The sequence below is a fragment of the Vulpes vulpes genome, chromosome 9 (genome assembly GCF_048418805.1).
Source record: "Vulpes vulpes isolate BD-2025 chromosome 9, VulVul3, whole genome shotgun sequence".
NCBI classification, from domain to species: Eukaryota; Metazoa; Chordata; class Mammalia; order Carnivora; family Canidae; genus Vulpes; species Vulpes vulpes.
In genome coordinates, this window is record NC_132788.1 from 7,990,449 (window position 1) to 8,055,361 (window position 64,913).

A 64,913-nucleotide genomic window follows, 5' to 3' on the forward strand; every position below is an offset into this window, starting at 1 on the left:
GACCCATTAAGATAATTGTGATATACTGCAAGATCTAAGCTCAAAAATCTGTAGTCATGTCGATACATTTATAATAGTCAACAGTGGAAACAACCTACAAATCCATCAATAAAAGAAGTGACTAAGTAAATAAGATCTCCAAGCATTAGGATGCCATGGAAAATGAGGACACAAACCTACTATAGTTGTGCAGGAGGAAGGGGTGGTTAGATGACCTGAGCCCATCTGTGCCAAGTGCCCAGGACAGCACAAGGCACACAGAAAGTGTTCAAGAGTTTTGGGTAAGAGGAAAAGGAGGCTACAAAGCAGTGTTACAGTCCGATTGCACTTTATTATTAAAATATATGTATCCTGGGGCACCTGAGTGAATCAGGTGGTTAAGCATCTGCCTTCAGCTCAGGTCATGATCCTGGGGTCCTGGGATCAAGCCCCACTTCAGGCTCCCTGCTCAGTGGGGAATCTGCTTCTCCCTCTGCACCTCCACCCCCACACTGTACTCTCTTTCTCTTTCTCAACTAAATAAATAAAATCATTTTAAATACATACATACATAAAATATATGTATCTATATGTATTTATATACACAGAAAAATATATGAAAGGATATAACCCAAAATGTGCAGAGTACCTGTTGTGAGGTGGTGGGCTTAGAGGTAATCTTCTCCTTCACATCTATTTGTATCTTTTGTGTTGTCTGTGTTAAAATGATCATGTAATACTTTTTTTTTAATGATTCAAGAAATGGACAAGAAAAAAGATTTCAAGAATTTTCTGGTCAACCTTAACTTAATATGAAAAATCTTGACACATTAACTTGGTAATGATGTACAAGTTATATAGTACTCAGAAAAGAAAACTATTTTCATTTTTTTAAAGGTAGAATAAAATAAAGCTTTCATATTAAAAAAAAATTACAATGCCTGGGGCCTGCTTGGGGGATGAGCCCCTGGGAAGTCCATACTCTACCAGCCCCTGAGCTGGAGGGTCTAAACTACTTTCTGTGGAAAAGTCGACTCCCCACAGGTAGTTCCCTGGGTTTAACTGGCGTCAGTGACAGAGCCCAGAGACAATGCTCATGAACAGTTCTAGGCTGGCCACCTCATAGGAAAGAGATTTCTTTCTTGTCAGTTCCAGGTAGAAAAAAAAAAAAAAATCCCTGGGCCTGGCTTGTGTCACATACCGATCCTTGAATCCATCATATGGCCAGGGGGATGCAACCTGTTGCAGACAATTGTTCTTCAATTCCCAGGACCCCTTTCTCCTCTCCCTTTGGTAGCAGTTACCAAATTTCCTTTGGAGACCCACTCTGTCCTCTTTCCCTAGGATTCTCTGAAGCTACCAATCTCTATACTCCATCTCCAGGTCCCAGAGACGAGCACTTGGGCTAACACTGGCCAATCCATGAAAAACCATCTTCCTGGCCACAGTAACTAGGGACTCAAATGAAACAAGACCAGTTGTCCTTCTTTAAGATCCTGTCTAAACAGGTATCTTCCTGAGGGTATCTCCCTCCTCACTTCCATTCCTTGACACCTGGAGAGAGATCCTCTACAGTAGGAGAGAATATAGACACTACACAGAGACAGAGCTGAGCTATGGGAGAGAGAGACTTGCCCTCATTTGAATCACTATACCTGGTTGTGATCAGCTAATAGCATCCCCCTCTGTAGACTTCCCAGTTATGCAAATGATAAAGTCCCTCAGAGCTTGACTTGGGTCTCTGCCATTGACAGATTCAGCAGCCTGGGCCTGATGAGATCTGAACCATGTCCGCATGTCTGTGATCAAAGAAACAGGTTATTGAGATTGGCATACCCCAATAAAACCAGGGTGTTGGAATGGAGGAGTAACCCCAGGAGGGTTACTGCACAGGGACAGAGCAAACAATCATGGCAAGAGTAGAGAAACATCGTTGATCAAATAATGAGGGGGGGTTATCTACTTCTATCGGCATATTACAAATCAGTTGCCAAAAAAGAAAGAGTACATAGAAATTTCAGATAATAAAGTTGCATATATGATACTCTGTACCTTACAAAAAAAAAGCTCTATTTGTAAGTTTCCATAAAATATTTTTTAAATATTATATATTCAAGGGCCCCTGGGTGGTTCAGTCAGTTAAGTGTCTGACTCTTGATCTCAGCTCAGGTCTTGATCTCACGGTTGTGATTTAAGTCCTGTGTTGGGCTCCACACCCAGAGTGGAGACTACTTAAAAAACAAACACATATGCATATATATTTTTTAAAGATTTTATTTATTTATTTGTGAGAGACACAGAGAGAGAGGCAGAGACATAAGCAGAGGGAGAAACAGGCTCCCTACAGGGAGCCCGATGCGGTACTCGATCCCAGGACCCTGGGATCACCACCTGAGCCAAAGGCAGAGGCTCAACCACTGAGCTACCCAGGCATCCCATAAATAAATAAATAAATAAATAAATAAATAAATAAATATATATATATATATATATATATACACACACACACACACACACACACACACACACACACACATATCTCAGGCTCCCTGCTCAGGGGGGAGCCTGCCTCTCCCTCTATCCCTCCCCCCAGCTCATGCTTACTCTCCTCTCTCTCAACTGAATAAAAATTTTTTAAAAGGCTTTAATAAAATGTTGAAAGAAATAATTATATCTACATTCATATGCGGAATGGATAGTAATGTCACAAGAATAACAAATCCTTACTCATGCTATTTACCACAGAACATTCCAGACAGGTTAAAGTTAAATATTCACATGCATACACACATAACCATTTAAAAAAAAAAAAAAAAACCAAACCCACAACAGAAGAATAGAAAAGCATGGGCTCACTCCATCTACTGAGACATGGGTGTCAGGACAAAGTGTGGGTTTCAGAGCAAACAGATCTCTGGGTTTCGGGTCCCATTTGAGCTGCTTACTCAAATACTTAACTCTTCTAAGCTCAATTTCCTCTCTGTTTTCCTACCTGATATAGGTAAAAATACCCAATTCATGAGAATCAAAGCCACTTCGGGGTATGCACTTTTAGTTTCTGCAGTGGATTTTTCCAGGCTGGGTACTAGGGATGCAGTGGGGCATCTCTGGAACAGATGGCCCCCAGGGAGAGAGAGCTGAGTGAAGGAACTGTCCAAGCATGTAATTAAAGTATGGGAGGCTATGAGAATAGAATACATTTTTTAAAAAAATTTGTAAACATCTGTATATAAAACTAGAGAAAAACAAAGGAGTAGAAGAATATTCCACGGTATATATGAAAAATAATAATATCGAAATATTTTACAAGCTGATAAAAATATCAGCTTGTAAAATATTTCAAAAACCCTTAAAAATTAGAGGAAGACAACTTAAAGCACTCTGAGGGTCTTGGGCAAATACAAACAAGGCTTCAGGATTAGCAGAGGAACTAGAAGAGAATTCACTCAGTCGGTATGTAGCACTGGCCTGGAGTTGGCACAGAGCTACCAAACCACAGAGAGCTCACATCATCAAATCCTCCAACTGGCAATTCCTCTGATGAAAGAAAGAGAGAAATAGAGAAACAGAGAAAGAAAGAAAGAAAGAAAGAAAGAAAGAAAGAAAGAAAGAAAGAAAGAAAGAAAGAAAAAAGAAAGAGAAAGAAAAGAAAGAAGAGAGAAAGAAGAGAGAAAGAAAAGAAAGAAAGAAAGAAAGAAAGAAAGAAAGAAAGAAAGAAAGAAAAGAAAAGAAAGGAAGAAAGAAAGGAGGGAGGGAGGGAGGGAAGGAAGGAAGGAAGGAAGGGAGGAAGGAAGGAAAGGAAGGAAGGAAGGAAGGAAGGAAGGAAGGAAGGAAGGAAGGAAGGAAAAGAGAAGGGAAGGAAAATAGAAAAGAAAAAAGAAAGAGGAAAAGAGAGGCAGGGAGAGAGCAGGGAGGGTAAGACAGAAGGAAGGAGGGGAGTGAGGGAAGGAAGAGAAAAATTCTATTTGTACAGAGATGTTTTTACCTGCGTAATTTGTATATACACAGTAAACAGCCCAATCCTGACCGTGAAGGATTATATTGCAGACTGTGCAGTTCCATGGGAAAAGTCATACAAAATAACAGTGCATGAAAAAGTTGATCACAAGATATTCTGTATACTTTAGATTCCGTCTACAGGCAAATTTTGGAGGATCTGAAAACCTAGGAAAGTAATAGGCAGGTGGTATTATACTGGTGGAGGTATTTAAACATTTTGACGTTGCTTGGACGTTTCTGTTGATCTTGCACTGTAACACTGGCTAAGTATTCTCTACACGCTCACCCAAAAAATCAATTAAAGAAAGAACGTCACTCCACCCAAATTAAGCTTGACACTGCCCAGGCCATCTTGAGGCTGGCTTCCTAGCCTCAGCCTGAGGTTTCCGAGCAAGTGAGACCGTGTGTGCGGAGGGCAGAGGCTGGCAGGGCCGGCGGCGGGGGCTCCTCCTGGGGGACACAGCTGCCCGCAGGGGCCCGGCCTGGCGAGGCCTGGGGAGCGTCTTATCGCATGAGCTCATGCGAAAGCCCCACGCCTCCAGGTCTCCAGCGAACATTTGCCATTCCTTTCCTGTCACCACCCAGCTCTGTGCCTGTGCCCATGAGCTCATAGTACTGGGCAAGTCCTCCTGGGGTCAGATAACTGCCAGGGGCAGCTCCTTTCCCAGCCTCCTGCCTCTGCCCTGTGCCTGCGAGAGACGCAGGCTGCCCGACTCCCACCCTGTGGCTCCGCACAGCTCACCCTGTGAGCTCAGCAGAAGTCTGGGGGGGGGCGGGGGAGGCCCCTGTCCCAGCCTCGCCTCCGTCTGGGAACTGCTCGCGCGTAACCAGGTAGACCTCACCTGGACCCCAGGCCCTGCCCACGTCTGAGCCACTGTCTTGTTTCTGTCTCAGTTCCAGACTCCGCAGCAAGCCTGAGCCTCCTGCCGCCTCCCAGGTGGGTGTCAGCAGAGGAGGCGCTGGGCGAGGGGAGTGCGTCAGCTGTGAGGACCCCCACCTGGAGCCACAGGTGGAGGCTCTGCCTGTCCCGCTGCTGCTGCTGCGAGGGAAGGTTTCTCAGGTGTGCAGAGCTGGCTCGTGCCCCAGGGACCCGTGTGTGCCAGGCCTCCTCCAAGGGGAGTCCCAGCGGCCTTCTTCTCCGGGTCAGCTGAGAAGACAACCACCACCCCTTTGCTTGGGTGTGTCACCCCAGCACCACCGAGCCCCACCCAGCCAGCTCGCCCCCGACCACCTAATTCCCGGCGGCCACCTGAGAGGCCTGGTTTCCAGACACCAGAGCCCTCCGGCTCCCCAGACCTTACGACCGCAGTGCTCCCAACCAACCTGGCCCTATCCCCTCCAGACCTCCCAGAAATTAAAGAAGGAAAGAATGGGAAGAGGGCACAGTGTGGCTCCAGAGAAACGGCCGCTGACAGATGTGACAAAGGCCCCAGAACTCAGCACTGCCCCCCCACACCCAGAAAATGGCGGCGAGGGGCCGAGGAGCTGCGACGGGCCTCTGCCAACTGCATGCCCGTTCCCACGGGAGCCGCTCAGCACAGGGTGGAGACAGCTGTTCCTCTCAGCAGATGTCCTCGCGGGAAGCTGGGGCGCTCACTCCCAAGCCCGGTCCCCGGACTCCCTGGAGTCGGGCCAGCTCCCCCTGTAGGCCTGTGCAGCCCGAGGCCCGTGTGCGGCTGAGGGCAGATCAGAGAGCCGGCGGGGGCGCCGAGTGGGGCAGCTGGTGGCTCTGCCAGCACCCTGCTGCTGGGAGGGCAGAGGCTGTCTCTGCTGGCTTTACACCCTGTGCATTTATGAAGCACCTACTGTGTGGCGGGCAGTGTGCAAGGAACTGAAACTGCTGAGGTAGACATAGGTGTTCCTCAAGAAGCCAGCAGATGGTGGCATTCGGGCTGTGACAGCCACAGGCTCAGGAGCCGTGAGGACTCAGGCTGGGCCTCTGCTGACTGTGGGGAACCAGAGTCTATAGGGACCAGCAGGCCCAGGGAGAGCCCCGGCACTCAGCAGGACCATCACACCAGAAGATTCCCGGGCCATCCCACATCGTTTCAGATCCTGCCAGGTCCTGGTGCCAGAAACAAGCCTGCCTTGGAGGCTCTCCTGCTTCAGCGGGGCTCAGAAATCAGTCCCGACTGTCACGCATCCTTCTCCATGAGGTTCACCTCCTGGAAGGTTCTCAGTGAGCAGTCCCAGCCATGCCACCCTAGTCCAACCGCTGTTCTGCTGCCCTGCAGTCCACGCTGTCCCACTCAAGGGGACCAAGAGAAGGTGGCCTGGTCCAGACCCAGGCAGGGTCTAGCGCCCAGAGGTATGGGGCCGGGCTGTCCAGGACATGACACTCACATGCCTCTGCATTCCAGTTCCCTCCGAGGGTGGAGGGAAGGGGCAGGACCCAGTTCTTCTCCGAAGCCAGGTGCCCTGTCTCCCAGCCCCTCACCCTCCACTCCTGGCCCAGTTACCACCCGCTTTCTGGATTTTCTCACGACACATCACTCAGCACGCTGTGTTTCTCTTCACTCCGTGAAACCCATTCTGCCTGAGAAACACATTTGGATTTAATGGGGTAAGAAGGTGCTGAAGTTAGAAATATTTGCTTAATTTAGTAACACGTATGAGCATATGTCACATTCATTTTACTGAAGTGAACTCCCCCACCAGGCTGTGAGCTAGGATCAGGAACTATTTAATTCTATAGAGTGGGTATGATATTTTTAATCATCCCACAAAATAATTGACAATTCACAATTTTACAAACTACAAATTTACAATTATGACGTGATTTTTCAAGACAACGTGGCCGGCAAGCGCCAGGGTGGCTCATTCAGTTAAGCATTTGACTCTTGGTTTCAGCTCAGGTCATGATCTCAGTGTGGTGGGATCGAGTCCCGTGTCCAGCTCTGCACTAGCTATGGAACCTGCTTAAGATTCTCCCTCTCCTGGGATCCCTGGGTGACGCAGCGGTTTGGCGCCTGCCTTTGGCCCAGGGCGCGATCCTGGAGACCCGGGATCGAATCCCACGTCAGGCTCCTGGTGCATGGAGCCTGCTTCTCCCTCTGCCTGTGTCTCTGCCTCTCTCTCTATGTGACTATCATAAATAAATTTAAAAAATTAAAAAAAAAAGATTCTCCCTCTCCTTCTACCCCTCCTCTCTCTCCCTCTTCTCTCTCTCTCTAAACAAACAAACAACAAAAACTAGGGAGTCCAGGTCAAACACCCATGCATAGTCTGCAGAGGTGGTCAGGCAAGCTTTTGACATTTCAGCTTCCCTGGGTGGCTGAGAAGCCAGGCATAAAAAAATCTACTAATATCTGTCCACTACACACAGAGCCTGCCTCCCATCCTTACCACTGTAAATTATTTCACCCATGAAACAAAACAGGCCTCATTTTGGGAGGAAAGGAGTCTTCTCCTTGCCCAGCCTGCATTGAGACAGGAGGCCCTACTGGGAGGTCCTTGAGAAAAGGTTTGTTGTGTTATATTGCACGTTGGACCCAGAAACAATCCCACAGGCACAAGGGTGGGTTCCAAAAAATTTAGCGGGGTGGGGGTGAGGGTGAGGGTGGGGGGGAGAGCACCTGGGTGACTCACTCGGTTAAGCGTCTGACTCTCGAATACAACTGCAGTCATAATCTCCTGATTGTGAGATCGAGCCCCAAGTTGGGCTCTACACTCAGTGGGGAGCCTGCTTGAGAGTCTCTCTCTCCTTCTCCCTCTGCCCCTCCCTCAATAATAAATAAAACAAATAAATAAAATCTTTTTAAAAAAATGATGGGCTTTGGGCTTTTTCAGGGTGGCAGGGCTTGGGCTTAAAAATATTTTCCAATCGCTGAACCCAGACTGCAAGAAGTATGTTCTCTCCAACCCTTGTTAGCATCTAGCTTGGTCGTGTCTCTCTCTTGCCAGCATATGCTGGCCATTCACGCGGACTGCTCACCAGGAAGTGGCTGATGATCACACACTCCTGGGGCAGAAATCCACAGAGGACTGGAAACCCAGAGATGGGGTTCCCTCAGCTGATTCGTGACCCTGGATCCTGAGGGCCCATCCCATACTCCCTTTCATGAAGGTGCCAAGTTCAGAGGTGTCTATAAGACACCTGGGGCCCCTCCTACCTGCATGCAGAGGCCTCCTTCTCCAAGACCAGAGAGTAGACAGGCCCCTCCAGGTATACACCAAGAAAATGGGCTCACTATAGGGGACCCCCAGAGCATCAAGGAGTGGCTTCCTGTTTGGAAAAGCTCCGTATCATCAACGTTTTACCAGAGTCCAGCCAAGGCAAACCCAGTCTCCAGGACACAGAGCCTGGCAGCAGATCTGTCCCCTCTGCAAACATCTGGTGCACACTACATGCCGAGGTCAGGATGCTGAACCGTCTTTGGCTCAGAAGGGCCCTTGCCTTTACCTCCCTGCTGGCTTCCTCAGGGTTTAGGCCCTCTGCTCCCTCGCCTGCCTGGTAAAAGCCAAACCCACACGGGGAGCAGTTGTTCCCCCCAGGGAACTGAGCCTATCTGTTGAGGCTATCTGTCAACCCTATCTGAGTTTTATTTTTGAAAAGGAAAAAAAGGAGGGATAAACTCTGACGTCATGGGCTTGCGTAGGACAGGGGGTTGGAGGCCATCTGGAGCAGGTGCTGGCAGAGCTGCTGGGAAAGAAGAAGGAAGGCAGCTGGCTCATCAGGTGGGGGTGTCCTGGGGTCAGACAAAGACCTCATGGCACCATTAGGTTAAGCTTTCCTGGAATTTCTGGCCCAGGACGGAGGAGATGACGCTTCCTTGGCCCTCAGCTCCTGGAGGAGGCACCAAGCTCAAGAAGACCCGGCCAAGCTTTGGTCTCTGTGTCCTTCATGGGTCTCCACCACCGAATGGTCCTGGGGACTGTTGGGGGCTCGGAAGCACGAGTGTTCTCATGCAGTGACATTCAGATTCCTCGTCTGCCCCCAGCTGCTCTTCCTGCCTTTGTCTCAGGGTTGAGAGCCTCTTGTCAGGCCTCCTGATTCACTCTGCCCCCATCCAGGAGGCACGTACAGCTTTTTCGCAATTACAGGTGGTGAAACTGAAGGCCCAGAGCAGTGATGGGACTTGGCCAGGGTCCCGCTGACATTTCCCTGCCCGGACTCCATAAGATCTGCTCACCGCCTGTTCAGTGTCCTCTCTGGGAAGTTATGCAGCTGGAAGGGGGCCCCTGGGATGAAATAATTGCAGAGAAAACAGATGGGCTGCTGAGGATCCCTCCCTTCCTCCATGTGCCTGAGAATCCTCCCACTTTGCCCCAGTGCCAGGAGGGGGCGCTGTTCCCCAGGGAGCAAGTTCCCACCTCCTGGGGAGGGGAGCTGCACAATCCTGCCTTCATCACCTGGTCTCCAGCCTCGGAAAAGCCCTTCCGCACACCTTTCTCACCAAGGCCCCCTTCATATTCCATAGGGTCTTGCTAGCCGAGTGGATATCAACTGTCCCAAGGAAGAGCCTGGCCTGTAGCAGGTGCCAGGGTCTCCCCTTGCCTTCATGGACAAGAAAAAAAGGAAAAGGAGCCCACAAGAATGGAGTCTTTTCTCTCCATGTCCCCATATTCCAGAGGTCCAGGAGCAAGAAGAGGGTCCCAGTCGTGTGACTCTCAGATGCCTGGGGTTCGGCACACTTCAGCCTGGTTCTGACTTTCCCCAAGTCCTATTCCCTCTCTGTGCCTCCTCCTCTCAACTGACCACCCTCGCTCGGCTTCATCTTTCATGCCCACCCCCTACCATCCCACCACCCTGCAACCAAGTTTGCTGTTCCTCCCCACCCTCCGGAGCACAGTAGGCTCCCACCCTTGCAGACGAGCCCCTCCCCCTCTTTATCACCAATGCCTCCAGAACCTGCCTCTGCTGACCAGCCTTTCTCCCAAGCCTGCCTCCTCTGGATCTGAAACCCCGACTCTCCCCGGTCTGAGCATGCAGGGCTCTGCAACATCCAGGGGCTGCCCTCCCACTTCCCTTGGTTTCAAGGATTTGCCCTTTGGCGAGGCTACCTCTTATTTTTCCTTTACTGCAACCCTCTAATCATGGATCCCTTCCTCGCTCAGCTCAACTCGGTACAGACTTTCCCTCTCCAGGAAGCCCGCCCTGCTAGCCCAAGCTGGGAGAGCTGCCGTCCCTCCCCACCATTGGCCTTTCCAGCCTACAAAGCTAGTGTCTGTTTCCTGGGGTCCTTCTTCATGGGGATGGGACTCCACAGGCTGCCAGGGTGCTCAGTGGATACTGGGGGAATCAGTGGCTGGATAAGTGACACAGGACAGGATCCCCTACAGAACTGCCAGACTCCTGAGGCCCAATGGCCTTTTCTCTTCCTCTTGCCATCAGGAGGAGTTTTCACATTGAGCATTCAATAAAGTGCTCCCAACAGCTCCAGTTCAGCTGCTCAGTGGGTCCAACTGTCCCAGGCCCGGTCCCTGGGACCAGAGCAGAAAAAGCAGACCTCTTGAGGGAAAAGCAGGACAGAGGAACCTGAGTCCCCATTCTAGACCCAAGAGGGAGAGAGCTTCCTCTCCATCTCACTATGGGAGGAACCCAAGGCAGTGACGTGCTGACCACCTCCTTTCCTGAGGGTTCCTCCAGCCTAGTCCTGGAACTTCTATCCACCCCACCTTCCAGGCCGCAGCTAAGCAGGAGCTGCCCCAGGGAGGCCTCGCTCCACAGGTGACTATTCTGGGACCTGGTCTGCCCCAGATGACCACAGCCCAGTGATCACCAGTGGGGGCTCACCAGAAGATTCCACTTCCAAAGAGGGGAAATAGAGTCCAAGGCTTTGTCCACATTGGGGTGGGGTTGGGTGGGGTTGGTTTATTTAATTTAGCCTCAAAGCTCAAAGAGAGAGGGGAGACTTAGACAGTTAGCCAGCTGTCACCAAGTACATCCAAGGGACACAAAAGACAGGAAGAACCAGCCTACAGACATTCAGACAGAAGGAGGTAAACTTTGTGCACCAGAAGCTTCCAACCTGTCCTTAATAAGGAGTTTCAGAGGATGTAGCTGCTGTCTCCTGGAAAAGAGCCCAATGCCTGGCTCTAGAGCCAATCTGCTCAGCTCCTTAAACAGGTGGAAATAAAGCAAATCTCAGAGAAGCTCCAGAGTGGTAACATTCTCCTTTGATCAGTAGGCAAAGAGGAGAGAGGACCTCCATCACCCACCCAGAAATCCCTCCCTCTTCCCCATTCTTGCTTCTCTTTCTTACTCCTCAAATGCAAGAGTAGTGCCACTCTGTGGGTGTTACCATGGAGCAGCAACCAGGGAGGCTGCATGGAAATGTTGCATCCACTCACCAGAACTCCCAGAGGATGCTCTGTCAATCAATGTCCGAATCCTCCTCTAGACTCGGAAATTCTGCTATGCCAAACTCAGGCCTTGGGTGTAGATTATTCCCTACACAACAGGACTTTGGGCTCAGTGGGTCTGCAATTTCTTAGTCAGAGTGCCAGGTGGGAAGAAGAGACCCTGAAGGGCCATGGAACCATTGCCTCCGCATCCAGGCCCAGGCCCAGCTGTGGGAGCTGTCCATGGGGCACCTGATTCCCCCTGCCCTTCCTGACTGCCACTGCCCTCTCCCTGGAAAAAAAAAAAAAAAAAAAGCAACAAACAAACAAACTCCTGCAGGCACCTGTACCTGGCTTCTCCGCGCCTAGGGACCACCGCCCTGGCCCCGGGGAGTGCTCTCCAGCAGAGTCCTGCGGGGTGGCAATAGGATCATACATTTCTGCACCTCACTCAGTTCTTGAGGTCCCAGGCTCTCTGCCTCCTCTGCCCATCCCAAAGGGACTCCTTGGAGCCCAAGGCATTAAGACACCCTGTCCCAGGAGAAGGAGTTGTGAGCAGCGGGTCTAGGTGACTTTGTCCTGACTATCTAAGGCTGAAAAAAAGGAAGGCAACCACCTGTCACGGTCCCCGGAAGCCATACTGGGCTCGAGGCTGGTAAAGCTCTCTCTGCAGCCGGTGCAGGTGCGCGGGTCGGCGAGGCGAACGGCCTCACACTGCCGGTCCTGCTCCGCGCGGGGACAGACTGGCTCAGGTGCACACCGGTGAGCGCACACGAAAGCTACGGGGGTCAGACCTCGAGGGTTCGGTGCAGCGGACCCGGCTGAGCCGAACTTAGAGCCACAGTGACGGGTACAGGATGCTCCTGCACACACGCGTGGGCACCGGTATCTGCGGCCTGCCGCCGTCGTAGCCCATCCGGTTCGCGTTTCACTCTCAAAAACACCCGCAGGCGAAAAGCTTGCAGTCTCCGGTGTAGGACTTGCGCTCCCCCCTGCGGCCCCGGGGCAAACCTCAAACCTCGCTCTCCCTGCGCCTCAGGCCCAGCTTCCGCCCCATCCTCTGCCTCCCTAACTTAAAGACGTTGGTGCGGCCTGAACTCCTGAGTAGGTGAAAGGTACTGGAGCCGCAGTACCAGGCCTGCTCCTGCCTGGTGCCCAGGGAAGAGTTTGGCAACAAGGCAGATCTGCGTGGATTTCGGGCTGTGCCAACTTTCTGGCTGGCTGTGTGGCTTTGGGCAAATGACTTAATTCCTCTGAGCCTGTCTTTGCACCTGCAAAGAGGGAAACTGATCCCTCCTAGGGAGAGCGCGTGTGTTGAGGTCCAAGCGTGTGTGGGGCACCGGGAGCACCAACGCTTGGCATGCCTGGCACGCGCTCGCTGCAAATGGAGTTCCCTGTGCGCGCCGCTGTGCAGCCGCGAGTGCGGCGGGAGAGAGCTGGCGGAGCGGCATCCCTCGGGGCTGGGATGTAGGTGGGGGCAGTGGGGGAGCCTCCGCGGCCCCCTCCGGGCCCTCGGCGCGCGTGCCATTGGCCCGGGCAGCCGGGTGGGCGGGAGGATGACATCAGCGGCAGGTTGGATTATAAAGGCGCGAGCGGAGCCGCGGGTTCAGAGCGCACCCAGCCGGCGCCGCGCAGCACTGGGACTCGCGCCCACACCGCAGCCCAGCCAGCCCGCTCCGCGCTCGCCTGCCCGTCTGCCCGCCGGCCCGTGCGCCCTCGCTGCCGCTGGTCTGCGCCCCTCGACCCCACCGGCACCATGCACCTCTCGCAGCTGCTGGCCTGCGCCCTGCTGCTCACGCTACTCTCGCTCCGGCCCTCCGAAGCCAAGCCCGGGGCGCCGCCGAAGGTGGGTGCTGTTGCATGGACATCGGGACTGTGAGGGGCCGTGGGAGGGCTGGGGGCCTAGGAGGCTGCAGCGCACGAGAGGGAGCAGAGGGCGCGAAGGCGGCCCTCTCCTCCGAGACGTGCGCGGGTGCGAGCCGGGGAGCCCTCGAAACCGCCTCGGGGGTCTGCATCCCCAGCCTCAGGAGACCGTCGACAGATGCGCAGCCCCTGCCCCAGTGTGGCCAGCCCGGCAGGGCGCAAAGGACGGGAGGGCAAGGGCTCCCCGAAGGAGCCGACAAGGCGGCTGCGTGGCAGGTGGATGCAGGGCCGAGCCGTCCCGCGTCTGTGGGGGCGCGCTCGGGTCTCCGAAAGGGACAAATCGCGCCGGCGGGCGCGTCGGGCCAGAGCAGCAGGGGTCCCGCCAAGGACCTGGCGCTGCCGCCGGGCGTCCCTTCACCTGCCGGTCCTTTCCCTCGGACAGGTCCCGCGAACTCCGCCCGGGGAGGAGCTGGCCGAGCCCCAGGCTGCGGGGGGCGGTCAGAAGAAGGGCGACAAAACTCCCGGGGGCGGCGGCGCCAACCTCAAGGGCGACCGGTCGCGACTGCTCCGGGACCTGCGCGTGGACACCAAGTCGCGGGGCGCGTGGGTGCGCCTCCTGCATGAGCACCCCAACGCGCGCAAATACAAAGGAGGCAACAAGAAGGGCTTGTCCAAGGGCTGCTTCGGCCTCAAGCTGGACCGGATCGGCTCCATGAGCGGCTTGGGATGTTAGTGCGGCGACCCCTGGCGGCGGTGAGTACCACCAACCCGGCCCGGAGCCTGTGCGCACCCAGCTCCCCCGCGGCGCAGCCACAACCCCGCCTGGACCCCCGCCCGCAGGCCGGTCCTCCCGATCCCCCGCGGCGCCCTTTGGAGGAGAGCCAGGCGATCCCGGCACGAGCGAGTGTGTGCGCGAGAGCCATTTGCCCCCAACCCCGATTATCGTCCCATTTTACAGATGAAAAAAGTGAGGGATAAAGTGGTTAGGGAACTTGGGCGAGGTCAGAAACGGCTCCACCCGGATGAGCCACCTAACCTCCTCTAGAGAAGCCGACAGCTTGCATGGACACCGGGACTGTGAGGGGCCGTGGGAGGAGTGGGGTCCTGCTCACACCCGGACCCTGAGCAAGCCAGCAGAACTGGTCCCAGTTGACCATTTGAGGGTATTGAGGGGAGACCGTGGGTTTGTGGGAGCAGAGAAGGAAGGGCATATGCACAAGCGAGGGTAAGTTTCCCTGCCAGACCTGGATCGTGGTGCCCAGGCAGTAGGCAGCCCAGAGGTCAGGGCTCTTTCCCGGGACTAACTTGGACATACTTGGAAAAACACCTGCCCCTTCACAATAGAATAGCCCTCTGTTGGCATCACCAGGATGCCCTTCTGCCCCCAAAGCTTTCTTATTCTTACCCCTTCTCTAATCTGCGGCTATGAGCAAACTGGTCTGTCCAGGGTCCTGATGCTGCTTGCTGCCTGCGTGACTTCAGGATAGAACCCTGGTGTTTGTGGCACTATTTCAGGGCAGGGAAAAAGACTAAAATAAATCTTCTCTCTTTTTTTTTTTTTTTTTTTTTTTTTTGCCCCAACCTGGACCTCAGCATGTCCCAAATTGAGCCTGTCCCCAGCTTCCCACCTGCATCATGCCTGGGCCCCTCCACTAGGGCTGTAAACCCCTGTGCTACGTTCAGCCCCTGCCAGCATCCTGGCAGTGTGGCAAAGATGGTCCCCGCCTCCGCCCTCCTGTCCATTCCTGCTGCCCTTCAGTTCCCATGGAAAAACAGAGCCCACCTCTGAAGTTCACATTTAAGAACTGACTCTGGTTTTCAACCTTTCCCTGAAGCCTGGCTGCTGCCATCCTTGGTCCCACAGCCTGTCTATCCCACTCCAAGACCACAGGCAAGCCGTTCTCTTGCCCAAGAAGCCCTGTCAATGTCCACACTGTCTTCCCCCAGAGGGCAATGAGTGTGCCCCTCTTTGGAGCTCTCCAGGACATTGCCTCAGCACAGAACACTTTTCATCTGAACCATTGTTGTTTGGGAACCTATTTACCTCCTCCAAATTATCTCATGAGCAGCTTGAGGGCCAGGTGCCTGCCTAAGGTGATCTGGGACCGACAGCACTCCCACAAGAGGCTTTTTAAAATGTTTGTCGATGACCAGAGAAACATGCCCCACCCAGCTCAGGGGCACTCCTCTCCCACCTGCCCTGGGTTTTTCCTCCGTGCAGCCAGACTTGACTGGGCTGCGTGCTCCTCCCCATTTCTGCAGGAGTTTCGTTTGAGATCTTGACTCACGCCTGCACAGGAAGAGATGATTCTGGGACAGGGGGCCTGGCCTTTAGTAGCTTCCATGGTAATGGCTTGGCTCTCTTCTTCTGTCCTATGGAAATAATGGAGAGATGGAGTCACATTTTCAGTTCACATTGTGATTTAAACACCAACCTCCAACTTTAGAATCTAAATAAATGTTATTCAATGGGTTAGCAGGAGGCAAGACAAGGAAGGGGGTCTTCACAGTGCCTGGCATGCACGTCCCCATAGTCTCCTTATTCTTGGGTGTGGCCATCTGTGGGTACCAGGTGATGGCCCAGTGAGTGGGGAGGTGGTAGGCAGGAGGCCAGATTGCTAAGACATCTCAGCCCCTTTGACTAGGAGTTGACTTCACTCAGGAGTTGACTTTGGCTCTTAGCAGTCACCATAATGACTGTCGCTAATGGTTACAGTCTTGGTTATAAAATTCTAATGATAGAGACGAGGTGTGGCCAATGCCTGAATGAACACCTTGCCCCTGAGCCCCAGGGACATCACAGACATCTATCATCTGTTTAAACACATGGGACAGCCAGACATGGGGGTTCATCAAGGCCTGGGGTCCTTCTGTGTGTGCTGTCCTCTGGGAGGGCACCACACCATCTGAGGAGGACTCCTCTCTCAGGCCCCAGGGCACCCACATGCCCATTAGCAGAGAGCTAGTAGAGCCCTCATCAAAGGACTCTTGACTCTCAACCCAGCCCAGCATGACCATTCAGTGCCCCAGGGCTGGCGTGGGACCCTGCTTCCCCTGCGTCTGAAGAGGACCCTTCCTGAGGCAAAGCGAGCTGGAGAAGGAAGTGCTATTTAATGAGGGGCATCAGTGACCCAGACACCTTGCCGCTGCCCAGTGTGTGGCCCCCTCTTGAATCTTCCAGCCAGCCCCAGGAGGTGGCTATTATCCCATTTTATGGGTGAGGAAAGAGATACTCAAAGCTATCCAGGGCTGTCCAGGAAGTTAATGTCAGAGTTGGGATTTGAGCCCAGAATTCCCAGCTCCTCAGATGTTTGCCTTCCCCTCCCCTCTGCTGAGGCCAACATCTCACTGAGGGTTTGGGCATTTCCACTCTCTTTTCCTCACCAAGTGCCAAGGGCAAGGTCTGCAGGGAGACTGAGGGGGAGGAGGGCTGGCAGGCAGTCTGATTCCACCTGTGCTGGGGCAAAAGGTGCCAAAGACACAGCAGGCAACGAGGTGAGGGCCAGAGAAGCAGCCCCCTCCCGCCCCCGGACGGCTTTGTCAGGCCCAGTAGGCCAAGGTGGGCCTGGGCCACGCTTCATGCTGCTGTGGGAAAGGGGCTGTCCTGTGGGCTGGGCTTTCTCAGCTAAGGGGCCAGAACTGAGTGTCCCATGTCCCCTCTGTGTTGCAGGATCGGGAACTTGCTCCGTTTTGCTGAGGTCATTCTTGGTCATCAGCCTCACAGCATCTGGAAGCACCTCCAACGCAATGTGGCTTTTACATTTCTTTTTTTTTTTTTCCTGGTACTGGGAATACACAACACCAGCTGTTTTATTATTATTTGGGAAGGGGGATATGATTTTCTTGTTTGGGGTTTTTTTTTTTTTTTGAAAATGAAAAAATAAAAAGTTATATATTATATATATATTATATACATGCAACACACACCTACACGAACATGATGACAAGGGACAGTTTTTAAGAGACTGACAAGACCAGCTGTAAAACATTGCTGTTTGTAAATTCATGTCATGCATAAATGTATTTATGTTGTAAAGCTATTTATATTGTTTATAAAGAGATATTTATAAAAATTTTATTTATGTAACTAAATGAAAGAAGTCAATCATTGTAATGTTTTTGTCTTAACTAGTGGAAAAATGTAAAAAAAAAGTCATTCCATGAACATCTTGAAAACTGTCTTTATTTACTTATTGCATTTATTTTTTTAGATGTGTCTTAGGAAGAGGGAGAATGTGAAGACAAGGGTTTTGCCTCTAAGTAGATCTAACAGCCAGGATTTGTTGTATCAGAATCCCCTGGGGATCTTGGGGCACCTGGGTGGTTCAGTCGATTAAGCAACTGCCTTTGGCTCATCCTAGGGTCCTGGGATCAAGCCCCAAGTCAGGCTCCCTGCTCAGCGGGGAGTCTGCTTCTCCCTCTGCCTCTGCTCTTACTCTCTTCCCTCTCGCAAATCAATCAATCAATAAATAAATAAAAATCTTTGGGGGAAAAAAAAAGATCCTGGGGATCTTGCTGAAAATACAGTCTCCTGGCGCCACCAACATCCTGATTGACTGAATCTGAGTCTTCCAGATAGGATACGACTCACCATGTGCATTTTATCTCCAGTGATTCAGACCAGTTTGGCCAAATTGAGAAACTCTGCTTAGGGCACTTCACAGCTGGGAAGTCAGATGCCGTGAATTAAATTAAAATTGAATTTAGCTGACTGAGGGTCTTCTAATTCTACTCCATCTTCTCTCTGTTGTTAGAGGACAGAAAGCACTGGAAGCTTCCCTTCGCGGGGGGGGGGGGGGGGATTTAGGTTTCTGTGTAGCCTGCAGAGTTGGTCAGGTTGCCTTGTGAACCTTAGTACACAAATGCAAACAGTGGGTAGTTTTAACTCAGAGTGAATGTCACGGTCAACAAGGACCGGAGGCCAAGGACCTCAGAAAGAACGAGAAGGTATTAGCTTTCATGTTGGCCACGTGCTGTGCTTTGCCGGGGGTTGTGCTGTTTCTTTTCACTTGAAGCTACTAACAGTTATGATTCCAATGCCCCGTGGAGCCTGAATGTGAAATTATGAATATTTAGAATCTCTTTTCCTGAAAACTGCAAGAAAATAAAATAACTCCGAAATAATCTCACCATCCTTGGCATGGCAGCAGCTTCCGTCTGTCTTCTGTCCCCTTGGTGAAAGCGTGGCCCCGAGGTCACAGGTCAGCAGGCCGGGCTGAGCGGTTCCCAAGGAACACCAGGAGGTGCGGGAGGTGACCACGGTACCCGGCCTTTCTGCGGGCATCTGAGCTCCGTGGCCTTTCTTCCCTCCAGCTGCAGGTTTTCAGGTCAACCCAGGGACCTCGCCCAGGTGAGAAAGCTGCTTTAAAAAAAAAAAAGATTTTATTCATTTATTCATGAGAGATGCAGAGAGAGGCAGAGACATAAGCAGAGGGAGAAGCAGGCTCCCTCTGGGGAGCCTGATGAGGGCTCGATCCCAGATCCCCAGGATCACCCAGGTGCCCCAAGAAAATTGTTTTTAAGACAGGTTCCAGCTGGGGAAGGTTAGGGCCCTTCCCACCCTGCTCAGGGGACGGCTAGGCACCCTTCTTTGGGCATGATCATCTTCCTCGGCCTCACCCCATCTCCGTGGCTCAGAACTCAGGTGCCTGTGTCAATGGCAGGTGAGGGGTCCCAGCGCTCGGGCTTCTCCAGTGCCTCGGCTCCCTGTGCTGTCTGCAGACCCCCCACAGGGGGACACTGAGGGGGTTGCAAAAGCAGGGGGAACAGAAAGGCAGGGGGTTCACAGTGGGCTTTGCTGGTGGCGAGGCAGGCACATCTCCCCTAAGCCCCAAGACCCAAGGATGAAGAATTCTGGGATTCAGGGAGTCCCCGAGCTACAGGCTTTCCCTGCCGAGCTTCTCTGGAGGGCCGGTAAGCCTCCAGCCCACAGGCCGAACTACCCCGCCAAGCAGCTCTCACCGCATGACTTAGCCCGCAAAGAACACGCACGATTCTGTTGTCAACTTCAGTCCCCACCGGGTGGAAGCCAGTCTCTCAGCCTGCGGACTTAGGATGTTTCTATCCACCTAAAGCCCTGTGGCTGCTTCCCCAGTAGGAATTTCTGCTGAAAAGCCAAGATGGATTAGACAAATATTCCATAAATAACAGTTTTGAAATCTCCAGGGGTTCCCCAGGTGGTATTCCTAAGAGCGTCCAATCCTCCTGTCTGTGTCTTGGTCTCCCCCCTCTCCACAAGCACCTCACGTCCAAAGCTGCCTGGGGAACCTGCAGCTTCTGTCCCATTCGGGGTGACCACAACAGCCAGGACCACCTGGCAGGAGGGCCCCAGAGAGATCCCATCCCTGCACCTACCATGAAGGTGATGGAAGCAGGCAGGTCCTTGGCCAGGCACATGGTTCCCGGAGTCTACCCCCCAACACACACACACCCAAGCCGTGGGAGGTCCTTCCATGACAGCCACAACCCCAGAGGAGTTATTCAAAATGGGCTGCACAGGATCCAGGGGCCCCCAGGGGTGATCAGAGAGGCGACAATGTCTGGACAGGCTCAGAGCCTGATAAGGGGCACAGAGGAGCTCTCCCTCTCAGGGACCATGTGAGGGGGAAGGAGCCACAGTCGGGGCCATCACAAATGGAATTTGACCCAGACTGTTGCATGAAGAAGCTTCACTGAAGGGACTGCTTACAGAGGTGTGGGCAGCTGCCACCAAGGAGCTGAGGGAAGCCAGTTTCTCCCCGGCGATGAAGGGAGGACACTGTCTCCTAGTTGGAGCTGGGTGGAGGGTTCGTCCCAAGGGAGTTGTGCCATGGTGCAGGACATGCCACCAAAACATAAGTGATGAGGGAGGAATACCCCAACTTCTCTCTCTCCTCCTTCTCCCATCTCTGCTGGTGCCTCACGGGCCACAGGCTGAGGCTGGAGGTGTTTCTCTCTCTGGCACCTTATAAAGGTGAGTACTTCCTGATTCCGGCATCCCATTGTCCATCAGCCACTCTTGGGGGGCTGCAAGCTTGGGTCCTCATCTACACCTCCCTGTAGATGTGGCCCTCTCCAAAAATAGCTCTGAAGCCAGGACCTATTTGCCAATAAAGTATATTCAGATTTTCGAGGGGCAGAAGTTTATCTCTTTCATTCATGGTTTTCCCTTTTTCATGGTCCCAGGACACAGGCTCTTCGTGAATTCCACTATTTTGCTATCTTCTGATCTGCATATTTTTGCTCATATATATTTTTAATTTAATAATTTATTTATATTGGTTTCCTTAACAATTCTCTGTACCTTTCCCAAATTTTGCTGTTGAACATTTATTTCTGAGTGTGGCTGTATTCATATGTCCAAATTTTGATATATGGTGTTCTGACTTTTATTGTCTCAATGGTCTGTTGACTTGATTTTTTTTCCTGATAATTTCAAGTGGGATTTAATTTTTCCTTAATTTATATTAGCTTTAATTTTACTGAGGTTAGACTCAGTGCTTATACACCTTCTGCTTTACTACATTTTTCATTCTTGTCCTCAGTTTTTTCCCCCAGATTTTATGTATTCATAAGAGATACACAGAGGCAGAGACATAGGCAGAGGGAGAAGCAGGCTCCTCACAAGGAGCCCGATATGGGACCGATCCCGGGACCCCAGGATCACACCCTGAAGACGAAAGCAGGTGCTTGACCACTGAGCCACCCAGGCATCCCCTATAATCAGTTTTGTAACAGTTCATGGATACTTTAAAAGTAAGATCAATACGTTTTCACCTGTTCAAACTTCTGAAAGCATTTAATCCATTTTGTTTCTTATGTTACTATGTTCAAATCTTCCTGTCCCCTATTGATTTCCTGAAGACTAATTAATCATGATGTTGGAAAAATGCACTGTAATTGGGGGGGGGGCTCTATTTATCTTTATATTTTAATAGTTATATGGTTTTTATTTATTTAGCACATAAAGATTCAGTATTAGTATATATATTAGGATATGTGAGGTTAGGCTGTGGTAACAAAAACCTCCAAATTTCAGTGGGTTAAAATAAAGATTTGTTTCTTGCTTGTACAGAGTCTACTGTGGGTCTGGGCAGCCCTCCAGGACAGCTCCTTACCAAATGAAGGCTGAGCGTTGCACCTCCAAATCAGAGTAGGTCTCCACCATGTGGAGAGGGGTGCAGAAGCAGTATGTTGGGAGGTCACATGTCCAGCGCTTCTACCAGGAGGTGATGCACTCACATTTAATTGGCCAAAGCAAGTCATGCAGCCACACCTTACTTTGAAGATCCTCCCTGGTGCCTGGAAATGGAGGAGACCTACCCTCCCGGAAACAGAAGTGTACTTGGACTCATATGCAGGAGGTTGCCACTTAAGGACTTCCTACATTGTGTGCCCTGTACTTCCTAGGAAATTCTATTTTATCTGATATGAACATTACAACAGTCCTACTTTATTTTTATTTGTGCTTGATATCTTTGTCCAAGCTTTGATTCTTCCCCTTGTTGTGTATTATTTATTTATTTATTTATTTATTTATTTATTTATTTATTTATTTATGTGTGCTTCTCAAGTTTTAGGTTAAACTATATGTAATTGGAGACACTTTGCATTTAATAAGGAAACTAGATTGTTCACATTTGCTGTCATTATTGCTTATCCTTGAGCCAACTTCCTCATCTGAAATTTACTTTGTGTTTTTAAGGTTCTTTAATTTTTCTTTTTTGTTGTTCCTTTACGTTTAATTTTTTTCCCTCTAGACTGTTTGGCTTGCTTTTATCTTCTGCAATGATTTGGAAAGTAGACATCCTGTTTTTAATTCTTTTAGTGGTTCCACTTATTTTTTCATGGAAATTATTAAACCCACATTTATATTATTATCAAAATCAAAATCATAAACAATCACTTCAGACTCCTTCACAAGAAAGACAAAGAACTCAGCCCATTTGTTTTTTCCCTGGTCTCCTCTGTCCTTTCTGGGTCTCCATTTACATAAGTTAAGGGCACTCTCCTTAACTGGATCATTAAAACCAGCAAAACATTCTCCAAAATTCCTTCAGCTTTCTGTTTGTTGCTCCATTGCAATAAGATATTTAGACCTTTGACCCTAATCCTCTTCCCCAGATGGGGTCCCATTGCACACTACTTCTTTTCCCCTCTCTGTCCACTGCCTGTCCATCTCCACCTCAGCAGCGGGGTGGGGCGCCCTCCTGCAGGTCTGAGGTTTCAATTCAGCCCCAGGGTATGGTGGTGGTTGTGTGTGTGTGTGTGTGTGTGTGCATGTTGTGTGTGGGGGGTGTGGTATAGTGTGTGTTTATGCTATGTAGGGGTGTGTGTGTGGTATCTGTGTGTGATGTATGTGTAGGATGTGTGTGTATGTATGTTGAGGGGTGTATGATGTGTGTTGTGGGACGTGTGGTGTGTGTGTGGTGTGGGTATATGGTGTAGTGTGTGTTTATGTTGTTTGGGGATGTGTGGGGGGTGTGTGTGTAGGATGCATGTGTAGGATGTGTGTGTATGTATGTTGGGGGTGTATGGGGTGTATGTGTGTGTGCAAGTCGTATGTCTGTGCAGTGTACCTGTCTGTGTATGGTGTGTGTGTGTTCAGGGTGTGTGTGCGTGTGTATGGGGGCGTTTAGGGGGCTGCGCATCACACCGGCCAGTACAGTGCGCTTCCCGCCCAGAGTTTGCCAACCCCTTGCTTTCCTGAGCGCTGCATTCCCGAGAGGAAGGCGCAGCTGCTGCGCATCGCTCCTCTGGCCGCAGACCTGCAGATCCGGAGCTGGACAGACTTGTCATCTCCCCGGCTGGCCGGCTCCCCAAGGCCTCTCCAGAGGCCTTCACCCCCTTTGTTCAATCTGCTGGGGAGGCCCGAGGAGCTCCGGGTGCGAGCAGGACAAAACGAGGTTCCAGGGGTCCTGTTGGTCCAGTTGAGCCAGGTCAGAGAAGGCGCCCCGCACCGGCATGGACACCAGGGAGTGCCACAGCTCTGGGCCCATCAGCGCCCACCCCCCACCCCAGCGCAGGCCAGTGACTGGCATCAAGGCGCCTCGTGCAGCATGTGTGAACTGGGGCAGGGACCCCCCGCCTGGGGGTTCAGGGTGAGAAGGGGGACCCGGGCTGCGCCTTGAGCCCTGAGCCCTGGGAAGCGCTATGGGACTCCCTCTCCTGGCTGGGTGCTCAGGTGGTCAGAACTGTGGGCTCAGTGCACACATCCTCCCCTGCTGCTCATGGCCCAGCTCTGGTGTGAATTCTGAGTGTGAGCAGAGAGCAAGTCCGGCAGTCCACAGCAGCAGCCTCCTGGGTGCATGCCACCCAAAACAGATGGGGCTGCAGGAGAGCTGCCCAAGCTGCTCAGGATCTACCTCCTTCTCGCTCCGTGAAGTAGCTCAAATTTGTGAGCTCATGCACCCCATCCGTAAAACCTTGGGTATCTTATTTATTTGTACATTAAATACAAGCACTTCTGTGTTAATAAAATTATAAGATTGTGTATATATATACTTTCTTCCCAGGCCCTGGGCTAGGCCCATATTCCCATATAAAGTGCACTAGCCCTATGAGCCCTCAGCACCTCTCCGTGGAAGGCCTGGTGGGTGGGGTGAGACAAGATGGAAGGAATGGTGTCAGCTCCTGCATGATCCATGATCTGTGGGAGTGGGGGAGACAGGACCTAAGCTCAAGGAGAAGGTTTAGATCATTTTTTGAAGCTGGGGATGCAGTGACATCTGGCAGGATGTTTACCAAATGGTGACAGCTATTATCTCTAGATGAGGGATTTCAGGTGGCTCTTTTTATTTTTTGTACTTTTTGGTTGAACTTGTGTTTTATGTAATGAAGAGGTAGTATGTATATGTATGTGTGTATATATATGCATATATATTCGCATGTATGTAGATGGGTATATATGTACATGGACACATGGACATACATACGCACATGTTCATAGCAGCATTATTCATAATAACCAACAAGTAGAAACTACCCAAATGTCCATCAGCTGGGGGATGCATAAGTAAAAATGGTATACCCATTCAATGAAATACATTCATCCGTAAAGGATGACAATGACACATGCTTACAACATAAATGAAACTTAAAAACATAAGGCTAAGGGGGCAACTGGGTGGCTCAGTAGTTGTGTATCTGCCTTTGGCTCAGGTCGTGATCCTGGGGTCCTGGGATCGAGTCTCACATTGGGTTCCCTGCAGGAAGCCTGCTTCTCCCTCTGCCTGTGTCTCTGCCTCTCTCTGTATGTCTCTCATGAATAAAAAAATAAAATCTTTAAAATAAATAAATGGGAAAAGTATAGGGTATGTGACCTAGATCTCAATAAGTTGGTTATTTGGGCAGCCCCGGTGGCGCAGCGGTTTAGCGCCGCCTGCAGCCCAGGGCGTGATCCTGGAGACCCGGGATCGAGTCCCAAGTCAGGCTCTCTGTATGATGCCTGCTTCTCCTTCTGCCTGTGTCTCTGCCTCTCTCTCTCTGTCTCTATGAATAAATAAATTTTAAAAATCTTTAAAAAAATAAGTTGGTTATTTAAAAAACAATACGGTTATTTCAAAATGGAGAAGAGTTTCAGAAACCTCAAGAAAGAAAACTCTTAGAATAAATCACGTGCTCAGAACCCATCCCTGTGCTTGACTGGAATTCTTGCAGGAGTAGGGTCTCCCAGGCTGCATGCAGAGCTGGTGCACCAGCCCAGATGTTGGGTGGCCAGACCACTTTGCCTGGCCCCAGTTGGGAGGCTCAGGTGGTGACACATAGCATCCTCCTCCAGAAAAAGTGAGCAATCTAGTCCTGCCTTGTGAGGCAGCTGCGAGGACGCAGGACATGATGCACGTCGGGGTCCTTGCTCTGTGCCTCCCCAGAGGGAGTGCCATGGTGTTCCCCTACCAGAGTGCTCAGGCTTCCCAGACGATGACTGAAACCTCAGTCACAGTAACAGAGATACCTGAATTACCTTGGCCTGCAGGTTCAGGCCACCCCTTTGTTGTCACCCCCATTTTCAGGGAGACTCCAGAGGCACCACACACTGTCTTCTCTTTCCCTCTAGGCTGACAGCCAATGGCTCAGAAGCCCAAAGAGGACATTGCCCACCATGGCCATGCTGTCATTGTCCCCCAGAGACCCTACTCTGCTGATCACAGAAACTCCCCACAGGAGCCCACAAGCTCTCCGGATGCCCATGTCTGGAGGTGGGCTGAGGGAGACTCTGTGTTCCTACGTGGTCCTGCTGGACCAAATCCACAGTCTCTCTGAATTGCTCCTTCAGCTCCTGCCAGGAGCCATTCTGGCCTCTGGGTCTTGAACTCAATCCATGTGGGTGAGGGAGGGGCAGAGGCTGAAGGTGGCAGATGGCCCCAGGCCATCCCCTCCTTCCTCATCACACTGTATGTTCATCTTTTATGTTATCCTGACAGCCTACCCAATACCTCCTGCACTCCCCCAAAACTATTTTTTCCTCTCTCAGCCAAACCCAAAAGTCATCATGCTTGTCAACGTCTACTAATAGATGACCAGAAAGGTCATTAGCTCCCAGGCCCGTAAAATTAACCCTATTTGGGCAGAGCCAAAATATTCTGTGATTCCCGCCCCCCCCCACCTCCCTCCAAGTGGTTGCAAGTTCTTCAAGGGCAAGGATGGAGCCTTTCTCATTTCAATGTTCCCAGTATCTCACCCAGTTACTGGCATGTCAGAGATGCTCAACCAAAGTTTGTGGAAGCCAAGGGCAAGCTGAAGGTTGGGGCGCTTATCCCTGCCAATGGGAAGCTGGGTAACTCTCATGAGTGAGACCCCCCTCGCTGCTCACACAAGGGCCCCAGGATGGTCTCAGAGACAAAGAGCACTCGCATTGAAGGCACGTGATAAGGAGAGATGCCTCCCAGAAGGGCTCCCTCTCAGCACTGGTTTCCTCTCCGCACATCTCTGCTCAAAAGCAACAGAAATAGCCACTCACTCTCCACCAATGCCACCATCAAAGTTTTAAGACTTCCTTTATGACCATGCAAAGCCCGTTCTCCCTGGTTTACTGCTTCCACCTGTCTTCTGGCAACATTCCCACACTGTGGTCTTTTCCTGTCACAGGAAAGTCTCTCTGACCCTCTGCAGTTAAGACAAAAATCTTAGGATCTGTGTGGTAAGCAAGTATCTCTGCCCCTCCAAGCCTTGGTTTCTTATTGGCAAAGCGGGGCTAATATCTAATTCAGAGGGTTATGGGGCGTATTGGAGGCCCCAATAAGTCTTCACTGTTGGCACAGGTAATAATAAATAGTAAGAACAGTAAGCTGTGCATGGGCTACTCTGGCAAAGTGCATTGAACGCAGGGGTGAATATGAAGTTTTTCCTAGGTTACAATTATTCCAAGCAAAACCATATTTCATAGAAACAGAATTTTATCATATTCTATTTTTTAAGATTTTATTTATTTATTTGAGAGAGAGACAGAGCATGAGAGGGCAAAGGGGCCAAGGGAGGGTGACAAGTAGACTCCCTGCTGGGTGAGGAACCCAATGTGGAGCTCGATGCCAGGACCCTTGAGATCAGGATCTGAGCTGAAGGCAGCCGCTTAACCGACTGAGCCAACCGGGCACCCCAGACAGAATTTTAAAGAAAAGACCTGCAATCATCCAGGTAGAGAGGTTTTAAGTCATCTAATGCAGAAGCAAAGATCATCAAGCCTGCCTTCCAGGAACACCCTGGATCTGACCACTCCTTGCCAGTCTTCTGCTCCCAGTCTGATCAAGCCCCATGCATCTCACACCGGGACAGGCAGCAGAGACTCCCAGGGGCCTCCTGCATGCACCTGCTCTTCCCCTCTCTCTTCCCCATGTGCAAACCAAGTGACCATTCCCAGCCCAGGGCTCTGCACTTGCTGCTGGGCAGTCATGTCCCCAGGTATTCTCACGGTGCCTTCACTTATTCAGATGGCTGCTCAAATGCAAACTCCTCAGACAGGCCTTCCCTGACCATCATATCTGGGATACCTTCCCACTTTACGGCCCCACACACTGGTTACCCTCTTGCCCCGCTTCGTTCTTCTTCTGACATTTCTATTATGAGCTTTCATGTTTAGTGCTTGCCCTTTTCCACTAGAATATAAATTCAGCAGGGGCAAGACTCTGTCTTGTTTACACCGAAAGTCCAGCGTCTAGACTCTAAAATACAGTAAGTGCTCAATAAATATTTGTCAGATGAATAAACCATCATGTTTACAGCCCAATCCTGGGTAACTGCTCAGTTGCAAGCAAGTTTAAAAAACACATAAGTTAACGGAAGTGACTTTCAGCCAGTTCGGAAAATACAATCTGTCTTTTAAAATATACAAACTATAATGAGCTATCACTTCACACCTGTCAGAGCGGCTAAAATCAACAACATAAGAAACAACAGGGGCTGGTGAGGATGTGGAGAAAAAGGAACCTTCGTGCACTGTTGGTGGGAACGGACGCTGGCACAGCCACTGTGGAGAACAGTATGGAGGTTCCTCCAAAAGTCAAAAATAGGACTATTCTATAATCCAGTAATTGCACACAATTACTGGGTATTTACTCCAAAAATATGAACTCAAAGGGATCCGTGCACCCCTATGTTTATAGCAGCATTATTTACAACAGCCAAATTATGGAAGCAGCCCAAGTGTCCATTGATGGATGAATGGATAAAGAAGATGTGGCCTATTTACAATGGAATATTACTCAGCCATAAGAAAGAATGAAATCTTGCCATTTGCAATGACGTGGATGGAGCTAGAGAGTATCATGCTAAGTGAAAGGAGTCTGTCAGAGAAAGACAAACATCATATGATTTCTCTCATAATGTGGAATTGAAGAAACAATACAAACAAGCAAAGAGGAAAAAATAAGAGAGACACAGATCAGGAAATGGATCTTTTTTCTTAAGATTTATGTATTTAGGGCAGCCCTGGTGGCTCAGCAGTCTAGCGCCTGCTTTCAGCCCAGGGTGTGATCCTGATCGAGTCCCATGTCGGGGTCCTTGCACGGAGCCTGCTTCTCCCTCTGCCTGTGTCTCTGTCTCTCATGAATAAATAAGTAAAATCTTTTTTAAAAAAAGATTTATGTATTTATTATTTGAGAGAGAGTGTGTGAGCAAGTGGGGTGGGGGGTAGGGAGAGGGAGAGAGAGAATCTCAAACAGGCTCCAGGCTTAGTGCAGAGCCTATGCAGGGTTCAGTCACACGCCCCTGGGATCATGACCTCAGTTGAAATCAGGAGTCAAAAAAAAAAATTTTTTGTTGAAAGAAAGAAAGAAAGAAAGAAAGAAAGAAAGAAAGAAAGAAAGAAAGAAAGAAAAATCAGGAGTCGGAGGCCTAACTGACTGAACCACCTGGTGCCTCAAACAAACTGACGGTTCCCAGAGGGGTGCGAATGGGAGAGAGGGGTGATATAGGTGATGGGGATTAATATAACACTGTTTGTTAACTAACTAGAATTAAAATAAAAACTATCGTTTTAAAGATTGTATGTATGTATGTATGTATTTGAGAGAGAGTGATAGCCAGAGAGAATGGGAGCAGGGGGGAGGGACAGAGGAAGAAGCAGGCTCCCCACCAAGCACAGAGCCCCACTTGGGGCTCGATGCCAGGATGCCAGGATTGTGACCTGAGCTAAAGGCAGATGCTTAACCAACTGAGCCACCCAGGTACCTCAAAATAAAAACTTTAAATAAATAAAATGTACCTCTTATTAAAACTCCTGCAAAGCCCTGTGAACAGCAAGAGCAGTGTGAGTGTATCAGAAAGGTGTCTGAGGTCTGAACTGCTCCCAGGAAAGGGAACTCAGGGCTGTGAAGAAGAAAGAAAGTCCAATGCTCCAGGGAGGCAGCAGAAAGATGGATCCCCCAAGTCATTCCTGGATCTCTGTGCTGTTTGTTTGTTTGTTTGTTTGTTTAGAGAGAGAAAATGTGAGAGTGCAGGGACAGGTGGAAGGGTGGGGTGAGTGTGCTGCAGAGAGAGAGAGAATCTCAGGCAGGCTCCACACTCAACACGGAGCCCGACTTGGGGCTCGATTCCACAGCCCTGAGATCATGAGCTGAGCCAAACTCAAGAGTCCGACAGGTCACCGACTGAACCAGCCAGGTGGCTCCAGGCCCCTATGCTTCTACAGGAAGCTCTCAAGAAGGCCCTCAGGTCACCGCCAACACAGCCTTCCCTGCCTGAAGTGCACTGTTCTGAAGGCAAATTCAAAGCCCCTTTGATGCTAAAGCTGCAGCCAAACACTGTGTTGGGGGCGGGTGGGGCGGTGCAGGGAGGAGAGAAGCAAATAATTGGATCTGTTATAACTTTCATTTAAAAAAGAATCAATGGGATGGTGGCTACATTTGTCAAAGTCCATTGAACTATCGAACACTTCCGATGAGCACACTTACATGTAAATTGTACCTCAGTATGACTGATTGGAAAATAACAAGAAAAAAACCAGAGGGTGGGGAGAGAAGAGTCACTGGTGACCGCCAGGCTCTCAGCCCAGGGGACCTTCCCCTGCGGGTAAGAAGTCAGGGCTTCAGGAAGAGCAGAAGGACAGAATGGGCCAGCGTGAAGCTGTATCTTGCTTTTTATGGAATATAAACTTTTATTAGGAGGTGATCTTTGTTGCTGAGCCCAATGCTTCACGTTTCTTTGCATTCCAGATGAAACAAGCACTATCACCACCACCCAAAACACTGGGTCCTCCGTTAAGCAAGGATAGAGCTACAGTACGATTTGGTCCCAACATGGTGACATTTAAGATTGGCCAGCAATTCCCAACATAGTGACAGTCATTTTTTATTCAAAAAAAAAAAAAATGGGCAAATCTTAATATCCTTGCTAGTCTTTGGGAAGCTGAAAAGCGGCCAAGAGGGAAATCACAGCCCACTGGTGCCCTCTGGTGGGAAAGTGGCAGGACTGCATGGAATTGCAAAAGTCCCCGGAGCTCACCTCACCCCCAGTTCCTACAGTGGAAAGTCCCAGGTGGGGCCGGAGAATATGCATTTCTGATCAGTTCCCAGGTGCCACGGCCTCTGGGACTGCTGTTCCTGGGACCACACTGAGAATCACCGGCTTGAGTTTGTCCATCCGTATGCCTTGCTTCTATCATCCTGAACTGCATGCTTGGAAATTCATGAAAATGAGCATTTCCCTCCACTTCAATAGTTTCTGGGTGATATTTTTGTTGGTTTTCCTAAGTTTTTGCAATGAGAGCATAACTTTTGGGTTTGTTTTTAGCAAAACAAAAAGACCTAACGCACATCAGTCTTGTGGGAGAATGGTTACTACAACCATTCTTCCAAGAGAGAGGCACTTTGGCAAAGTTGGACTGGGTGCTTCAGAGCTTGGGCCCTTTTTTGTCTTTTTCTCAGCCTTCCATCAAAGGCCCCACCAGGAGGGCTGTGCGTGGAACCTGCAGCTTGGCTCCCCAAACACAAGCTTGAGTCCCAGAGCAGCCAGCTCCCTGTCCCTCCAGACTAGTGCTCTCACCTTCTGCCTGGAGGCTGCAGACCCCTCTTCCCTGGCTGCCCCAGGCCCTTGCTCTCAGCTTCTCCTCCCGCCCCCACCTCCCCCCACCCACCCCTGTGTCTCTGAGAGCTCTTGAGACCTGTGTTCGCCCCTGCCCTGCTTGTCTACTGATAGGTCAGATTTGGAGCCGCAGATGAGGAGAGCCTCAGCCCCCACTGGCTTTGCAGAAAGAGCTCCTGACATCTCAGGGACTGGGGGAGAAAATGGGAAGAGGGAACAGGGGTGAGGGGTGTAGAATCAGCATTGCCAAGGCCACAGGGACTTCCTCTGCATTCTCTCTGTCTCTCTGTCTCTCTGTCTCTCTCTCTCTCTCTCCCCCCTCAGGGGTCAGCCAGTTTCTCTCGGGCCAGCTAGATCATGAGCTTGGCAGTTCCCACACCCCTCAACTGCCAGCATTACCATCAGGGAGAATCTAGGGGCTAAGGGAAGCAAAATCCCAGGGATGGATGCCAGCTGGCCTAGCTGGGGTCAAGGACTCACTTCAGGCCCATTGACTGTGGCCAGAGTTCAGGGGTTTTGTGATAGGCATTCCATCCCCACAAGGACCACTTGTGCTTGGTTGGCTTGGGGCAGAATTCACCCTCCCAAAGGAGGCTGGGCAGACAAGGTGAGTGTCCTGGCAACTGGAATTCTCCTTGCTTCTCAGGGTTGGAGCTTGCCATGGCCAGGCTGCCTCTGTGGCTGGCTCTCCTCGGGTGGCAGCAGCCATAAGCCATCTGGCTCTGCAGGTAGCTGCCTGCCCCCTCTCTGCCCCCCTTTCTAGAGAAGGGGCAGGGCCTACTGCTGAATGCTCCGCATGGCACCATGCGACCAGAGGGAAGGTGCTAATGGACTACATGCCCCCTCCCCCAACAGAGCTACTGGAGGGCCTCCAGGAGGCCAAATGATGGAACTGCCTCCAGTCTCCTACCTTCCTCCCCAAGAGACCACAGGCACTCTGCCCTTCCACTGAGACGGGGGAGGTGAGGATACTCGGATACTCCTGCTCTGGCTGATGCCCAGGAGGTGGGCCTCCTGTTGCTGGGGGCTAGGCCCTGGCCCAGGTGGCTCCTCCTTAAAGGTGCGTGCACCTGCTGCAGACTCTGCCTCCACTGCACCAGCCCCAGACTGACACCCTGTTCTCTATCCCAGCAGGGAGCTTCCCCTCCCAGAAGCTTGGAGGTCCTGGCCTCCTCCCTAGACAGAAGTAGTCGGCCAAGCAGCCCTGCCCATGTGGCCCAGGTCCCTCAACCAACCAAAAGCCTCCCTATGCACATGGCTCCTGCCCATAGATACCCTGTGGGGGCCTAGTGACCCACAAGACAACCCCCCAGGGCACTGCAGGGCACATCAAGAGGCCAGGGCTGACCTTGCCCACTGCCCACATGCCACTCCTGGGTCCTGGAAAACCCACATTCTCCTCTCAGGCCAGGTTGGGCCCCCACTAGGTCTGGCCTTGCCTGTTCCCAGGTTCCCAGATAACCCTGAGATCTGCTTGGAAGAGCTCTGGACTTGCCTCAGAGTAGCATCCGCACTAAGTAAAATGACTCACAGGCCTTCACCGAGATCTGTGTCTCACATGCAATTGGCTGCTTTTGGAGACGGGTGGCGGTAGTTATAGGCAGTGCCAGACTCTCCCACCATTTCCAGATTTGCTCAGCAGTCTAACGTGTATGGGGGGCAGAATAATGATTCCCTTCAAGTCATCCACACCCTAACTCCAGAACCTGTGAATATATCACCTTCCCCAGCAAAAGAGATTTTGTAGATGTGATCATATCTCAAGGGTACAGACCTTGACATGCAGAAATGATTCTGGATTATCTGCTGGGCCCAATGTCAATATGAGGATCCTTAAAAGTGGAGGAGGCGGGCTGATGAGTCAGTCACTCAGAGGAAGATGTGACTACAGAAGAATGCCACAGAGGGGCACCTGGGTGGCTTAGTCAGTGAAGCATCTGACTTTTTTTTTTTTTTTTTAGATTTTATTTATTTGAGAGAGAGAGAGAATGGGGGGGCGGGTAGAAGGAGAAGCAGACTCCCTGCTGAGCAGGGAGCCCAATGTGAGCCTCAGTGGGGGGCTCCATCCCAGGACCCTGAGATCATGACCTGAGCAGAAGGCAGATGCTTAACCAACTGAGCCACTCAGGTGCCCTAAGCAGCCAACTCTTGATCTCAGCTCAGGTCTTGATCTCAGGATTGTGAGTTTGAGCCCTGCACTGGGCTCCATGCTGAGCACGGAGCCTACTTTTAAAAAAGAAGAAGAAGAAGAAAAGCAGAGATGCACACTGAGGGCTTTGCAAGTGGAAGAAGGGGCCATGAATCAAGGAAAATGTGGGCACTTCTAGAAGCTGGAAAAGTTAGGAAACAGATTTTCCCCTGCAGTCTCCAGAAGGGAATGCTGCCCTGCCAACGCTTTGATTCGAGCCCCATGTTGGACTTCTAACCTACAGAACTGTATGATAAATGTGTGTGGTTTTAAGCCACAAAGTTTCGGTAACTCGTTAGAGCAGCAATAGAAAACTAATATGCCATGACAGCCTGGCTGGTCAAGAGAGAAAATTTCAGAGCTGCCATAGGATTTTTAAATTTTTGTAACAGCTTTATTGAGATATAATTCCCACATCATGCACTTCTCCATTTAAAGCACACAATTCACTATAGAATTTTAAGGATATTTTACAACCTCAACCTCTTGGGGGGAAAAAACCACCGTTAACAAACTCCCAAGTACCTCTCCAGAGGCTTATGGAAACTATTTTGCATCTTATCAGTGGTTCTGAAACAAACGACTGGTATCAAGTAGCTCACCCTAGAACAGTTGTGCTTCCTGACTCAGAGGTTGAAAGTCAGGTGAGAGGAAGTGAGTCGGGTCCGGGTTGAACAGCTGGCAGCAGAAGCCTTCTGGGAGGGGCGCTGTCTTTGTGCAGAGAAACACCTCGACTGTTGGGGGAAAGGCAAGATTATGAGAGAACATGGAAGGTGACAGATGCTCAGTCCCCAGAGCTCACTGAGTTAGTCCATCTGAGCCGAGGGGGAAGGGGTAGAGAGGGAGGGACAGAGAAGTTGTGGGCAGGGACTGGCAGGGGCCAAGGAGGAGAGGGACGGTGACACAGCCAACATCCAAGGATCTGTCTGAAGTGGTTTTTACTGAGATGTAAATCCTCCTGCTTGGAGGGCGGCCTTTTGGGGGTGGGGGGTCAGGAAAGGCCTGGGCTGCCCTCTTTGACACCTGTTTGAGGAGCAGGGTCCACCCTCTGCAGGGACGCTGCACACCCAAGTGCAGGACTCCCCAGGGCGGGCACCCAAGTCCAAAGGGCCAAGAGACAACCCCCCCGCCGACTTGCACATGCCAAGCTCACTCATACATGTACACAGGTGGGGAAAGGTTTGATCTTTGGTGGGTCATACAGCCTGTTGCCTTCCTTACTGCCAATCATTAGTGTTCGTTTCAAAACGTATGGTGTTTTCAATCACGAGGTAACCAGCTTTCTTCCATGCCTCCCTGCTGTGGGTAGATGTTGGGGCCCCAGCCCCCTAGTATATGTTCTCCTCCATGTGATCCCTAAGACCCTCAAGCATCAGGGTAGGGTTAGGGTTGACAGTGGCCACTGAGGCTCTGGGAGCTTGGAGAGCACCATGTCCTGCAGCCACAGGCCAGGAGCCCAGGTGCGGCCTGCTGGAGGACAGGAGCAGAGTCTGGGGCTCTGGCCGACCCCTTCTAGAACCAGCAGAGTTACACACACACACAAGGCCTCTGCCTGGGGCACGTACAGGACCACATTCGCATCCCCAGGTAAGCTGCTCCAGGATGTTGTTCTGAGGCCAATATCCCAGAAGTCCTGCAGCAGAAACCCTCTATTTCTCTCAGGGATTCTCCAAGGGGGTTGGTCAGATTTTTATGGCCCCTCAGCCCAGACTGTCATCACGTTCTCTCATGTGAGATCAGAATGCTGCTGTCTTGTCCATCTCCTAAATACAAGCTCAGGCCAGGAGCACGGGTATCCCTCCCTATGCTCCTAAGGTGAGTGGGGACTTCTGCCAATGAGTCCAAGGAGGTTTTCTGGCAACTTCTTAAGAATAAGAGGAACAAAATATAAACTTAGCCTCTAATAGGGCACCCTGATGTTCCTATAATTCTAAGTTTAATTTTCAGGCAAAGATGGTGAACATCCTTGGGTACTCTAAACTGCAATGTGTGTTTATTAAGTTATCTGCTTGTGCTAAGTTATATGCTATTTGGATCATTTAAAACATGAGCAGCACCATCTGTATTTTATACTTAAACTAGGACAAATATTATTTTATCATATGTTAAGAAAAAATTTAGAGTCTCAGCTTGATGCAGAGATTTTGGCCCATCATGCTCGTCCCTGCATCCCCAGCATTGAATAAAGTGCCTGTCACATAGTACGCACTCGACACATATTTGTCAGAGTCAATTAACTAGTTGATGAATTTTTATCAATTTTTAAAATACCTGAAAATGTCTTTGGTGTTAGAGCTCACAGCCTCCTTGCAATACTAAAGAAGAACATAATGCAGTAATTTTCACCTTATTTTTAAGATATTTCACTTATCAATCGTGCCTTCCCTTAAGTGGATCTAATGTTTTATTAAGAAACAAGATTGGAGATCCCTATGGGCATTAAATTCATCTTCTCTGAAATGAGAGCATAATATATTTGCACTAATAATTCTGAAACTTTTGAACTGATGGAAATTCATTGGGAAAAAAAGCTAACCATATTGGCTCTAAGAAAGCCATGATGTAATAAAAATTCAGGGGTGCCTCGCTGGCTCAGTCAGAAGAGCATGCAACTCTTGATCTTGGGGTCATGAGTTCAAGCCCAATGTTGGGTGTAGAGATTACTTAAATAATTTTTTCTTAAGTTCCAAAAAACCACAAGTTAACCCCTGATTTTACCACTTACTACTATCCCTGTGACATCAGAAAAGTTCACTGACGGGCAGCCCAGGTGGCTCAGCGGTTTAGCGCCACCTTCAGCCCGGGGCCTGATCCTGGAGACCTGAAATCGAGTCCCACGTCGGGCTCCCTGCATGGAGCCTGCTTTTCCCTCTGCCTGTGTCTCTGCCTCTCTTTCTCTCTGTGTCTCTCATGAATAAATAAAATCTTTAAAAAAAAAAAAGTTCACCGAACCCAGGACTCCTCATTTGTAAAATTAATAAACACCTCACCCTCCTACTTCACGAAGTTGCCAGGAAGATCAAGTGGGATGACAGGTGAGAGCATGTCATAAAACACCACTCAAAACTAAGCCATCCTAAAAAATACGTATGTCTGATTACACACACCAAAAATGAGTATCTTAATTTTTAAAAGTCAAAGAGCTAAGCAAGAGTTAATCAGATAGATAATTATCATTTATATTTCCTTGAACCCCACTGCTCATGTTATCGGGCATTTGGATTTCTACCTCAGTGAACGGTCTTTTCTTACTCTGCCTATTTTCTTCTTGGGTGTTTGCTTACTAATTGATTTTCAGTAGCTTGTTACCTAGTTAGCATATTTATTCCTTATCTGTCATGTGTATTGCAATTACTTTTTCCCAGATGATTTTATTTACCAGATGGACATTTTACATTTTTGTGTAGGTCAAGTTTATCAATCTTTTATTTTAGGTATAGATTGATATAGAGATAGGTAGATAGATAGATAGATAGATAGATAGATGATAGAGGTGCATATATATAAAAATATATATGTAAAGGTATATAAGCATATATATGTAAGCTTTGGCTTTTGATCAGTGCTTAAAGACAGTTCTCCGACTTTAAGACTATAAAATATGTTACCTATATATTTCTTCTTTGATAGATTTTTTAAAAGATTTTATTTATTTATTCATGAGAGAGACACAGAGAGAGGCAGAGACACAGGCAGAGGGAGAGAAGCAGGCTCCATGCAGGGAGCCCCATGTGGGACTCGGTTCTGGGACCCTGGGATCACGCCCTGAGCCAAAGGCAGACACTCAACCACTTAGCCACCCAGGTATCCCAATAGTTTTTTTTTTTTTTTTTTTTTTTGAGAGAGAGAGGGAGGTGGTATAGGGAGGGGCAGAGGGAAAGGGAGAAAGACTTTTAAGCAGCAGGCTCCATGCCCAGTGTGGAACCTGCCATTGGGCTTGACCTCACGACCCTGAGATCATGACCTGAGCAGAAATCAAGAGTCAGATGTTTGGGGGTGCCTAGGTGGCTCAGTCAGTGACACGCCTGCCTTCAGCTCAGGTCATGATCTCAGGGTCCTAGGGCTGAGCACTGTATCAGGCTCTCTGCTCAGCGGGAAGTCTGCTTCTCCCTCTCCCTCTGCTCCTTCTCTCACTCATGCTCTGTTGAGCTCTCTCTCTCTCAAATAAATAAATAAAATCCTTAAAAAAAAAAAAGCCAGATGCTTAACAGACTGAGTCACCCAAGCGCCCCAATAGATTTATTTTTATATTTAACTATTTGATCCATCAGTCATTTATTTCAGTATAAGATAAACAGTGAGGAATCTAATCATTTTTGCCCAGTGATGAGCCAGTTGCCTCAAGGTCATTTATTGGCTAACTGGTACTGATCTTAAATGCCTTTTTTTTTTTTTCAGATACTAAACTCCCACCAGAACTTGCAATCAGATCTGGACTCTGTTCTGTTCTGCTCAATCTATTTATGTCTATGTCAGCACAACACAATTTTGATTACCAGAGGCTCAATAAAGGGGCCTTGATAGGAGGTGAATCTAAAACATGCTGAGTGAAAGAAGCTGGACACAGAAGAGAACAATCTGTAAGAGTTCATGTCGATGAAATCCTAGAACAGGTGAGACTAATCTATCATGACAGAAAACTGATCTGAGGTTGCCTCCATCAGGCCTAGTGTTGGGGAGTGGATTTGGGAGGTCAATCTTAAAGGGGCATGGGGACCTTCCATGGAGGTGTTCTATATTTTGGGTGAGTTGGCCATACACAAGAGTATATACATTTGTCAAAAAGAACTAATTGTAACTTAAAATGCATGAATTATATCATATGTAAATTATACCTCATCCAAAAATATCTAATAAGGCAAGTCTCCTTCTCATTTCATTGCTGTTTCCAAAAATTGCTTTTCTATGTCTTATATAATTATTCTTCCAGATGAATTTTAGGAGATCTTTATAAAAAAAATTTTTTAAATTCCATCAGACTCATGATAGGAATTGTGATAAATGTATTTATTAATTTGGGGCTCAATTGACATTTATATATTATTAAGACTTTCTATCCACAAAGAGGATATATCTCTTCACTATTAAAGCCTTCTTTGGTAAACTGTTGTCATTTTGGTAAAAGCATGCCATACACATTTTTTATGAAGTTATTTGAGAATATATTTCATGTGTTGCTACTGTGAAAGGGTTCTTTAGAAAATCATATTACTCCATCTCATTTCTGATATATGAAAAGGCTCTTGATTTTTGTTTATTTACCTTGTATCTGGACATACTATGTAAGTTTCTCATTGCTTTAATACTCGATTAAGCTGATGTTACTTTTTAGGTGAATAATCATGTTATCTGGACATGTCATGCTTTGTCTTTTATTCTCCAATTTACCCTCAACTTTGTTTCTTATCGAATTTAATCATCTGAAGCATCTAGAGCTTTTGAATAGTTTCTATGATAGTGGGCATTTCTGTTTTGTTCTTGATTTAACAAGTTTGCCTCTGTTTTTCCTGGAAGTACAATGTTTACTGTTGGTTTCTGATAAATACTTGCAACCATGCTAAGGAATCATATGTCTGTTTTTAGAATTCTGACCATTTTGGTCAGAAATGGATGTTGAATTTTATCTAGTGTCTTTTCAGCATTTACTTAGGTCAGTGGCTCTCAATACTGGCTTCAAATTAGAATCACCTGGAATCTTTAAAAATACTCTTGCCTGTGTGCCCTCTTACCTAGATTCTGATTTAATTGGCCCATAGTAGAAAACCCAGGCCTCGGCATTTTTAAAAAGCTCTTCTGGGATCCCTGGGTGGCGCAGCGGTTTGGCGCCTGCCTTTGGCCCAGGGCGCGATCCTGGAGACCCGGGATCGAATCCCACATCGGGCTCCCGGTGCATGGAGCCTGCTTCTCCCTCTGCCTATGTCTCTGCCTCTCTCTCTCTCTCTGTGTGTGACTATCATAAATAAATAAAAAATTTAAAAAAAAATAAAAATAAAAAGCTCTTCTGGTAATTATAACATCTACCCAGGGGTGAGAACAATTAAGCTGGAGCTTTGCTTCTCAAACCTTAATGTGCACACAAATCACAGGGCAATCTTGATAAAATGCAGATCTTGATTCAGGAGGTCTAGGGCTTGAGATTCTGCATTTGCTGTACTAAAATTGGGATCCTTAAGCCACCAGCATAGGCATCATCCAAGAGCTTGTCAGAAATGCATACAGTCAGCTCCATCCCAGACATACTGAATCAGTATCTGCGTGTTTACAGGAGCCCCAGGTAATTCTTATATGCATTAAAAAGTTTGAGAGGCACTGAAGATAATTATGTGTAAGGTTTTTTACTTTTATCCTACTAATGTAATGAATTACAAGAAGACCAAACTTCCCAAATTTTTAACTACTCTTGCACTCTTATAATAAAACTGGCTTGATATGCTGATGAATCAGGTTTGCTAATATTTTATTTAAGATTTTATATCAATATTCAGAAGAAAGGTTGATCCATACTATCTTTTTGTGCTGATTTGTCAGGTTTTTGTGTCAGGGGCTGCCTCAAGGGTTATTTCTCCATATTCATGCCTAATTATGTGTATTTTTTCTTTGTAAAACTTGCCGGAAGGTTTCATCATTTGTTGATCTTTTCAAGAAATGTTCTCCTATTTTCCCCTTTAACATATGTTAACTCCCTCTGTATCCTAAAGTCTATTTTTGAAAAATTATTTTTTTAACCATTTCATGCTATTTTAATTATTGTAGCTCTGGGTAGCATTTTAGCAACTCTTACCAGGAGATTTTGGTAAATCCATTGAGCATTCTCAAACCTCCCTTTTGTTTCCAGCTTCCCCGCTCCCTCCAGGAGCCTGATAGAATGTCAGGGGATGTGACATCACTTCGGCAGGGCTTCATTATGTGCCACTCAGTTGGCTGGCAGATGCTTGCCGTGTAGGTATGCGGGCCTCCAATCTGTCAGGTCCAAAACACATTTACCTTAATAAATGTCTTTACCACATGCTGAGAAGTCCCGAAAAGGAGCCTGGGATTCTGGGACCAACCCAGCCAAGAACACTGTGTTCCATCTTCCATCTTAATAATGAAACGCTGACTGCTTGCTAAAAGATGCACAATTTATTTTAAATATATGAATAGGATGATTGTTTAAAAAGAGCTCCAGCTGGTTAAATTTAGATTCCTGCAATAAAACTCTCCTCCGGCACATTCTCTGGCTTTGGGCCCCTAAGGGCTGCAGCTTCTCGCAACTAAATTGGACAGTGTGGTCTTGCGTGTTCGGGTTTTCCGGTGGTGGTTTTGATGTTCTGAGTCAGGGCATCAGGAGCTGCCCTGGCCTCAAAAGGACTCCCTCCATGATTCGAGTGATCCACTCCTAGAGCACTCTTGCCAGTTGGGAAAAGTGTCATTTGGTAAAATATTTTCAGTGAACCTTTGGGCAAAAAAATTCAGGTGGCTACTTTCCTTTGCCATAATCAGGCAAATTCTGTCTCCCTGCTCCTTTGACTGCATTGATGTCTTGCTGTCCAGCTACCAGGGAGAGAAGGGCCTTCGTGAGCTCTAAGCTGCCACCAGGTGTCAAGTCAGGGCTTTACCAGGACTTCATCAACAGGTTCTCATGTTCGGCTAACAAACTCAGCCTGGCATCCAAGTCAGTCTTGTCAAAGCCCCAAGGCTACCTGACCTCTTCTCTTTGTCTTGGTCACCCTGTGACGTTTTTACCCATGGCCTCCAACATCCCCTCCTCTGTATTAGGAGTCACCTGGGTCCTGTTAACATGAGGATGGACCAGGTGGAGGTGGCTGCCAGGACTCTATCTCAAAAGATCTGGGTTGGGAGCAGGTAGGGCTGTGCCAGACACTACTTCTAATACAGAGGGAGAGAAGGGGCAGGCTGGGGCACCAGGGTGAGGGAGAGTGTATGAGAGCGAGGGAGCATCACTGAGCTCTCTGTTCTCTCTGATGATCTGTGTTCAGAGAGAGGAGGGATGAATGGCCTTCGGTTGGTTGTCTTCCTGAAGTTTAGGACTTAATTAGGTGGACTAGAGGAGTTAGGGGCAGGAATGTGCATGTGGTATACACCACATGGAATAAAAGGTTACTATAAAGGGAAGAAGAGGGAGGGGAGGTTGAGGTACCAGTTGCGTTTCAAGCGAGAAGAGCCTTCCCTGCAGAGCTGAGGAGTGTAGACTTAATTGTACAGGGACTGGTGTGCAGGCGTTACTTAAGAAGTCTATTTGGGCAGCAGCCTGTGGGATATCTGGAGCCATCCACTCTGCTGTTCACACTGTGTTCATTCTTTGAGCTTGAGACCAGTGTAACAGGCAGGTACCTGCTGAGTCCTGCTGGGTAACAAATGAACTTGGGACCCACAGTAGCTTCCAGCAGCAATTGTCTATTTCATATCCATGGATCTGCAGGTTGTCTGAAGCAGCCTGCTTCAGGCTTTGGGTTCCATTTAGTTTTTCTCCATGTCCTTCTTCTGGGACCTGTGGCCACCTAGAGTATATTTTTCCCACAGCAAACAGCAGGAAGTGCAGCAGAAAACGTGATGTGGATAGCATCACATATGCTCTTTGGGACTAGCATATCAGTCACTTCTGCTCAGATTCCAGTTGTCATAGCAAGTTGTTTGGCCAACATTCACAGAGCCGAGAAATATACCTTGCTTACTCTAATGGGAGGCAACTCGCATCTCAAAGCAAGAGCATGGATGTAAAATTGGAAAGAACAGTTTGATTACCACTAATACCAACTAACTTCTCCTACAATTTAGGTCCTGGTTAATGCATGGCCATGTGGTATAATAGAAGGAGTGCTGAAGAAGGTTCTGGAGTCCTGGGTTCTAACTCCAACTCTGCAAGGCATTTAGTCTTTAAGACCCACCATGCCCACCCCCCACCCCATCCTCTACATAAAATGTTTGTCCTAACTGCTTTTCAAGATCTCCTCCAGTCATCATGAGTCTTCAATGCTCAGATGGCTCCATCTGCCACGAGCATGATGGACTTGGGAAGGGCAGAGACCAGGGGCCAAAGACCATGAGATAAACATGTAGGAGGGCAGCCCTGGAATGGAAACAGGGGAGTGAGTTTGCAAAGTTCCAGGAAACAAGAAGCTGAGTGTTAAGGGGATTCTGGTGTTGGTAAGCAAAGTTATATGTTTGATTCCTGCTCCATGGGCCAGTTGTCAACACTCTGCCTGGCAGATCCAGTGATTCCTGACCAGGATTATGTGACGTGTGGAAAGTTCATAGAGAGCGAGCAACCCTGAGAGGTCACTTCTAAGCATTCTAAGCAGATTAACAAGAATCAGAATACAAACATAAATTCAGAACCTTTTAGTTATTCCACAACCTTCCATCTGGATTCCAATTTGTGGGTCAGGAGCTATTTTGAAACCAATAGTGGCCTTCATCCCTTTAATCTGTCAGAGTTGTGAAATTGAGCAGCTCTCGGTGAAATTCAACAAATGAGTATTAGAGGTCTTTGGTTTCAAACAAGGGAGTCTGTGAATCTAACCAAAAGGAAACATGTAGGAAGGCTATCAGATAACTCAGGAGACTGATGGGAAAGCAAAGGAAACAAGTTCAAAAACAGAGCAGGGACCAGGGTAGTACTACATATGCAATGAGTAAACATTGACTCTTTTCTTTTATGTCCTGTGTCTCTCTACTTGTCCTGGTATCTCAGAGTCCCTGAAGAGACTGATGGATGGAATGTACATCCTATAACCCAAGGAGCCATGGGCTCAGCAGTCTTGAGTTCTGTGATGGGCTCTGAAGACCCCTTTGGTCTCTCTAACAATAAGGTTGGGAACTTCCTGATCTATTGCTTCCCAAAGACAACACCCAATGAATGGATAGGAGTGAATCTCCCCAAAGAGACCAAAGGTTGTTAAAAAGTGGAAATGGATATTGAATGGGCCATAAAACAAGTATCAATGACAAATGGATAGAAGAACACTGGAGTATATCGTTGCAGTGGTAGCAGACAATGGTTCATAGGGTCACTCTCAGCTATGATGTTTAGAAGAGACTAAGACCTATAAGAAGATGCCAGGAGGGGTATCCTAAGCCCCAGACCAGGCAATCCCATGGCAATCCTTACTGTGCCTTTCTCTGGAATGGCAAAAATGGCTAAGGTTTGTTATCCAAAAAAAATATCATCTAACACCTTTCCTATCTTCTACTTTACAGTAAAAATAACTAATACTTATTAAACAGTTACTATGTGCTGGGCACTATTCCAATAATTAACATAAATCATCTCATGTAATCCCCACAACAATCCTTATTAGGTGATTACCAGACTTAACCCCATTTTACAGATGAGAAAACGGAGGCATAGATACTAGCTCATTAGACTGGTGAAAATTAGAATCGGGATTCAACCCCAGTTGTCTTGGTTGGAATCATTTAATCTATCCATGAATAATTCTTCAAAGAAGATGCCCCCGGGTACAGTGTTTACTGGAGGGACTTAGGATAAATACTCGGAGGTCTTAAAACAGGGGAAACTGGGACTATCTTGCAGGTGCCTGGAACGGGAAGTAATCGTGAGGCCCAAGGAGGAGAAAGAGATTGGGAGAAGGCAGTTTTTAAAATTCACAAAATAAAACACAAAGATGGAAAGCTTTGAAACCCCTGGAGGATTTCTCTGAAATGTTGAACTGTGGAGAGCTGAATGGCTGCTAATATCCTCACGTTCCTACTTCAGCTCCTACCTGGCGAGGGACTTGCATTTCCTGTGGGTTCCCGGGATGGTTTCTATTCCGTTCCTGACTCGTCTGTCACGCGGACTGGCCTGTGTGTGCAGCCAGGTGTGGGGCCTGAGCACAGCTGGCTCTAATTTGAGGGGCCTTCTGCCATTTTAAGATGACCTCACCCCATTCCCTTGACTTTTTAATATACAATTCACGCCACTTTTCAAAAATTGGGATAATGATTTATTGGCTTCTTTTCTTGCAGTATCCTGCAGTGTGAGGATATATGTTTTTTTGTTGTTGTTTAGGGGCTTGATAACTGTTCTTGATAGGGGGATTATAAATATATCTACTATAGGAGTGATCAAATGTTAACACTTTATGTCCACCATTCCAGCCATATTTTAGTCCTGGTCAAAGAATTCCTTCCCGCCCTCCTGTGTCTCCTGCTTCTACCTCTTACTGGTGAATATACAACAAGGGGGTGATGGTTAAGTGACTGGCATAAACAGACTTGAATTTGCATCTTGCCCCTGATCCTTAGCTGTATGACTTTGGGTACAATAGGGGACTCTACTCCAAGGTCCATCCCAGCAGCAGCAGGACATGCCCACTCCCTCAGTCTCGCCGGGGGTGGGGGGTCTGCACTACCCTGACCACAGCTGGTTGGCCAGGGTGGGCATCTGACCTATGAGTGTCTGGCATGAAAGAAGAGTGGAAGTGAATTAGGCCAGATTCCCTTTCAGAAACCTGAAGTGGGAAAAATAAAGAGCGAATCACAGTGGCTGATGAGGGGAATGGGCCAGGGACCAGGCATTGGGGGGCAGCTGTGTCTCAGTAGGCACTGATGAAGCCTAACAGGGAAGCCCAGACCATCTTTTTATCAGATAACCAAATCCTGGTGCTAAAGCCACCTTGAATCCACAACTCATCTCCTAGGGGTGGGTATACCATGGTCCCTCTGTTGGAGTGCTGGGGGGACACCTCTCCATCCTGTTATAAAAGAAAAACAAGAGGCTACAGCCATGTTTGCCTGGAGTGGGGAGGGAATGAAGGAAGCATCCCACTTCATATCAGTGGGGAAAGAAACCTCTACATAGCTCTCCTCTCCCTTTAGGGCCTTGTGGTGAAGGTAGAAAGAAAAGCAGGAAAGAAAGAGATGCCTCTGGTAGTTCTTCAGTGATTCCAATGTGAATGCTTACCAGATAATCTGTTTAGTATCTGTTTAGCAGAGATTATTCATGGTTTGGGGCTGTCCACGGAGGTCCAGACCCCAGGGAGAGTGAAAATTAAACTTCTTGGCACAATGAGAAGGCTGAGTTTGGAGGAAGCAAAGAAAGGACCCCCAAAATGAAATCAGGGCATGTTGCCGGCGACTCCTCTAATGTCCAGGAGGCTGCAGGCTGTCTAGAGAGGTATACAGGGGAAGTTGCTGATGATGGAGACTTAGAAAGTTATTAAGACTATGAAAATATTGAGTCAAACAGTTTGCATTCCTGTGAGGGAAATCCCCTTTCACCATTCAACACATGCAGTAAAATAGTACAAAGTAGCTATTTAGAATATACTCCAGAAGACAGAACACCTTGGGGCCTTCTGGATCCCTCAATGAACACCTACTTCCTGAGGAACTGGGAGGAACCTCTTGTTTCTAGAACCAGAGGAGTCTGCCCCAAAACCTGTCCTGCAGCAGGTCACAAGGACTGGGGAAGAGTGTCCACTGAGTGCCCAGCGCAGTGCCTGGCACAGAGTAGGTGGGAAGCCCACAGAATCATGTAGAAGTCAATCAGTACCAAACCCTGAGTGTCCCCTGGGTGGGACATGTAGCAAATGCAGAAACAGAGACTGGACTTCCTGTTGGGGTGAGAGTCAGGCCTTGTTGACCCAAGGGCTGAGAGAACACATGCATTTGCTAGGAAATTAAATGGCCCTGAGGCATCTTCATCAGGTGATAAATGGCTTGAAGGGACCACAGTACCGCCCACAAGACAAATGAGCTCTGGACTGTGTGTGGCCCATTTGTCCAGACCCTACTAGCCCTCATTACAGTCATGGAAGTCACCTGTATGCCCACAGGGACAACCCTGATTTATTCCAGGACCCTCTCACTTTGCAAAGTTCCCTTCAGGTATTTTTGGGGAGACCACAGAGGTAATCACACATGAACTCCTTGACAGCCCCATTCAGTTTCTGCAGGCTGTGTGACAGCCACCCCACCTACCTAGCACTGGCATAGCCTCTCAGCACAGCTTCTGATGCCCCGAACACCTCAAGAGACCAAACCTGCATGAGTATATGCATCACCGGGCAGATGACATGGGAGGAGTTGTAAGAATCTTCAGACCAATGGTTCACAGGTGAGCGGTGAAGAATGTATAATATTATGCTCTTTGACCCCAATGCTCAGGACAACAGAAATGAAAGGCTATCAGCAGAGCATGAGGGAACAGGCTTTAGTAATGCTGGTGAGTTTGGTCCAAGAATCACAATCATAAACTCATTTCCCTACATGAGAAATGTACTATTCACTTATTCATTCATCCAAAACAAAACATTTCAAGGACATTTTCACACTGAACTTGGCATTTCCAATCCAACTCTGGTGAGGGGCACTCTGGGTCCCTTGTGATAATTGGTGGTCATGTCTGGGAGATAAACTGTTACCTGTTCACTAGATGATTTCCTCTTGTTCCCAGGCATTGCTGGACTTCACTTCCCAACCTTCTTTGCAGTTAGGTGTGACCATGTGACAGTTCCCATCAAAGGAACAGGGGCAGAAGTGACGTGTGTCACCGGCCCATGAGAAGCTCCCATGTGTGATCCTCCATGCTCTTTGCCCCTCAGTCAGCTTAATGGAGAAAAGCACGGTGACCCTGGAAGTGACGTGTTGAAGACAGCAGATGGCAGGTGAAGATAGTAAGATGTCAGGGTCCTGGACCCAAGAATCAGTGCTTAGAGGTGAGCCAGCCTGCCAAGCACAACACTCACTTTGGACTTCCCATCATGTTTGAGCCTTATATATCATGAGGTTTATTTGTTACAGCAGCTGGCATTACTTTAAGTAAAGCCAGTTGGAAGATCTATTTGACCATTAGAGAAAATGTCCTGTTCTAAAACTTTAAAACTTAGGGGTGCCTGGTGACTGAGCGGTTGAGTGTTTGCCTTTGGCTTGGGTCATGATCTTGGGGTCCTGGGATTGAGTACCGCATGAGGCTCCTCTTGAGGAGCCTGCTTCTCCCTCTGCCTATATCTCTGTGTCTCTCATGAATAAATAAATAAAATCTTTTAAAAACAACAACAACAACTTTGAAACTTAAAAGTGTTTGTGGTATGTTTCCCTTCTCTTTTTTTGAAGATTTTATTTATTTATTTCAGAAAGAGAGCAAGGTAGGGGCAGGAACAGAGGGAGAGGGACAAGCAGACTCTGCCATGCTGTATGGGAAGCCTAACATGGATGGGCCTCAATCCCCAGACCATGAGATCATGATCTGAGCTGAAATTAAGAGTTGGATGTTTAATCGACTGAGCACCCCCAGGCACCCCTGTTTCCCTTCTTAAAGCTGCCCAAACTAACTTGATTTTGCAAAATACTAAAAATTAATAAATGGTGTTCAATGCATGGAGAGGAACAACATGACCTGCTTCAACAGCTTAGGATAAAAAGGGAGTCACATGTCTTTGAATTTCTAATTACATGTCTGCAAACTCCTATTAGCAGGAAGTTCAGTACTCCCATTCTGAGGCCTCCCTAATACACACCTAACACCAGGCAAAGAGAACTACTGCCATCTTTGTTTCTGATGCTGCCACCCAGTGTCACTGCTGAAAACGGGTCCCCAAATCTGCAGAAGGCTATGCACCACTGCACAAATGCCCCTGCTTGTCCCGACCCTCATCTAAGCCCCACGGCTTGGGATTCCCCCCAAACCTCCACACCAGCAGAGTGGCTGAACCCGGGACTCCCCGCCTCCGCCCACATGATGTCTGGAGCAGCACAGCCCTGTCAGCCGAGCAACCTTGGCCAGAGTCCGCTAGATGACCCCATGGGCCTCCCTAACTTCAGATCTCAGGGAGAAGGGGCTGGGGTCTCAGTTCTTTCCTCCCCAGAGGCTCTTGGTTTGCATGTGCCAGAGCTCTGCACACCAGGGAGGCCAGCACCTGCTAAGCCTGCTCTTTGCTGACCCCCACCTGGAAAATGAGAGCCCACTCTCCTTCCACTGCAAAACAAAGGGGCCACCCAGTGACTCTCAGCAGATCCAGATCAGCTCTAAGATGTCCTTCTGTTTCGGCTTGTTCAAAAAAGCAGCTGGGAGCTTTTTCTTCTCTATTAAAAAAAAAAAATTGCTGCATATTACATTGAGTTGAAGGGAATAGATGATGAGCCCCTGGGAAGATATTAATTTCTATTCTGCTACAAAAACACATACAAGCAGACTGCTGAGAATCTGATCCCCTCATTTTGCTTGTAAAACATGTTTTGTATTCGTTCATTCCTTTTTGCAGAATATATTAATTTGCATTTGCTCTTTTTTAGAATTTGGCTAATGGCTTATTAACTTAAGACTGTAAAGGAACTTCCCTTCAAAAAAAACATAATATTAAGTCCTCCCAAGAACTAGCCCCACAAGAACGTGTGAGCCTGACATAGCCAGTCTCCCTTCTCTGTGCTCACACTTGCCACCTGTGCGCCCCCTCTTCCCCTAGGCTGTGGTATCTGATCCCCAGATGCTCTGGCCTGAGGGCAGGCAAAATCAGGATCTTGCCTTTTTCTCTACTGAGGTGAAATTTAGCTGTTGTCTTTATGGTTTTAATTAAAAGCAGGTAAGAGAGAAAGGAAGACCCTATAAGTAGTGTAAGACTATGTGGATTTACAACACGTGGGTGTAAGCCCCACAGTAGGATACACTTGCCTCAAGCTTGTGTCTCTCTCTCTCCCTTGATGCAGGGTCTGCCGGGTGCTTTCCTGATTTTGACCATTCCCTATTCTGCCCCAATTACTTCCGGGGTACGCATTAGGGCAAGAGCCCCAGTCAGGAGTCCATGGCCAGGGGGTGGCTACAGGGTCAATTGAATCCCCTGCCCCAAGCCCACCTGCCCCCAGCTATCTGATGGGAAGGAAGAGCCAGCTGCCTGGAAAGTCTGGGCCCCTTCTTCCCGCCTACTCCACTTTGCCCCACTCTGCAGAAGGGCCATTTCCTCCCACGTGCTATTGATTAAGTTTATCAATTCTCTCTCTTCTCCCTCCATTTTGTTTAAATTTATTACTTCCTTTTTCTTCTTTCTCTTGGTTTGTAACTTAAAGGGAATAAAGTTCATCAGGTATGGACTTGATTTATTGTTTCTCTTTTTTTCCTCTCTGTAATATAAGCACTGGGAGCAATAAATCTCTTCTAAGTATTGCATTGGCAGCATCCCAGAAATTGAGATATGTCACTTTCATGGTTTTGTTCTTTAAATATTCTGTGGAGTCCTAAATGTCTTCCCTAACGAAAGGTTTATTTAAGAAAGGATCCGCTCTGCCGAACACAATAAGAAACAGCTGAAAAAAGAGGTTCAGCTCAAGGAAGGGAGAGGCAGGAGATACAACGATCATTTGTGGATAATGAGATTTTATTCCTAAAATAATCAAACAAAAAATTGAATTCTTAGGACTAATAAGAGTTTACTTAAAGTGAACAGATATAAAATAATTCATAAGTCAATGCCTTTCCTCTATACCAACAGCTAGAAAACAAAAGGGTGGGGGAAGAACCCCATACACTCCAGCAACTGTAAAAGTAAAATATCTAAGAATTAGTTTAACAATAAATTGCACAGAAACTATATAAAAACAGAGTTATAAAAAGAAGAGCATAAAATAAAAAGACATGTCATGCATGTGATAAGATTCAACGTTGTAATGATGTTTCTTTTCAAGTTGATGTATATATTTAAAGTTATGTCAATCAAAATCTCAATGGAAATTTTTTTGAAACATGACCAATTGATTCTGAAGCACATCTGGAAAAATAAAGACACACCATTTTGCCCGGGTATCCTCCTAGGGAGGTGAAGTTCTGGGCTGGGAAAGGAGACATCGATGGCTGGGGTGGGAGGCAAGTGGGGCCAGAGGGTTGGCCACCACCTGGGCCTTGCAATCCCTAAACTTTGAAAGTGGTCCTGGCTCTTAACTCCTGGATGTGACTCTGGGCAGTTCCCACTTGGCAGGGAGCAGTTCAAAATATATTCACTGAGCATCAGGCATAGCTATGAAGGGAGCACATTCGTGGCGGAAGTTAGACTCTTCTGTAGCATTCTGACTCTCCTGTTGGTATTGGAGGGCCATACATCTTCTAAGAGCCATAAAAAGAAAATTTCAGTGGCAGATAATAAACTTTTGGTGTGTCATTTAGTGACAAAGATAAGGATGACAGTGTTAAACTATAAGCAGGGTATTATTTGCCCATATAAATTATGGCTGAGTCTGGGTTAATTTTTTTCTAAGGTTACATGTGGATGAGAAAAAGGGTGTTAGCATTTTTATGAGGTCATGGAATGTCAGGACTGACTAATGTTTCTGAATAAGTATCTCCTGCATGGAATTTAATCCTCCCCCAGCTGCCTCTTAGAGGAAAGCCCAAACGGGTGGACAGCCACCCACAGTCCGCTATTCCTGTGGTAGAACACTTGCTAAAAATTTTATTTTATAATGTGGAGGCCCACAGACTCACTCCTCATGGCAGAGAATGACTGATCATCACCCTCCTGTCCCTTTGGGATGCTTGACCAAACAGTGAGATGTATGCACATGCCTGTACCCATACTTACTGATTTCATAGGATCATAGCCACTTTTCAGGTCCCATACCCAGAGGCCCTGCTATATAGAGGTAGATTAGTCACAGATTAGTGTATGATGGTGCTCCTTGGGGCTTACAGTAAGGCTTTCCCCAAGTCGCTAAAAATGTGCAAGAAGGGGAGAAAAGATTGCCCTCCAAGCGTGATCAAAAAGAGCTGGGTGATAGGGTGCTTGAGTGGCACCATCAATTAAGTGATCAACTCTTGGTTTCAGCTCAGGTCATGATCTCAGGGTCATGAGATTGAGCCCCACATCAGGCTGCATGCTCAGTGTGGAGTCTGCTTGTCCCTCTCCCTCTGCTCCTCCCCTAGCTCGTGCTCCCTCTCTCAAATAATTTTTTTTTAAATCTGGAAGAAAAAAGAAAAGAACCTGGTAAGAATACCCCTGGTCAGGACTCAGCCTGACCCATGCCTGACCACCACAATACCCAACAGAAAGAATGGCTGACATTTGTGTTAGGTTTCTGTATGGACATACGTTTCCCATCTCTTGGTATATACCTAGGACTGAAATTACTGGATCAAATGGTAACTCTATGTTGAACTTCTTGAGGAACTACCAGACTATTTCCAAAGTGGCCATTTTACATTGCCACCAGCAGTGTATCAGGGCTCCAATTTCTCCACATTCTTACCAACACTTGTTATTATCTGTCTTTTTGATTATAGCAATTTTAGTGGGTGTAGAGTGATATCTCATTGTGGTTTCGATTCACATCTCCCTGATAAACAATGTTGGGCATCTTTTCATATGTATTGGCCTATGTATATCTTCTTTGAAAAATGTCTATTCAGATCCTTTGCCTATTTTTTAATTGATGAAAAGATTTTTTCCCTCAACACCAGATACATGGTAACTTTTCCAACCTCAGTTCTCCAACTCTCCAACACCAACTAGATGTCCAATAATTCAATCTTATTCTAATACTACCTAGAGTTAGCATCAGGCTCCACAGGTTTAAGAGCTCAGTACAAGACTGCCCCCACTTCAGAAGCCAGCTGCAAATACTGTGTCCCCAGGTTATCTACACTCTGTCCAATTTGGCTAAAAATCAGCAGTTCCCACCCACCCCAGGTTCAGTAATTTACTAGGACAATACATAAAGCTCAGGAAAACCCCAGTGAGCCCTGAGCACTGGAGCCTCTATCCTATGTCACCCTCCTGATATGTAGATATGTTCATCTTACTCAGAAGCTCTTGAACCCTATCATTTAGGGGTTCTTGTGGAGGTTTCATTATGTAAACATGACTGTGCCATTGATGATTATCTCAATCTCTAGCCCCCTCCCCTCCCTGGAGGTTGGGGGTGGGGGTGGGGTTGAAAGTTCCAAGCTTTTAATCAAGGCTTGGTGTTTCTGGGAACCAGACCCTGTCCTGAAGCTACCTAGAGGTGGATAGGTCAACTTATTAGGGAAAAAAAAAAAAAAAGTCGCTCCTATCATCCTTATCACTCAGGAAATTCCAAGGGTTTTAGGAGCTCTGTGCCAAGAACTGAGAACAAGAACCAAGTATCTTTCTTATTATACCTCTATTAAGTTATTTGTCTGTTATTCAGTTATGAGTTCTCTATATAGTCTAGATACCAGTCCCTTATCAGATATATAATTGTAAATATTTTCTCCCATTCAATAGATTGTCTTTTAACATTCTTGTTGTGTCTCTAGCACAAAAGCTTTTAATTTGATGAAGTCCAATTTATCTATTTTTTGTCTTAGTTTCCAAGGAGACAAAGATTTATCTCTATTTTTTCTGAGATTTTTATAGTTTTAGCTCTTATATTTAGGTCTATGACTCATTTGGAGTTAATTTTGTATCTAGTGTGAAGTAGATATACAACTTTAATTTTTTGCATGTGGCTATCCAGTTGTCCCAGTATCATTTGTTAAAAACCTTATTCTGGGAGTGCCCTCTACTTGCTAGATGGGATGCTGTGTCATTCATAAATCACTTAATAAAGCCAATTAGATCTGCAAAACAAACCAAAACACACACACACAAATTATTCTTTTCCCCATGTCTTGGCATCCTTGTCAAAAATCAATGGCTGCAAATATGAGGTTTATTTATGGACTCTGAATTCTATTCTGTTGATCTATATGTCTATCTTAATGCCACTACCACATTATCTTGATCACCGTGTTTTTAGTAAATTTTGAAATTGTAAAGTCCTCCAAATTTATTCTATTTCAAGATATTTTTGTCCTTCTAGGCCTCTTGAGTTTCTATAGGAAATTTAGGATCAGTTCATCAATTTTTGCAAAGAACCAGCTGGAATTCTGACAGAGACTGCATTGAGTCTGCAGATCAATTAGAGAAATATTACTATTTTAATAATATTAAGTATTTTGATCCATGAACATAGGATATCTTTCCATTTGTTTGGAATTTTAAAATTCAACAATATCTTGTAGGGGTTTTTTAAAGATTTTATTTATTCATGAGAGACACACAGAGAGAGGCAGAGACATAGGCAGAGGGAGAAAAAGGCTTCCTGTAGGGAACCCAATGTGGGACTCCATCCTAGAACCCCAGGATCACATCCTGAGCTGAAGGCAGACACTAATAAAGAGCTGAGCCACCCAGGTGTCCCAATATTTTGTAGTTTTAAAAGTATAAGTTTTATACTTCTGGGACAACTGGGTGGCAGAGTTGGTTGAGCATCTGACTCTTGGTTTCAGCTCAGGTCATGGTTTTGGGGTTGTGGGATCATCAAGCCCTACATGAGGCTCTGTGCTCAGTACAGAGTCAGCTTGGGATTTTCTCTTCCTCTCCCTCTGCCCCTCCCAAGATAAATACATCTTAAGAAAAAAAAAAGTGTAAGTTTTACACTTCTGTTGTCAAAGTTATTCATTTCATTCCTTTTTGGCATTATTGTAAATGAAATTGTTTTCTTAATTTCATTTGCAGATTGTGCAAGTATATAGAAATACAACTGATTTTTGTATATTAGTTTTGTATCCTGAAACCTTGTTGGACTTGTTATGAGTTCTAATAATTCTTTTAAGATTTATTTATTTTAGAGAGAGAAAATAAAAGAGGGCAGGGGGGAAAGATAGGGGGAGAAAGTCTTAAACAGACTCCACACTAAGCATGGAGCCTGACATGGGGATCAATCTCATGACCCTGAGATCATGATCTGAGCTGAAACCAAGTCAGGTGTTTAACCAACTGCGCTGCACAGGCACACCTCTAATAATTCTTTTTCAAAAACACTGTATTGAAATGACAGAATTTAGGAAATCATCCTCAGGCCACCTCATTCCAAAAGTTCAGAGAACTAATTTCCCATAACGAAAAAAACGAGGAACACAAAGTATCAATGTAAAAATCCCACCCACAGTGTCTGTAAGAGAGGATAAGAAGCAGGATAACATCCATATGGACAAAAAGTGAAACTATACCAACTATTCCAAGTCAAGAAAAAAGATATTACAAATGTCATAATTAGAAGTGAGTCTCAGAAGTGAGATGACAGCACTTAGGACAGATTTATAAATAAAAGAGACAATAATTTTAGGTATGAAAACAAAATTAGAAAAAATACAAGAGCAAATCAGATGATGCATCATGAGAAATAAAATGTGAAAAGTAGAAATTTTATTTAATCAAAAAAGAAAAGCACACAGGGACGCCTGACTGGCTCAGTGGTTGAGCGTCTGCCTTCAGCTCAGGGTGCGATCCCAGGGTCCTGGGATCGAGTCCTGTGTCAGGATCCCTGCAGGGATCCTGCTTCTCCCTCTGCCTATGTCTCTGCCTCTCTCTGTGTGTCTCTCGTGAATAAATAAAACCTTTTGAAAGAAAAAGAGGCATACATAAAGGAGTTCAAAAGAAAACGACAAATATATAAAATAGGCAAAGGAGTGCCTGAAAATGAAGCTCGCAACAAGGGAACAGAACAAATACTAGAAACTAAAATTCAAGGAAACTTCCCTGAAATTCAAAAGGGGGAGCAGGAGAGATTTGATACTACATCACATTAGTCAGGATCCATTTAAAAGAAACCACAAGGGAATTTGAACAGGAAAGTTTCCTATCAAGGATTACTGACTATAACAGGAGGTTGGAATAATGGAGGAACGGCCAATAAAAAATAAAAGGAACTTTAAAGAACACAGAAGTAGCAGATAAAGGGAAAAGCCTCTATATCTAGGGCTGAGACAGAAGAATCAACAAAAGATCCTCCTTCTTCAGGACTGATATCAAGACCTTGGAAGGGGGGATCCCTGGGTGGCGCAGCGGTTTGGCGCCTGCCTTTGGCCCAGGGCGCGATCCTGGAGACCCGGGATCGAATCCCACATCGGGCTCCCGGTGCATGGAGCCTGCTTCTCCCTCTGCCTGTGTCTCTGCCTCTCTCTCTCTCTCTGTGTGACTATCATAAAAAAATAAAAAAATAAAAAAAAAGATTAAAAAAAAAAAAAAAAAGACCTTGGAAGGGGACATAGCTGTGACTCCCTGGATGGTGAACTTTGCTGAAGTTGAAACCACCTAAAAGGATGCCAAGGGAAGCTTCCCATGGGTAGTGCCCTGTGCTACTGACCACCAGGTTCTGATCAAGCTAAGAGCTCCATCACTGCAGCCACTGCATAAGCCCAGTGCATGAGGAACACTAGAGTCAAGTAGAGAAACCCTTTCCTCCTCCAGTGCCCCTACAGCACCTCTACTGACAAAGTTTAACACTGGGCCAGCTCTCAAAGAAGGAATAGCTATGGGGTCCAGCTCCATTATTGCAGAGCAGACAATGAAAATGGTTTTGGAAGCTGAGACATAATAGATTAATAACTGATGCATATATATTAAAATAATATGCTTGAGAAAATTGACTCAGAGTAAGCAACGGCTAAGACACATTTTAGTAAACTTACTGGATATTTAAGGGAGGGGGAATCTTTTAATCATCGAAATGAAAAAGAACAAGTAACTTATAAGGGAAAGAAAATTAGATTATCATCAGACTTTTCAACAGCACTTCTTTGTGTCAGAAAAAAAAAATGGTGAGAGCTATCTAAGGCAAAAGTGTGAGCCAAGGATTTTATATTCAAGGAAACTGATTTTCAAGTGTAAAAGGTACAAACTGTTATCAAGATACAAGAACTCAGGGAATATCGTTCCCATGAGCACTTCCTGAAGAATTTACTAGAGAACAAGACTCAGACTGCCAAAATTACTAGCTACATCAGCACAAGAACTAGCAGAGAGCATTAAATACATAGTTACTTGTAGAACTAAAACTATATGAAGTTTTTTTTTAATTTATTTATTTATGATAGTCACAGAGACAGAGAGAGAGGCAGAGACACAGGCAGAGGGAGAAGCAGGCTCCATGCACCAGGAGCCCGACGTGGGATTCGATCCCGGGTCTCCAGGATCGCGCCCTGGGGCGAAGGCAGGCGCCAAACCGCTGCGCCACCCAGGGATCCCTATATGAAGTTTAATAGGCAGAGAATAGGGGCACTTGGGTGGCTCATTCCTTGAGTGTCTGCCTGTGGCTTAGGTCATGATCCCAGGATCCAGCCCTGTATCAGGCTCCCTGTTCACCAGGGAGTCTGCTTCTCCCTCTTGTATCAGGCTCCCTCCTCACCCTGCTTGTGTGCGCGCGCTCTCTCTCTTTCAAAGAAATAAATTTAAATTTTTTTTTACTTTTATAAATAAGCTTATAAAAATAAATAAAAAGCAGAGAATATGGCATATAAGGCTATAAGCTCTACTGATGTGGATACAGAAAAGCTATGAACATTGGGGTGCAAACTTTTTTTTAATGTGGAACACTTCACAAATTTGCATGTCATCCTTGTGTGGGGCCTTGCTAATCTTCTCCATACCATTCCAATTTTAGTCTATGTGCTGCCAGAGCAAGCACAAGAACTTTTAAACTCTTCTCAGTTATCATTCTGCTGGTAGCAGCATTAGTACTGATATTCCCTGTTGTGTGTGTAATGTTGCCTAAAACAAATGAGTAATTATGAGCTTTCTTAACTATCATCCCCTGTGTCCTAAAAATCAGGATTCTCAGTGTGGAAGAAAGAATAGACAGCTGTAATTTTTTAAAAGATTAAATAAAAAATCCATCCATAGTCCTGAAATTTAATTGGAAAAACAGTATGAACTTATGAGGTATTTGATCTATTGTTCTATCTATATCTAATAGCTCCATCCATTGAAACAGCCTGGAAACAATGACCAGTTCGTAGCAATAAGCATCCCTGGAGTCCACATGGTGGTCACAAAATGCCATTTCCCACTAAAAGTCAGGACTGCGTGGAGAAATGACTGACAGCAGATCAGGGGAGAAAATGCACAAAAGGAGTCTGGAACATCTTGATATAAAAGATGGCACATAAGCCATCATGGATAGGCTATATGTAGACTAGGGTAATGTCAAAAGAACACAGAAACCAAACCACAGGGGTTCCCACTGGCCAATAACAGGACAATTTGAGCTTTGAACATAGTAATAATTGCAACAAATTGAAATTTTCCAAATTTACTTAAATCCACGAGTTCATGATGATATTGAAAAAACTGGTCACCTGCAGAGGATAATAAGGAACCAGCTTATTATTTTGCAAACTGATAAATATAGGGAATAAAGGAAGCATTTATCCTGCCTCTTCTGCATGAGCTATACCACTGGGTAACCTCATGGTACATGAGAGGAAGCATCTGTTTATAAAGAAATCCAGCAAATAAATGAAAAAGAAATGATGGAATTAAAATATCATCATCTTGTAGTGGTGGCAGCTGTGGTTCTTTTCATTACCTCATGTAGAACACTGGAACAGTCTCATCAATGATGCCATCATCTGTTTAACACTCTCAAGATATTTTCTCAAAGCCTATTTACTTATAAGTTGTGTGGAATGACAAAATTAATAAGCAATAAAATGTGAATCATAGCACAATGAAAATAATCTATGTCACCAGTTTGGACCCCCAGTGAATTAATGAATCTAGGGACGAGCATCCATAGCTACAAACACCACAAAGGGAGAGGCAGCCTAAAATTATGTGGCCCCTAATGAACACATCACCACCTAGAGTCTTGCCAAAAAGACAAAGCTGAGTCTGATCAATCTTCTAGATCCAGTTGACAATGAGCAGCAAAGACAAAGGGCAGCAGAGCATATGGAACTGCCCATGAGTGGGCAGCAAACAAACCCCAGACTGTGGCAAACGCTAAGGTCCAAGAGCCTGGATTCTTCAACAGATAAAATTGAAGGAAAAGGATGAGAGAAAACTCTGGAGATTAAAGAGAGGTAAAGATATATTTGCAGAGTGGGCAAGACTGGGGTGCTTGGGTGCACAGTCAGTTAAGCATCCTACTATTGGTTTTGGCTCAGGGTCATGGGATAGAGCCCTGCGTTGGGCCCCACACTCAGCCCAGAGTCTGCTTGAGATTCTCTCTCCCTTTCCCTCTGCCTCTCCCATTCATGCGCTTGCGTGCTCTCTAAAATAAGTAAATAAATCTTTTTTAAAAAGTGGTCAAGACTGAACCACCATTTCTAGAGATGCATACTTGGATGTTGGAACTATAAAGAAATGCAAGGAAGTGTTTACTAAAGAAACCAGGTAGTGGTTACTCTTAGGGTTGGGGGAGGGTACAACTGTGACTTGGGTGGGGAACATGGAAGTGCTGCTAGGGTGGCTGCAACATTCCATCTCTTGGGTTACAAGAGCATTTGGGGCGTTTGCCTCATAATATCTCATTAAGATCCACCTTTGTTTTGTGTATTTTTCTATATCTCTATTTCAAAAGAGTTGTAAGTAAAAAGATTATTTAAAAAGGAATCTTGAGGTGCCTGGGTGGTGCAGTCAGTTAAGTGACTGGCTCTTGGTTTTGGCTGGGGTCATGATCTCAGGGTCATGAGATTGAGTAATGTAATGGGCTCTAGCAGAGTCAGCTTAAGACTCTCTCTCCTTCAGGCAGTCCTGGTGGCTCAGCAGTTTAGCACTGCCTTCAGCCCAGATTGTGATCCTGGAGACCTGGGATCGAGTCTGGCATCAGGCTCCCTGCATGGAGCCTACTTCTCCCTCTGCCTGTGTCTCTGTGTGTCTCTCATAAATAAATAAATAATAATAAAAAGACTCTCTCTCCTCTGACCCTCCCCCTGCGCACACTCTCTCCCCAAATAAACAAATCCGGAAACAATGAAAAGGAATGTTAAAAAAATTGATGCATATGTCACATAGCACCATGGTACAAATAGTACACTTTGGGAAATGTTGAGCTTTTCCATAAACCTGGATATGGAGAGGCACTAGAAGCTACTCTGCCACAGGAAAGTCTCTCCAAAAACCTCTGTGCCCATTTGGACTGGGTGGACTTCATGGTGGTGGTAGGGAGAGTAGAGCAGGAAAAGGATGTCTGCACTGTACAGACTGAGGACACAAGGGGAAGCCAGTGAACACAGTGTAGATGGGGTAGGAGGTGGGGGTTCCTATCTAAATATATCCTAAGCACTACTTAGCATATGCAGCTGAAACGCAAGATCTGTCTCAACCATAGCATCTCGTAGGTGGCCACCGGGCCCCTGAAAACCTGTACCAGGCCAATGGCGATGGCTAGAGATGTCACAACCAGCTTAAAGTCCTGAAGCATATAGAGACCTGCAGAAGTGTCTCCGAGGCACAAATCACTACTGTGGTAGAGACCTCCTAGGGTATCTGTCCAGCTCTCATCCTCGTTTATGCACCCCTATCTGGGTAGACATGCCTGTGCTATATTATCCTGTCCACCTAATCATAGCTGATTGGATCAGAGAGGAACACCCTGTGTTGGAGATAGTACACTCCTGTGCTTTACTATTTCCTATTTCCTATCCAGCACCTGTTTTCCCTCCCTCCTGTAGTGGCACCTCAAATTTCTTTTTAGACACCTCCCTTCCCCCATGTGGTCAGGGTAGGCTAACCTCATCTCCAGTTTAAGCTTAGATTAAACCAATAAACTATTCCTATCTCCAGGTGTTCAAGGAGTCCAGGCACAAGCCAATCACTGAATGTCACTCCCTTGGCCCTGTGACTATTGATGGATGGGCACTTGACCCACGCTTGTCCAATTAGAATGAACCTTACAACTCCTGTAGGGAAGGATGAAATCCCCCTCCCTGCCTTCACTTCTGTGTGATATGCAGTGAGGATGAAAGGTCTAGGACTGCCACAGCTTTTGTTGATATTGAGGGAAGACACCCTGAGACTGAAGCCAGAACTCAAGCGTGCAGAGTCATGGATGTTGCAGAGAAATGTAGCAAGTTTTCTTTTTTTAATATTTTATTTATTTGAGAGAGAGAATGCACGCTCACTCAAGCAAGGGAAGAAGCAGAGGGAGAGGGAAAGAATCTCAAGCAGACTTCCCGCTGATCACATAGCCTAAGATGATGGCTTAGGACCGTTCACATAGCTCAGCAATATCACACACACACACACACACACACACACACACACACACACAGAAATGCCAAATGTATGTACAGATCACATCTGAGTAAGGCCTGGATTGTATTACTGTCAATTTCTGGTTTAGATATTATACTAAAATTATGGGAGATGTTTACACTGGGGGAACTGAGTGAAAGGTAGACAGGGTTGCTACTATTGTTGCAAATACTTCTACTGTATTAAATTAAGGGTTTTTTAAAAGAAGATATATAAGTGTATTGACAGTTCTGCATTTGATTTCAGGTCTTTATATCTCCCTGCTGCTCATGTAGCTCCTGAGCAGGGGCGGTGGGGGTGAGGTGGGGAGGAGGCTGAGGCAGCATTCTTGAGTCCCCTGCCCTTCACAATTCCACATTTCAGCAGCATCACCAGGCCTTCCCTATTAAGCTGCTTCAATTTCCCAGTGAGACTGAGAGCAGAACAAGACAGCTCAAAGAGAGGCTGGCATACATGAAAGTGTATTATATCTGCCTTTCTGGAGGATGGGGCAGGCATCTGCATGCACATGCATGCACACATGCAGACAAACGCCCTTCCTCTGGCAACAACCTGGACTCACTCACAGTGCCACTTGTCTAAGGGCTCCTGGCTATCTCCTACCAGACACAATTCATTTTCCACACTGGGACCTACAGTCTTGGCCTTTCAAAAGTCATCTTCTTGTTCCAAACCCACCCGTTTCAGGTGAATAATTCAGTGTGGGTAGGAAATTAACCATCGTGACTGTCCTCAGGTCCCTCTGAGTCCACTGATGCAAACACCCTGGGACCCAGGCTCTGCCTTTGTGCAAAATAACACCGTAAGGTTCAGGGTCCAATGCCATTTCCTCAGCACCCTGGTGTGCTGCTGCCCTCTGCTGGTGACTTCTAGGTAGTACTTAGAAATCCTAAAAAAAACAAAAACAAAAACAAAAACCACAATGGTCCAGTGGAGAGAGAAATGAGTAACGAACAAGAACAAGAAAGCCACAAATGAAGAAATGCAATGGGATAATCAGGATATGAAAAATATTTACCCCTACTGGTAACTAAAGAATTTAAAATTATAACATCAAAGATATATTATTCCCCCTGAATCAGATTGGCTATGAGGGAAAACAATGGCAAAGTCTAGTGCAGTCCAGGGCTTGTCACACAAGGCAAACACAGAAAGTGCTCAACCCCAACAGAGCACCCTCTAGAACCCACTAGGACTTGGGCACCCTGTGGCGAAGCTCTAGCTTGCATAGCTGGGAGGAGTGTAAGCCAACACGTCCTTTCTAGGGGAGCTTGGTTCTATACAGCAATGACCTTAAAAATTCTGACTATTCTATAGTGCCTGGGTGGCTCAGCTGGGTAAGCATCTGCCTTCTGCTCAGGTCGTGATCTCAGGGTCGGTCCTGGGATCGAGCCCTGTGTCAGGGTCCACGCTCAGTGAGAGATCCTGTTTCTATTTCTTCCTCTGCCCCAACCCCCCTATGTGCTCTCTCTCAAATAAATAGAGAGCATGTACTCTCTCTCAAATAAATAAATATTTTTTTAAAATTCCAACTGATCTGAATCTCAAACATCCTACCTCTAGGAATTTCTCCTAAAGAAGTTATCAGACACAGACAATTGAGTAAAGAAATTATAACTGGAAGCTAATCTTCATACTGCCATGTTCTCAAAATACCCTCATTCTTCTCCCAGAAGCCAAACAGGCAGCCATTTCAAAATATAAAACCAAAAGAAAAAAAAATTAGAATGAAGCCCGTGGTTCCTTTGAAACTGACTTCCAGGGATCCCTGGGTGGCACAGCAGTTTGGCGCCTGCCTTTGGCCCAGGGCGCGATACTGGAGACCCAGGATCGAATCCCACGTCGGGCTCCCAGTGCTTGGAGCCTGCTTCTCCCTCTGCCTGTGTCTCTGCCTCTCTCTCTCTCTCTCTGTGACTATCATAAATTTAAAAAAAAAAAAAAGAAAGAAAGAAACTGACTTCCAAGAGGCTGTCTTTATTGCTTAAAACCTTTCCCCTCCCCATTTCCACATCCACAGTAACGGGGCCTGATTTTACCTATTTCACTCCTTTATTGTCTATCTCCCAAACAAGAACAAAAGCTCCATGAAGTCAGAGGTATCATCTGATTCCTTCACAGTGCTTAGAACATGCCTGACACACTGTAGACAAACAATACTTGTTGAATGAATGAATCTATGGGCATTAGGCACCTCTGGAAGCAAGAGTGTGAATAAAGATGACTCACTGCTCTCTAACAACAGAAAGTGCCATCTACCTTGGAACTGTGTTGAGTTTAGGGAACTCTTTTCTGTAACAGAGATCTAGGGAGGCAGTTCTACAGAGCTGTTGAGAGCAGAGACCACATTATTTTCTAGCTGTATAACCTTGGGCAGGTCATGTCATATCTCTGATCTTCAGTTTCATCATCTTAAAAAAAAGACAATGACACAGGCTTCAAAAGGTTGATGTGAGAACTGAATTATGTAATCCATGTAAAGTGCAGAGCAGAGTGCCCTAAACAGAAAAGTTGTTCAGTAAGTGTTACTTGTTAGCAGTCTTCATTATTGCTGAGAATCTGTATTTTTCCTTGAGAGGTGGGGAGGAGGAAAGTGGGGAGAGACCAGGCAAGATTAGGAGGCCTCAGCACTGCACCCGGATAGGCAAGACCATGTTCTCTGCAGAGGGTAAGGAAAATGAGGGTATCACTCAAAGTCTGAAGAAGAGGTTTTTAGAGAAGAGCTAAACGGAGGCCAGGTGAGGGCTGGCCCATGCTGAGCACCATCACAGGGATGATGGCAGGTCAGGAGTTCCATGGGGTGACCAACAGGGGTAGGGAGCTGAGGCCCAGGGGAGCCAATCAGCACAGATGAGCTACAGCTACAATGTGGAGGAACTGACCCAGGTGGGTGAGACAACATCCCGCCATCACAAAATGCTAGATGATTGTGACAACCATCGAAGACAAAGGGCTGATATCTGTGCTACGTATCTGTAAACCTCCACTTGAATAGGAATATTTTTCACATAAAATACTAGAAGGCCAATTATCCAATGGCAATACAAATCAATACATCTGCATCATGGAATTCAAAACTAGGGCATGGCACTGTTCTTGCTGACATCTATTGCAGTTATCTAATGTTGAGTAACAAGTTACCCCCAACTTGAAGCTTAAATAATAGCATTTACAGACAGTACCCAACACAATAGTTCAACGTAAGATTTTTTTACTTCACAGCAGTGCAAAAACAAGACACATTTGGTGGAAACCATACTTCAAATTTTGAATTTGGGTCTTTTTTCAGGCTAGCAGTGTGCAGTACGATCCTCCCATCATGCTGAGCAGCAGCAGTGAGCTGCAGTTCTCAGCCAGCCACACGATCAGGAGAGTTGGAGTCAACAACTTGTACGTACAACCATTGTTTGTCACTTTATATTCAGTGAATTACACAACATAGGCAACACTTCATTATAAAATAGGCTTTGTGTCAGATGACCTTGCCCATCTGTAGGCTAATTTGAGTATTAGCATGTTTAAGGTGGGCTAGGCTAAGCTATGATGTTTGGTAGGTGTTTTAAATGCATTTTCGATTTATATTTTCAGTTTACAATGGGTTTATCAGGACACAATCTCATAAGTCAAGGAAGATTTGTACTCTATCTTCCTCACCTGTCTGCAATCTGTGAGGGTTTGGCAGGAAAAGCTTGTCTTTGCTCCATCTGGCACCAGCCTCAAACGCTGGGTGCTGGAATTACCTAAAGTCTTGCTTTCTCAGGTAGCACCTGTCCTGTGAAGACTCCTTGGGCATCTCTCTCTCCCTTCTTCCCTCCTTCCTCCTGCCCCTGCCCTCCAAAGTGATCTTTCCAGCAAAGCCAAGGGATTTCTAAGGCATGCATCCCAAGAAAGAGCTAGGTGGAAGCTGTATCACCTTTCCTAATCTATCCTCAGATGTCACTCAGCATCACTCCTGCCACATTCTATTCAATAGAAGTGTGTCACTGAGATGGGTCCATATTCAAAGGGAGGGGAATCAGGCTCCTTTTGTGGGAGAAGTATCAAATAATTTGTAGACATACTTTAAAACCACCACAATATGGAAAGATGTTCACAATACTAAGAAAAAACAAATTACAGAATAATATGAACAGCCTGGGAGCACAAGAGCCCCTTTGCCATCTATGCATTCTTAGTCCTGGAGCTTGAACCTGGCCACCCCCAACCTCCCAGAAGCATAGCCATGCCTTAATTTCTGATGTAGTCTAAGTCAGCTCTGGATATAAATCCCAGCTCTGGCACATAGTAACTCAGAGCTGTTTCCCCAGTAGTAAAACCAGAGTTATAATAGCATTTACCTTACAGTTCGTGTAAGGATCCAGGAAGCCACCTATTAGAAGTGCTTAACCCAGCACCCAGTATATAGAAGTGCTCAGGCGCTAGCAGCTCCACCTGGACAGGCCTAGACTGGAGGAGGTCCCACACTGGAAGCCAAGATGCTCCTGAAGAATTTCTGGCAGTGACAGGATGCTGTTCCACGTTCCACTAGCACCCCACAACAGTGGAGTGTGGCTCCACCTTCCAGAGCTCCAGGTAACTGCAAAGCTACCCTCCACCCACACCTGCACCAGACTGTGCCTCACCAGTTCCTGTAGCACAGGCATTTAGGGCAGGGGAAGGCATTCCCTATACTGAGCACCTTATAACTCAGCACCAGGCATGAGGAGTATGGCCCCTGCTCTCAACAAGCTCATAGTCTAATAACGGAGGCAAATAAATTGCAAAGGACAATAAGGCAAAAAACTGGTGGGAAGACAGAAAAAGGTCTAGGGTACCAAATGGTGCACTTACTTAAGCTCCCTGGCAATGGGAGCTTTCATGGATGAGTATTTGCCAGATGGACAGGGGCAAGGGAAGGAGGAAACCCAGACAGAGCAAACTACATGAAGGCCAAGAGGCTCAATGGTGCAGATGGTCATGGCACTATCTGAACCACAGGTCAGGGAGATATGGGGTGAGGAGTGGAGAGATGTAACAGGGTTTGGGCCCACAGCATGATAGGCTTCTCATGACCAGATAAAAACTTGGACTTTATGAAGGGGAAGCCACTGTAGTCTGCAGCAGGACTACTTGAAAGATCACGAGGGAGGCAGTGGGCG

General features: G+C 47.2%; 1 protein-coding gene, 1 long non-coding RNA gene and 1 other non-coding gene across 3 annotated transcripts; 1 reads left to right on the forward strand and 2 right to left on the reverse strand.

Moving 5' to 3' along the window:
- The first annotated feature begins 12,876 nt into the window (after positions 1-12,876).
- On the forward strand, positions 12,877-17,290 carry NPPC (natriuretic peptide C). Its single transcript, XM_026006252.2, has 3 exons — positions 12,877-13,108; positions 13,568-13,878; positions 16,796-17,290. The coding sequence occupies exons 1-2, from the start codon at positions 13,019-13,021 to the stop codon at positions 13,856-13,858; spliced, it is 381 nt and encodes a 126-aa protein (XP_025862037.1). The 5' UTR covers positions 12,877-13,018; the 3' UTR covers positions 13,859-13,878; positions 16,796-17,290.
- LOC140593824 (uncharacterized) lies at positions 14,667-21,217 on the reverse strand. Its single transcript, XR_011994127.1, has 3 exons — positions 18,745-21,217; positions 18,256-18,484; positions 14,667-15,498 (listed from the first exon to the last, which is right to left on the reverse strand). It is a non-coding gene; the product is annotated as an uncharacterized lncRNA (long non-coding RNA).
- Positions 21,218-56,100: 34,883 nt separating this feature from the next.
- LOC112925552 (U6 spliceosomal RNA) lies at positions 56,101-56,206 on the reverse strand. Its single transcript, XR_003236143.1, has one exon. It is a non-coding gene; the product is annotated as a U6 spliceosomal RNA (small nuclear RNA).
- Between the last annotated feature and the right edge of the window lie 8,707 nt (positions 56,207-64,913).

What these genes read in the sequence shown, in the direction of transcription:
- NPPC (XM_026006252.2), top strand. Translation starts at nt 13,019, where the DNA reads ATGCACCTCTCGCAGCTGCTGGCCTGCGCCCTGCTGCTCACGCTACTC. An exon ending in AGCCCGGGGCGCCGCCGAAG is followed by an intron (nt 13,109 to 13,567) that starts GTGGGTGCTGTT and finishes TCCCTCGGACAG; the next exon opens with GTCCCGCGAACTCCGCCCGG.